We start from the raw sequence: 72,089 nt of genomic DNA, 5'->3' as shown, positions 1-72,089 counted from the left end.
AATTACAGCAGGGAAGTACTGAAGGACTAGTTCCGGATGCTAGGAAAGAAGCTGAAGACCAGAATGCAGAAGGTAGCATTCTCAGAGATCCTGCCGGTACCCAGGGCCAATGAGAAGAGGCAGACAGAACTGCAAGCAGTCAATGTGTGGATGCAACATTGGTGTGAGGAAGAAGGTTTTCACTTTATGCGCAACTGGATGACGTTCTGGGGAAGAACAAGCTGTACAAGAAGGATGGACTCCACCTCAGCGGAGACGGAACGTGGCTTATTGCAAGCAACATCAGGAGAGAGATTGAAAAGTTTTTATACTAGGAAGAAGGGGAAAGCCGACAGTCAAGCGAAAGTCGATGGTTCGGGAACTAGTGTACCCAGAGGATACTTTGCAAGAAGTTAGTGAGGAAGACTCAGCAGATTATGGACAGGACAGAAATCCGGATGGATCAAATGGGACACAAGAGGGAAGAAAATGCAAGAAAGTAACATGCCAAAAACTCAAATGTATATACACGAATGCAAGGAGTCTAAAGAAGAAAATGGGTGATTTAGAAACTATGGCACAAAAAGAGAACCTTGACATCATCGGCATCATGGAAACATGGTGGAGCAAGGAAAACATCTGGGACACTGTGCTACCAGGATACAAACTATACCGCAGAGACAGAGTCGGTCAAAAAGGTGGGGGCATTGCCCTGTACGTCAAAGAGGAAATAGAATCTGCCAAAGAGAACATGCCGGAAACAAAAAATAAGTTAGAATCTCTATGGGTCAAAATTCCAGGAAAAATGGAACGGAAATAAAGATCAGCATCTACTATCGACCCCAGGGCAGTCCGAAGAAATTGATGAAAAAATGACAGCTGAGATTAAACTCAACTGCAAGGGAGGAAATGCAGTTATCATGGGTGACTTCAATTACCCAGGGATAGACTATAACCTAGGCACCTCTAGCTGCAGTACGGAAACCAAGTTCCTGGATGCAGTGTGTGATTGCTTCCTGGAACTTGTCAAAGAAAACACAAGAGGAAATGCAATTCTGGACTTACTTCTAAATGGACTACGAGGACCGGCGCAAGATGTAGAAGCAGAAGGGACACTAGGAAGCAGTGATCATAAAATGATCTGCTTCAACCTGGACACAGGAGTGAAACAATGATCCAGAATGACGGCCACAGTACTGAACTTTCGAAAAGGGAATTACGAAGGGATGAGACTCATGGTGGGGAAGAAGATTAAGAAAAGGATAGGTGCTGTAAAAACACTAGAGCAAGCATGGTCCCTTTTCAAGGACACAATCACCGAGGTGCAAAATCTATATATATCACATATCACCAAGGGATCCAAGAGGAAAAAGAACAAGGAACCGGTGTGGCTCACTGTAGCAGTGAAGGAAGCGATCAGAGACAAGAAGACTTCATTTAAGGAATGGAAAAGGTAAAAAACGGACGAAAATAGGAAAAAGCACAAGCAACATCAACGCAGGTGCCATAAGGCGGTAAGAGGGGCCAAAAGGGACTATGAGGAAAAAATTGCCAAGGAGGCAAAAAATTTCAAGCCGTTCTTTCGATATTTTAAGGGGAAAAGACCCGCAAAGGAAGCGGTGGGGCTGTTGGATGACCATGGAATAAAGGGAGTGCTAAAGGAGGACAAAGCCATAGCCAACAAACTGAACACGCTTTTTGCATCTGTATTTACAGAAGAGGATATTCGCAACTTACCGGAGGCTGACAGGCTATACCTAGGAAATGAAGATGGGAAATTGACTGGGTTGACGGTCAGTCTAGAAGAAGTATTCAGGCAGATTGATAGGCTCAAGAGTGATAAATCCCTAGGACCGGATGGCATCTACCCAAGGGTAATCAAGGAACTGAAAGGGGTTATAGCTGAACTGCTTCAACTAATAGCCAATCTGTCGATCAAATAGGGCAGTATTCCGGAAGACTGGAAAGTGGCGAATATTACGCCGATCTTCAAGAAAGGTTCGAGGGGAGATCCGGGAAACTACAGGCCGATAAGCCTGACCTCGGTACCGGGAAAGATGGTAGAGGCGCTGATAAAGGATTGCATCGTTGACCACCTTGACGGACACAATCTGATGAGAAACAGCCAGCACAGCTTCAGCAAAGGAAGATCTTGCATGATGAACTTGCTGCACTTTTTCGAGGGACTTAACAGACAGATAGTCATTGTATATCTGGATTTTTAGAAGGCGTTTGACAAGGTCCCACTTGAACGAGTACTTCAAAAAATTGCGAGCCATGGGATTGAGGGTGAAATACACACATGGATCAAAAACTGGTTGGCAGATAGAAAGCAAAGAGTGGGGGTAAATGGACAATACTCGGACTGGAAAAGCGTCACCAGTGGAGTGCCGCAGGGTTCGGTGCTTGGGCCTGTGCTCTTCAACATATTTATAAATGACCTGGAAATTGGAACGACGAGCGAGGTGATTAAATTTGCATATGATACGAAGTTATTCAGAGTAGTAAATACGCAGAACTGTGAAGACCTGCAACAAGACATAAACACGCTCAAGAAATGGGCTGAGACATGGCAAATGAAGTTTAACATGGACAAGTGTAAGGTGATGCATATTGGTAACAAAAATCTTGTACACGAATACAGGATGTCTGGTGCAGTACTCAGAGAGACAACCCAGGAAAGAGACTTGGGATTACTGGTCGACAAGTCGATGAAGCCATCCGCGCAATGTGGGGCAGTGGCGAAAAGGGCAAACAGAATGCTAGGAATGATTAAGAAGGGGATCACGAACAGATAGGAGAAGGTTATCATGCCGCTGTACTGGGCCATGGTACACCTGGAATACTATGTCCAGCACTGGTCACCATACTTGGAGAAGGACACAGTACTACTCAAAAGGGTCCAGAGAAGAGCAACTAAAATGGTTAAGGGGATGGAGGAGTTGTCATACAGTGAGAGATTGGAGAAACAGCTGTTTATGTTTATTAGTACTTATAGAGCACCCTTCATAGTAACAACAGAGCGGTTTACAAATTTAAAAGCAAAAGAAAAGAGGAGAGACAAGATGGCTGCGGTGTAGTGAGGATGCTTACAATACATTCTCCTGCCTTACAAACTTTTTTGACCCTGATTATTGGGAATATTTGATAAACAAAATGCCTAAAAGAAGGAGAAGAGCAGCTGCCATAGCCCAGCAACCTGAGCTCACTTCATGGAGGCAGAAGATAATAGTGGGCTTTTTTAAGTCTTTATCTCGGGGTGAGCTGGCTGCGCTGAGTCAGAGGGAAGTCTCGGCACTCGGGAGTGAGGTGTCGTTTAGCCCTTCAGGACCAGTGTTTCCCCAACAGTCACGAGAGAAGGAAACTATGGCAGCTCAGAAGGGAAAGGAAGTAGTTTCCCTAGCTGAGCTGGAGGGCTTACCAGTTCACAGACCTCGCAGGCAGAGATATCAACGATGGAGAAGGCTGTGATAGCTCCAGCAGTTGGAGGACATATTTCAGCAGTTCCCCTGTTGGTAAGGCCAGTAGAGTTCACTTTGGAGTCTATCTGGATGGCTTTAGACTCAATTTATAAATTGTGTGCAGGAACTCTACCACTGGTAAATGCATAGGCAATAAAGAATTGACTCTCTTCAGGAGGAAATAAAGTCTCAGGGAGAAAAGGTAGACCGCTTTGACCAACGAGTTCAAGGGCTACAAAAGATTCAAACTACCTTAATGTGAGATAGACTACTACTAGTAAGGAAAGTTGAAAATTTAGAAAATTATACTATAATGTTGAATTTGAGAATATTTAACTTTCCTAAAATTCTAGCAATGTCTCCTAGAGATTTATTTTATAAATTTCTTAAGGATTCATTTAAATACCCAGAGACTGGTTTTCCTCTTTTGCATAAGATATATTATCTTTCTGTTTCTAAGAAGGCTTCTCAACCTGAAGTCTCATCTGATCCATCAACTGCAATGAATATAAAAAGAATATTGGAAACCTCAGGGGATGAAGTTATTTCACATTCTATATTTCTTGTAACATTTGTCTTTCAACAAGACAGAGGCACTTCTTAGGCTCTTTTTAGACTTAAAGAAGTGACCTTTATGGATTCTAAGATCTCCATGTTCCTAGATGTCTCAAAGTTAACTCAGATCAGAAGGAGAGGGTTTCTACAACTGAGACAAAAGGAAGATTTGAAATGGGTCTAACGTTTGAAGCTTGTGACAAATCGAGTGAATTATTCTTAACAATAGGATATACTATAGCAATTTTCCAATCTACAGGAATGACCCTTTCTTCTAAACTCTTTACTATCATATTTAAAAGTAAAGGTGACAAACCATGATTGTTTTCAAGAATCCATGATGATGAAATTGGGTCCAAATTACAGGTTATTTTATTTATGATTCTAATCATTTTTTCTAAAGTAGGAATAGTAGGAATATTACATTTTGACCACGATGATGTTACAAAGTCACCAGAAAGCTTTGAGACAAAGAAGTATACTGGACGAGGATACTGGACGAGGTGAAAGAGGGAAAGAATGACAGAGATTGCGAGTCCTGAAACTACCAAATCCATCCAAAAACTTAAACTATCTTTACTTTCATTAAAGGTGTTATCTATGCTGGAAAATTAGGGAAATCTCTTTTCTTCAAAATCACTGAGCTTTGGAATAACCTTCCTGCCTTGCTGCGGAATCTGAGCTCCTTCCAATTATTCTGAAAACTTGGCTATTCTCAAAAATATAAATCTTGCTGCCCTCTTTATAATCACTAATTCTTATTATGTTTTTCTTTCCTTATATTAAAGTTCCTGTAAGCTGTGCCAAGCTCTATCTTTATAGAGAGGATGCAGTATATAAACGTGGAGAGGCATAATTTAAAAAATACATCTAAGTCCCCTTTTGGCCTAGGCCCTAAATGCTGAAAGTATAAGCAGGGAAAATGTCCATTTTCAAAAGAAATGTCCAAAAGGAGGTTTTTTTGATAATGGCCTGCCTCTACGTTCAGCTGTTTAAATGCCCAGACCACCACTACGTCAACACTTACAACATATAATAAACCAAAAAAAGCCTAAGTCCCAAATGCCCAAAGCCAGGCCTTTTAGGCAAAGGAGGAGCAAGTCCTTCACCTAAAAGCTGGATTCTGTAACTGGTGCCTGTCAAAAACAATACCAGCAACGATCGCGGCAAGAGAGATTGGATATCTCCTCTGCTGCAATAGCGATACCACAAAGTGTGCCAAACGTGGCACTTGGGATCGCTATTGCAGCAGGAGAGATAGCTAATCTCTCCTGCCGCGATCCACCCCCCTGACATGATCGGGCAGGAGGGAGCTCAACCCCTCCTGTCCCGACGCAGCCCCGCGATCGGCTGGGGAAAGAGGGAGCCCAACCCTTCCTGCCCCAACACAGCCCTATGATTGGCTGGGGCAGAAGGGAGCCCAACCCTCCTGCCCCAGTGACCCCCCCTGATCAGATCAAGCAGGAGGAAGCCCAACCTCTCCTGCCCTGGTGACCCCCCTACCCCTCACACCCACTAAGATATGGGCAGGAGGGATCCCAGGCCCTCCTGCCCTGACACAGCCCCTCCCACAACCACCAACCTGAACCCCCGATCAGCCCCCAAACACTCCACCCCATCCGCCAACTCGTGAGACCTCCCGCTGACTCTATGATACCCCACCCCCACCTGCAACATCCCACTTTACCTTATAAAAGTTGGCTGGATGGACAGGTCCAAAGCCAATTCGTCCAGCATCTGCAGAATAGCAGGCCTTAGGGCCTATTTGTCCTAGGCACCTCAAACCCCACCCACAGGAGAGGCTTTAGACACCTGGGCCAACTGGAATTGGCTCAGTTGCCTTAGGCCCCTCCTCCGTATTTGCCGTGATAGGGGATTAACAGACCCGTGAATACAGAAAAACCGTGAATAACTTTTTCATATGTTATTCACTGTTTTCTATTAAAAACCATCGTGAACATGGTGAAACCGCGAATAATATGGTGGGAGCCCTAGCCTGTTCCTTAAGTAGAGGCAGAACCATGTGAAGAAAGTGCTGGGAACTGGCAATTCTCTCTGTAAATGCTTGGAATCAGCAATTTCTCTATGCAAGCTGACATAATTGGGGGTGGGGGGAGGAGCTAGAAAGCTAGAAATTGCAAATAATCGAAACCGCGAATGCTGAAACCGCAAATAAGGAGGGAAAAGTGTACCTCACATTTGTTGATGCTTGTATATCACCCATAATTGGATTTTGGCTTTGTTTGTACAACTAATGGCAGTTGGACATATAAATGAACCTATTCTGTAAAATTTCACCTAACTTCTAGCAATGCCCTTGATACATCTATACCTTTCTATGGCCATGGCCCTTTTTGAGTTCTGCGCTTTAAAATTTAGGTGTGCATGTTATAGAATAAGGAGGGTACATCTGCATATAAACCTAATGGAGTATCAATTATCACAAATTATTGATTATTAACAGCTCATTAGCTAATTAGTATATGCATGGATTTAGGATCTGTACACAATTTTGGGTAACCTATTTAGGATCTGGGAAAAATCGGCACATTATTCTTTTTTTTCTCAGATATAGATAACTGTATAAAGTGCCCAGAAGACAACTGGTTCAATCTGAAGAGAGATACCTGCATCCCAAAAGTGATAACCTTCCTGTCCTATGAAGAGTCTTTTGGGATATCTTTGACGGTTATCAGTGTAGTCTTCTGTTAAATCAGTGCTCTCATTTTGGGAATCTTCATTAAATACCAACATACTCCCATAGTCAAAGCAAACAATCGTAGCCTGAGCTATATTCTACTAATCTCCCTCATGTTCTGCTTCCTCTGTTCATTAATATTCATTAGTCGACCTGATAAGCTGACCTGCGTTCTTCAACAGATTGCTTTTGGCATCACATTCTCTCTTTCCCTCTCCTCAATACTTGCAAAAACCATCACTGTTGTCATTGCTTTCCAAGCTACCAAGCCTAAAAGTAAGCTCCGAAAGTGGATGGGTTCCAGTTTGTCAAATTCTATAGTCCTTAGCTGTTTTCTTCTTCAAGTGCTTATCTGCCTTATCTGGTTGTGTACTGCTCCCCCATTCCCATATTATAAAACTGAATTTGAAATTGGAACAATAGTAATTGAATGTAATAAAGGATCAATAATTGTATTTTATTGTCTCCTGGGTTACTTGGGATTTCTGGCTAGTATCAGCTTCACTGTATCTTTCTTATCAAGAAATCTACCTTACAGTTTCAATGAGGCCAAGTACATAACTTTCAGTATGGTGGTTTTCTGCAGTGTCTGGGTATCTTTCATTCCAACATACTTGAGCACCAGGGGCAAGTTTACGGTGGCTGTAGAGATATTTGCTATCCTGGCCTCCAGTGAAGGCCTGCTTAGCTGTATTTTTATCCCCAAATGCTACATGATCCTTCTGAGGCCTGAGAAAAACAATAAGCGGTACCTAACAAGACAGGTAAAGACTTAAAACATCTAGAAATTATATTATTTTCTTACACTAAATAAAATAATTGAAGTCTAATTGTAAGCTCTTCTGAGCAAGGATCTTCTACTGAATGTTATATGTACAGTGCTGCGTATGCCTTTCGGTGCTATAGAAATGATAAATAGTAGTAATAGTAGTCTGGTTGTTGTGCCATTACATTAATTTTCAAACACAGTAGATACATATTTGAAGTGTTTATGTTGGTATATATAATCTCTTATGTGCAAAAAAAGATTTGGAGGGAGAAGAATCCAGCTCATGCTTTAAAGAAAGGCTCTTACATAATGGTCTTAGGATACCATGTAGCTTTGGTGATCAATGATGCTGTCCTCAAATAAAGTAACGCTTGAAGTACCTGTATGTAAACCACTTTCAATGTTGTTGTAAAACTGCAAATAGGTGGCATACAAGTCCTAATCCTTTTCCTTATCCCTTTATATCAAGACTTACATCCACCCAATCAAGAATATCTCCAATTTATACAACCAATTGAAAATTCCTCTCTGTGGGAAGAAGTGAGAAGATTTTTATTTCCATTTAATAAAATAATCATATCATGGTTTGTAAAACCAGATTTTATGCTTTCCTGTTATGTTGCATGTGACTGGAATGCAGAAAGAAAGATTCCATGGGCTCCCAAAGTAAAAAAAAAAAAAAAAGTAAAGCAAAAAAGTTAAAAAAGTTTCCAGCTCTGCCAGGCACGGAGAGCCAGTGCATGCTGTCACAACCCAGGCTCCTGATAAGAAAAAGGGAGAAAAGGAGAAAAAGAAAAAAAGGGGGCTGAGAGAAAAGAAGGAAAAAAGAGAGAGAAAGAAAAAAGGAAGGGGGAAGAAAACCACACCAAAGAAAAATAAGCCAAAAGAACCAACATAAAAAAATGATGAAATAAGCAATATGAAAAAGAAGTGCCTATGAACGGAGCCTGAAAAGAAGGCTCTGATATGGACAGAGATGATAGAAATGTGAAAAAAAAAAACACAAAACCAACATGGAAAAGACTGAGAAAAACTAAAGAAAATCAGACTGTCATCAGAAAAAAACATCAAGAAGTTCTCATAAGAAAAAAGGGGGCCAACCAAGAAGAAACAGAAGAAAAACAGAGGACAACGGAGAAGGAAACTATCCCATCAGCATAGCTGTGAGGGACTACCAAAAGTGATAAAAATGAAACCAACAAATTTGAACGATACAGCAAAAGCTATTGAAAAAAAACAGAACACCAACACAAAAGGAAAATATGTAGAACTATATGAAAGAGCCTGTCGTACTGCACAATTAAAAGCATATAAGAATGCTGATACAACTGCATAGCAGAAAAAAACTGCAAGTAGCAGTGTCAGAAACAGGGGCAAGAAATGCTAAACAAGTGTATGAAAAAAAAGAAATGTATCTCAAATCATATTAAAAAAGCACAGAAACTGGGTAAAGTTAAATAAACTATGAAACATATCCACTTACATGCCTGAGTAACCAAAATCACTGAAAAGCTATGGAAGCATTTTCAAAAAGTAAGCCGCCATTGCTGAAAGCATTTAAATACCCAGAGGAAACCATACCCATAAAACATAAAAATAAATAAAACAACCAAAAAAGGAAGAAACACTTCTGAAATAAAAGAAAATATGCTAAAGATAACCAAAACAAATATATAAGTTATAAATTAAACTTAGTTAAGAACTGATGACATATAATTGACAGGAACTGATGAACTGATTGACAGGAAGGCGGGACTACTAGGTCCACATGAAGAACAAGTAAAGCTTGTTGATGAAAAAAAGGGAAAACAAACTAAACAGGAAAATAAAACAAAACCTAGAAAAAGTTTACAGCAGAAACATGGCAGCAGTATTCATGGAACCGGCATAACAAAGGTATGTGCTAAAAATATTTCTGAGCGTTTTTATAAACTGCTTTAGACTACTGATATAGGCTTGAAGTTATGTCTGTATGAGTTAGTTTTATAAAATAGAATGATAAAGGTTGAAGTTATTTATGGTAACTCTCTCTTCTTTCTGTCAGGGGAAATACCTTGATAAAGCCCCCTGGGCGAAACATAGCCTATGTTGGTGAAGAGCCCCTGCTATGCTTCTTTAAAAGAGATGAGTACTTTTTTTCAAAAACTTATTGATTAAATGAAGTACTACAATTTAAACTTATATGAAAAAATACATAAAAAATCATGACCGATGAAGACTTCTGTGCTTATTTATCTGTGAATTAAACTCTCTCACAGTTAGCACCACTGAGGTCCTAAACAGGATAAATTGTATTTATATCTAAGGTTGTCTATATTTGATTCTTAACAAAGTCAGCCATTAGGTCCCATAAGGAATCTAAAGTTACTTCAGCAGGTTTATTCAATACAATTGGAACCTGTGTGAGTGTATAGTGCTCACCATTCTGAAGATTTTCTTTGGGGTCTGTCTTCTGGGTTTCCCCCTCTTGTAAAGATGTATCTGTCCCAGATTTCTCCATTGGGACCCTTAAGAAACGAGCCCCAACCTCCAAGCTCTCCTCAGATTCCTTACTTACCTCTGGAGAAGAGAATACCTCAGATTCTGAGGTTTCCCCACCCCTGGGGGAGCTGGTAATCTGAGGCTGGGGGGGGTGGAGCCCTAACATCGGGGCTAAGAGTGTCCACTGCAGGTTCACCTCTCTGTGTCCTCAGTGGGCCGCCATCTGATGACGCCGAGACCTCTTGCATGTACCTTAGGAGCTCCTGGATATTACCGAGACCCAGAGCTCCAGAGCACTGCGAGACAGAAGCAGTGCTCCGGCCACTTCTCTTGGGCATCACGGTAAGTGCTATTACTACTAAATAAATTTTTGTCAAAATAATCAATGTCACAAGGCCTTAAGTCGCCATCTTGGATCCCCATTGATTAGCATTTAGTATTTGCAGTGAACTAATCACAAAGGCCCAAATTCTATATATGGTGTCTAAAAAATTGGAACCAATCAGAACAGCACTATATATATAAAATCATGTTTAGCAGCTCTATGATGCATAACATTTGGATACACTCATTTAGACCAAGGAAACCAGACCTAAATACCTGTCCTAAATTGTGAACAGATCAGTCATATTCTATAACAGTGTGTCTAATTTTTATGAATGCCCAAGATCTTCCCATGCTTCTCTCCTGGACAAGTTCCCTTTTGAGATTTGTACATTAGAAGTGACACATACCACTTTATAAAATGTGCCTACAAGGTGGTGTGCATAATTTCCAATGAGACATACATGGGGGAAGCAAGTGCTTGCCCTGGATTGATAGCATGGAATATTGCTACTCTTTGGGTTTTGGCCATGTATTAGTGACCTGGATTGGCTAATATTAGAATGGCCTATTGGGCTAGATGGACCATTGGTCTGACCCAGTAAAGCTATTTTCAGGTTCTTATGATTGTCATGTTAAAGATTAAATTGGACATGCAATCAGTTAGACAGAGGCAAGTTAGGATGTCATATGCAAAATTTGGGCCAATATGTCTTCAGATCTATTCTCCCAAATTTTTATTCATTTTCAAAATTACATAAAGTGTAAGTACATATTCAATCAGATAATCAATGCAAATTTCACTTACATTCTATCTTTGGTTAATTACATAACTTCTTACCCCACCCCCTCCCATCCCTCCCTACCACATAACTAATAATCATATAAATACACATCAATACCACAATCCCCACCCTACCCTTTTAAACTGATATATTCTCAATCCATAACACAGCCCCTTAAACACTTAGGGGCTCATAATCAAAAGAAAAAACGTCTAAAAAGTGGCCTAAATGGCTACTTGGACGATCAAAAAGCCTGATTGTCCAAGTACCCATTATCAAAGCTGGTTTTAGACGTATCTAAAACCAGCTTAGGCCTTTCCCCTGCCTCTAAACACACAGAGAGAAAAGAGACGTTTTTAGAGGAGGGGAAAGGGCGGCGATGGGCGGGAGGTGGGCCGACCTAGACCTAGGCGTGCAGCAGGTATAACCAAAACATTTGACTGGTTGCCTAGTCGGCACTTATACGTTTGAGGGGGTTACAACTAGAGAATGACACGGTGGCAGGTTAACCGTGGCTAGCCGCATTTAGCTGCGGGTAACCCGCCGAAACGGGGAAGAAAAAATAGTGGCATCTGCGGGACGGGGACAAGGCCATTCACTGCCCTGTGGAGCGGTGAATGGACTTGTCCCCGCAGTGAGGCAATCAAGGATCGTGCAGTCCCCGCCATCTCCCTCCCTCCCTCCTTACTGCCGGTTGAATTTCTGCCGGTCCGCACGAAAAAAAAAAGCCTCCTTCCTTTTCCCCTGCTCTTACCGCCATGCTCATGCTACAGCTACTAAAGCCGACAGGAAGTCTTTCCGACGTCAATTCTGACGTCGGAGAGGACGTTCTGGGCCAGCCAATTGCTGCCTGGCTGTCCCAGAACGTCCTCTCCGACTTCAGAATTGAGTCGGAAAGACTTTCTGTCGGCTTTAGTAGCTGCAGCATGAGCATGGCGGTAAGAGCAGTGGAAAAGGAAGGAGGCTTTTTTTTTTTTGAGCGGTAGGGAGGCAGCAGGCTGGCTTTGGCTAGGGAGGGAGAAAGGTAGGCAGGCAGGATTCAGGGGTGGGGGTGGGACAAAGTGTGGAAGGCAGTGAGAGGGACATAGGAAGGAGGCACTAGGGGCACTAAAGACATGGGAAGGAGGCACTGGGGGCACTAAAGACAGAGAGGGGCACTAAAGACATGGGAAGGAGGCACTGGGGGCACTGAAGACAGGAAGGGGCACTAAGGACATGGGAAGGAGGCACTGGGGCACTAAAGACAGGAAGGGGCACTAAGGACATGGGAAGGAGGCACTGGGGCACTAAAGACATGGAAAGGAGGCACTGGGGGCACTAAAGACATGGGAAGGAGGCACTGGGGGCACTAAAGACAGAAAGGGGCACTAAGGACATGAGAAGGAGGCATTGGGTCACTAAAGACATGGGAAGGAGGCACTGAGGGCACTAAAGACAGAGAGGGGCACTAAAGACATGGGAAGGAGGCACTGGGGGCACTGAAGACAGGAAGGGGCACTAAGGACATGGGAAGGAGGCACTGGGGCACTAAAGACAGGAAGGGGCACTAAGGACATGGGAAGGAGGCACTGGGGCACTAAAGACATGGAAAGGAGGCACTGGGGGCACTAAAGACATGGGAAGGAGGCACTGGGGGCACTAAAGACAGAAAGGGGCACTAAGGACATGAGAAGGAGGCATTGGGTCACTAAAGACATGGGAAGGAGGCACTGGGGGCACTAAAGACAGAAAGGGGCACTAAGGACATTGGAAGGAGGCACTGGGGCACTAAAGATATGGGAAGGAGGCACTGGGGGCATTAAAGATAGGAAGGGGCACTAAGGACATGGGAAGGAGGCACTGGGGGCACTAAAGATATGGGGAGGAGGCACTGGGGGCTCTAAAGACAGGAAGGGGCACTAAGGACATGGGAAGGAGGCACTGGGGGCACTAAAGACAGGAAGGGGCACTAAGGACATGGGAAGGAGACACCGGGGGCACTAAGGACATAGGAAGGAAAGAGGGAGGGAATAGAAAGGGACAATTCTTGGGCCTGAAAGCAGAAAGAAAGAAATGAAAGAAAGGATACACAGACAGAAGGAAACACAACCAGAGACTCATGAAATCAATCACCAGACAGTAAAGGTAGGAAAAATGATTTATTTTCAATTTAGTGATCAAAATGTGTCAGTTTTGAGAAGTTATATCTGCTGTCTATATTTTGCACTATATTTGTCTATTTTTCTATAGTTCCTGAGGTGACCGAGCTTGCGGAGATGGGGCGGAAACAGGGTTTTAAAATTTTAGCCATAGTAGTTTGCCGGTCCACAAAATAATTATTTTATTTCTGCCGGTTCACGGGTGTAAAAAGGTTGAACAACACTGATGTAGAGTATGCCGGCTTTCTTTTTCGCCCAGCCGCACGCGTTCAAAAAGCCACGCTTGCGCCTGTGCTCGAGTTGATCAGTCTTCTCCTCTCTTAAAACTTCCTGTTTCCGGTTGCGTCAGTGGAGAATATTGAACAAATGAGCACCCTCACGTGTGGCTGGGTGAAATAGAAAGCCGGCATACTCTACATCTAAGGTGAGATGGAGGGAGAGAGATGGCGGAACACTGCAATCGGTCGGGTGTCTGCTGTTTTTGTATCACTGCCTGCCTGAGCTCACGTTCCAGATCCTCCTGCATTTTTAGTGTGCACAATTTACCTGATTCGAGCTATAGGTGAACATGGGGGACACGTCATTGCAAGGGAGGACAAGTCAATTGATTTATTTTATGTTCTGTTTTTACTACAGGGCAGAGGCACTGAAACAGATTCTCAGTGCAGTAGTAGTAGTGGCAGGACTCTCTTTTGTCTTCATGGTATTTCGCAGTACTGTGGCTTATATGGATGCTGCGGGGACGGTGACGGGGCAGTGAATGGGATGGCAGTGGCGGTGACGGGGCGGTGAAAGGGATTGGGGTGACGGTGACAGGGCGGTGAAGGGAACGGCGGTGACAGGGCGGTGCAGAGAATGGTGGGCCGTGGACGGTGCAGTGACGGGGACAGATTTTTTCCCCGTGTCATTCTCTAGTTACAACCCCACAAACCCCCACAACGCCGGCGCGATCTGTATTCAGTAAAGTGGGGTGTTACCCACCAACACCACCCGTCGGAGCCCCTTAAAACATTGTTTTTCTTCGGCGTGGGCTTCTGCCTTGTGCTCAGTTGTCTCGGTGCGCCTTTGTCGGCGCATGCTTTTGACTATGATCCGTTCGGGGGTGCCGCGGGTCAAGAGAGCTTGGACTCTCTCTTGCCCCGATGTCTTGGGGTGGATTCTGTAACCGGTGTTGGTTTTGACAGACACCGGTTACAGAATCCAGCTTTTAGGCGAAGGACTGGCTCCTCCTTTGCCTAAAAGCCCTTGTGTTGGATGTTTGGGGCTTAGGTGTTTTTTTGGTTCATTATGGGGTATAAGTTTAGACGTAGTAGGTCTGGGCATTTAAACAACTGAACGTAGAGGCAGGCCATTATCAAAAAAAATCTTCTTTTGGACGGTTTTTTTTTTATTATGGACATTTTCCCTGCTTCTACTTTCAACGTTTAAGGCCTTAGGCCAAAAGGAGACTTAGCCTTTTTTTTTTATTATGCCCCTCTTAGCATGGTTTTTACCATGTCTGAACTGCAAAGCAAGCAGTATTTTAAATGCTTAATGTGGTTTACTAAAATGGTTTCTAAATGTAAATGTAAAAAGGAGGAGTTTGTGGCGCAGTGGTTGGATCTACAGTCTTAGCATTCTGGGGTTTTGGGTTCAAACCTCGTGCTGCTCCTTGTGACCCTGGGCAAGTCACTTAGTTCTCCATAACCCCAGGTATGTTAGATAGATTGTGAGCCCACCAGGACAGATAGGGAAAATGCTTGAATACCTAATTGTTTAACCGCTTAGATAACCTTGATAGGCGATATATAAAAACCTGAGAAACAAACAAAAAAATTACAAAGCAGCCCATGTGTTCTCAAAAATACATTGATCTCTCATCAGAGATATTAAGATGACCAATGAAGCTATTAACCTATTGTATAAAAATAACACAAGAAAAAACACCCAAAATTTAGCCAGCAAGGAAAGCAATTTCTGATCCATGGTAACACATTGCTTCTCTCTTGCATCTTTGTACACATACCAAAACCCTTCCCCCCCATTAAAAAAAACCAACTCTCATGTTGATGTCAGAAATAGAAGTGCATTACTAAGTACCGTACTTGTCCTAGTCAAAAACAACAAAATAAAAGTCATATATCTAGCAAATGTTTACAGAAGCAACTTGTTTCATTTTTTTATTTTGGATCTATAAGACCACATGAGCAATGATGATGATTCATGTTATTACACCCCTCAACAAGCATTCAATAGCATTAATATTTATTTTTAAGATAATAAAGGCATGGACTTCATAAGGTATATTTAAAGAAGCCTATATTTAATATGAAATGCACAGATCAGGAGGATATATCCCTTAAGGCTTAACCTTTCAGGACCAGAAATGTATAAGGACCACAGGTACCTTCAGTGTTTTTTCTATCAGGGTTGAGCTCTATCTGCCCATAACCGAAAGATACAAGTGACAGGATTTAGCAAGATCTGTATATTATCCATAAAAAAATCAAATGTAGTTACAGAGCAAGCAGAGCAATAATGCTTTATAGGATAAGATATTTCACAACTTGAAGGATGGGAGGTTCTCCAGTTCATAATTTATTAATGCTGTGCATTCTGTGGGAGATTGTTTACTCTCCATGTCCAACAAATAATGATGGGATTTCAGACCTAGGATACCACAAGGATGGGAACATCATAATTGGAGGAATTGTAACTGTTAAAAGTTTCCAAATAACTGAACCTCTGTCATTTACACTTTCTCCTGTCTTGATAGGATCTACTGAGTAAGTAGAACTGCGGTGAAGTTCCTATTCAAGACTTAATTGAGAATTCCATTTTGGCTGGTTACAGATGTGAAAATGAGATGTGATTTGTGCCTATGTGAAGGATATTTAGATGCAGTCAGACAGTGGCGTACCTAGGGTATGTGGCACCCGGGGCCCATCATTTTTTGACACCCCCCCCCCCCCATGTAAAAAATTTTTTTTTTTTTTTTTTTTGCAATAACCATGAAATGGAATAAATGGTCAGAATAGAAACAGGCAGTGAAAATTTTCTTTTATTGAACCTCATATATGTAACCATTATTCCAAACATAACATAACATAAATTATGTCTAAATTGTCATGACATTAGAAGTACATATGGAGTAGTTGCAGGTGATGCTTGGGACAGTTCTGATTGTGTTAGTTCGGTTTTATGTGTTTTTTGAATAGAAGGGTTTTTATTTCTTTTTGAAGGTTTTGCAGTCTGTGGTTGATATCAATTGGTTGTAGAGTTGGGGGTCGAGTGTTGCAGCTCGAATGGCTAGGAGGTTGTCGAACAGTTTTTTTCTTTTGACGTTTTTGGTTGGAGGGTGTGTGAATGGTGCACAAGTTCTCCTATGTCTGTTTGAAGTGGATTGAATTATTTAGCTGAAGAAATTAGTTACCCCCCATTCCACACACATTAATTCTCTTCCATTTTTGTTCCCATTATAAAAAACACTGATAAGTTCCCAGAAAAAAAATACATTAAAATAAGAAGTGAAAACAAAGGCCCCTACAGATGAGAACATAACATAAGAATAGCCTACTGGGTCAGACCAATGGTCCATCATGCCCAGTAGCCCATTCTCATGGTAGCCAATCCAGGACACTAATACCTGGTCAAAACCCAAAGAGTAGCAACATTCCATGCTACCGATCCAGGGCAAGCAGACACTTCCCCCATGTCTTAATAACAGATTATGGACTTTTCCTCCAGGAATTTGTCCAAATCTTTCTTAAAACCAGCTACACTATCTGCTTTTACCATAACTTCTGGCCACTTCATTTTTAAGTTTAGATCTTTCCTTTCAAACAGAGACCTTGCTAGATGTCAAATACAGCACAAGGTAACTTCACATGGACTTAGCTGTGCAGGAAATGTGAATCTCCTCATACACCCACCATATAGTGCAAAAATGTGCAAAGGTCTGTTTTTTTCTTTCGATCACTACATAGCCTAATGCCACACAAGCAGCGCTGTTACAAACATATTCTGTAGGTCAATGCTAAGGATAACAAAGTTTCCTTCCTTGGACCAGAAGGAGATAAACCACTGGAAGAGATCCCAAAACAACACCCAAAGACCCACTTAGTGTGTGAATCAGTTGGGTGGAGTGGACTAACTGGGGGGTGGAAATGGGCCCGTAGTTTGCTCAGCAGAATTTCCCAGACCACCTCTTCCTCTCAACACATTGACACGCTGCCACCATCACCACTAGGAACACCTCACTGGGTAGGCCAGCTATGCTATAAACTTTATAAAACACATTATTATATTTTCTTATAAAGCACATATTTTAACTGACCTCTCTGACATCCTCAGCCTTTCCATTCACAAAAATAGAAGGAAGAAAAGTTCCCATTTCCTGCTGTCTCATGTCCCCGGCCTATACAATATTTTTTTTCTGCAGACCCTTCAAAAGTCTGACTAAATCCTCGTTTCACTTGCATTATAAAGTACTGAGGATGCCATCTCTCCCCAATCCCAGGTCCTAAAGTCTAAGACAGTAGCGCAAACTAATGCTGCCAGATACAGGAAAAAAAAATTTTGATTCGATTCAGCCCTATTGAATTGGTTTTTCAATTCGATTTTCCTGCCCAGTTGGGTGATTTTTTTCAAAACTCCTGGTGGGTTTTATAGCTTTTTCACCCCCTTTGGCTTCTCCTAACCACACTGGCGCTGTGGTGTAAATAAAATAAAGAAACAAAAAGGACTTTTCCTCTTTCTGTTAAATCCTAGCTCACGTTTGCAGTCCAACACCAGCTCTGGCAGGATACACATTTCAAATCTGACATGTTATAATCACAAAACAGAAAATAAAATTAATTTTTCTACCTTTTGTTGTCTGGTTATATTTCAAATTTTGTTGGTCCAAGGCTCTGGTTTTCTTCTGATAACTTGCTTGCCAGGGTCTCCTTCTTTCTGCATGCTAACCATCCATCTGCCAACTCTGTCCTCCCTTTCCATTTCCCTTCCCTTCCCAGGAAGTCTGGTATCTTTCCTTTTTTTCATCTCCCTCCACAGATCCACCTTTTCTTAAATACCCTTTCATCCGGCATCTCCCCCTCCTTCCCCACCATCCCAGAGTCCACCATCTCTCCGTTTCTTTTCCTAATTACCCTCCTATCCAGTATCTCTATCCCTCCTCCACACCATCCCTTGTGTCCAATTTCTCTCCCTTTCTGTTCCTTCCCTCCCTAAATCCCATGGTCCATCATCTCTCTCCCTCTCCTCTATTTTCAGACCCATTATTTCTTCCCCCCCCCCCAAAGTTTGGCATATGCATGTCTCTTTGAACACCCCCTTCCCTCTGTGTACTTCTAAATCATGGTCCCCCCCCAAAGGCCTGTCCCCCCTTAAAGGTCTGCCTGTCCCACCTTGAAGGCCTGCACCCCCCTTGAAGGCCTGTCCCTTCCCCTTGTAGGCCTGTCCCCCCCTTGAAGGCCTGCCTGCCTGTCCCCCCCTTGAAGGTCTGCACCCCCCGAAGGCCTGCACCCCCCGAAGGCCTGTCCCCCACTTGAAGGCCTGTCCCACCCCCTTGTAGCTTCTCCCCCCCCTTGTAGGCCTGTCCCCCCTTGAAGGCCTGCCTGCCTGCCTTTCCCCCCTTGAAGGCCTGTCCCCCCTTGAAGGCCTGCACCCCCTTGAAGGCCTGCACCACCCCCCTCGAAGGCCTGCACTCCCTTGAAGGTCTGCACCCCCCCCCCGAAGGCCTGTCCCCCACTTGAAGGCTTGTACCACCCCCTTGTAGCTTCTCCCCCCCTTGTAGGCCTGTCCCCCCCTTGAAGGCCTGCCTGCCTGCCTTTCCCCCCCTTGAAGGCCTGCACCCCCTTGAAGGACTGCACCCCCCCCGAAGGCCTGCACTCCCTTGAAGGTCTGCACCCCCCCCGAAGGCCTGTCCCCCCCTTGAAGGCCTGTCCCCCCCCCCTTGTAGGCCTGTCCCCCCTTGAAGGCCTGCCTGCCTGCCTTTCCCCCCCTTGAAGGCCTGTCTCCCCCTTGAAGGCCTGCACCCCCCTTGAAGGCCTGCACCCCCCCTTGAAGGCCTGTCCCCCCCCCTTGTAGGCCTGTCCCTCCCCTTGTAGGCCTGTTCCCCCCCTTGTAGGCCTGTCCCCCCCCTTGTAGGCCTGTCCCCCCCTTGAAGGCCTGCCTGCCTTTCCCCCCCTTGAAGGCCTGTCTCCCCCTTGAAGGCCTGCACCCCCCTTGAAGGCCTGCACCCCCCCTTGAAGGCCTGTCCCCCCCCCTTGTAGGCCTGTCCCCCCCTTGTAGGCCTGTCCCCCCCTTGAAGGCCTGCCTGCCTTTCCCCCCTTGAAGGCCTGCACCCCCTTGAAGGTCTGCACCCCCCAAAGGCCTACACCCCCCCCCCCCGAAGGCCTGCACCCCCCTGAAGGCCTGCCTGCCCCCCTTGAAGGCCTGCACCCCCCCCCGAAGGCCTGTCCCCCCTTGAAGGCCTGCCTGCCTGCCTGTCACCCCCTCCCCTTGAAAGCCTGCTTGCCTGCCCGCCCGCCCCACCCTGAAGGCCTGATGCCCCGACCCACCCCGAAGGACCGCTCGCCCCCCTGGCCTCCCCGCACCACCTATGAACAGCCGCAGCAGGATCGCGAAGTCAGCGTCAGCGATCCCTGCGCTGCTTCCTGCGCCACGGTCCCGCCCCTCCTCTGACGTCAGAGGAGGGGCGGGATCGCGGCGCAGAAAGCAGCGCAGGGATACTGACGCTGACTTCGCGATCCTGCTGCGGCTGTTCATAGGTGGTGCGGGGAGGCCAGGGGGGTGAGCGGTCCTTCGGGGTGGGTCGGGGCATCAGGCCTTCAGGGTGGGGCGGGATCGCGGCGCAGGAAGCAGCGCAGGGATGCTGACGCTGACTTCGCGATCCTGCTGCGGGCTGCTTCACAGATGGTGCAGGAAGGTCAGTGGGGCGAGCGGTCCTTCGGGGGTGGCGGGGGACTGAACGGCAAGGCTGGGAACACCCCCTTAGGGCTGGTACCCGGGGCGGCCCGCCCCCCCCGCCCCCCCCCTAGGTACGCCACTGCAGTCAGAGATATAGGGCTCCTTTTACTAAGGTGCTAGCATTTTTAGCACACGCAGGATTTTAGCGCATGCTAAACCCGTGCTACACTTCTAGAACTAGCGCCAGCTCAATTCAGGCGTTAAGGTCTAGCACACGTGGCAATTTGGCGCATGCTAGTCCGTGCATTAAGGCCCTAACACACCTTTATAAAAGGACCCCATAAACTATTGTTGGTGAATTCTTAACAATCAATTGAATAGATATTTATGTTGGTAACCATTTTTATTGTATTTTCAAATCTGTATTTTCTAAACCATAGAAATATGGCTGTTGTCAGCAGATAAGAACCACTTAGTTCACCCAGTTTGTCTTTACATGTCTGACAAACTCAGATGTCCACCAATCTCACCATGAAAAATATTTTCTCACTTCTCTTTTGCATTTCCTCCTTCACTCTTCATTCGATGACTTCTTGACCTTCTGATTTTCATTCTATGGAAAATGCTATTTACTTGGGTCTTATTGAAGCTCACCACATATTTGAGTGTTTCACATTTGTCACTTTACTTTTAATTTCTTTTTGAAAGTACAGGTAGTTCTTAAGATATTTCATGGTATTGCACTTGCATTGTGAGTATTATATTTTCTTACATGAATGTTCTTCCATCTACCTAATAAGATACAATACAATATAGTGTCTTATATACCACAATTGTTTACAAGGAATATATGCAGTTTACAATAAGATTTAGATCAAGTTCTTGAAGTTACATAAGTGGTTGTTTGGGAGGAAGAAGTGAGGTAGGAGAATGGCAGTAGGGAAAATAGATATGTTATTATTTTTCTGGAAGTCAAAGTAAGTGGTGGGTTGTCTTAAGTAGGTTAGTAATTGTTCCAGATAAGAGGTCCTTGGGATTCAACGGTAGCCTCAAACATCTTATTCTACCAAACTTGTTGAGGTGATGGGAATGATAATTTAAAGTGTTGTAATGCTTGTGACTTGAAGAAGGAGTGTGAGACTTTAATATCAGAGGTTAGCCTTTCTGAGTTCTCTTCATTTATCACTTTATGAACCATGAGGCTGTCTTGAATTGGATTTGCTTTTTCATCAGCAGCCAATGCAGTTGTTCTAATAGTGGACTTGCCCTCTTGTATTGATTCTTTCTGAGAATTAGTCTGGCAGCAGTGTTTTGTAGTAGTTTTAGTCTCTTTCATTCTTTTTTCTGTAATGCCACCATATACTGTAATGAGTTACAATAGTCTAGGTGTGCTGTTAGGACAAATTGTACTACTGTCCTAAAACTGGCCTGGGTTAGGACTGGTCTCATTGTCCTCAGTTGCCTCATCTTAAAGATGAATTTTTTTTCACTAGTGAGGTGATATGTGTGTTGAAAGTTAAGTTTGAGTGATTTGGATTATTCTTCCCAATGTGCATCACTTTGCATTTGTCCACATTAAATTTCCTCTGCCACTTGGATACCCAGTCTTCTAATTTCCTAAGGTCTTCTTGCAATTTTTTCATAATCTGCATGTGTTTTAACAACTTTGAATTGTTTAGTGTCATCTCTAAATATAGACACCTCACTCGTCATTCCAATTTCCAGATCATTTATAAATAAGAGATATAAGAGGAAATGTTGTCTGAGATATTAGTAAGGTTCGAGTCGGTCTCGAGAAGGACAAGGATGTCATCAGCATAGGTGTAGATTGTTTCAAGGGGGGATAGATGGAGGAGTTTTAGAGAGGACATATAAATGTTAAAAAGGATGGGAGATAAAGGTGAGCCTTGCGGGACTCCGCAGGTTGGTATCCAGGGGGAGGATGAGGTTCCATTCATATTGACAATGTAGGATCGGGAACAAAGGAATTTTGAGAACCATTCAAGGACTGTAGAGGTGATGCCTATCTCAGAGAGTTGGTAAATTAGAATATCGTGGTGAACGACGTCGAAAGCGGCAGAAAGATCGAATTGCAGGAGGACGGCGAACTTGTGGGAGTGAAGTTGTTGAACCTTAGAGATTAGGGAGGTTAGTAGGGATTCGGTGCTGAAATTGGGGCGAAAGCCATATTGGTAAGGTAGGAGAATGGAGAATTTCTCTAGATAGGATGAGAGTTGGGTCGAAATGATGGACTCGAGCATCTTAGTTAGGAGAGGGATATTTGCTATTGGGCGATAGCTGGATGGTGCAGAGGGGTCGAGGTCGGGTTTTTTCAATAGAGGGGATAAGGCGATATGGCCCATTTCTGGGGAGAATAGGCCCGAATGTAGGGCGGAGTTTAAGAATTTAGTAATGGAAGACATGGCCTGAGTGGGTATTTCCTCGGAGGGAAAAGGGTCTAAAGGACAGTTGCAAGATTTCAGTTTGAGACAGATTTTAAGGGTGAGGGATTCGGATACGTGCTCAAAAGCAGCCCAGAATCTGTCGGCTGGGATAGAGCTAGAGGCTATTAGAGTAGGGTTGGAGTCCGTGAGCACTAGGGAGTTGTAGGAGACTGCAGGTGGGAAGGAGCGTCGTAAGGTAGTGACCTTTTCATTGAAGAATTCTGCTAAAACTTCGGCAGAGGGGGAGGAGGGGAGAGAGGTGGAGTCTATTCGGGAGGTTAGAGAGCGCCAGATTTTGAAAAGTGTACTACTCTGGTTATTAGATCTGGAGATTTTCTCGCCATAGAAGTTCATCCTTGCTTTTTTTAGTGCTGAATTGCAGAGCTTAATGTTGGCTCTCCAGGATTGTCTATCTATAGGGGAGTTAGATTTTTTCCATTTGCGCTCCAGGGCTCGACATTTCTGCTTTAGTTCTCTGTGATAAGGGAGGTATCAGGGGGCTTTACGATGGTAGGAGATAGATTTGGTGGAAAGGGGGGTGAGGGAGTGGTAGGTAGACTCGGAGAGGGAGGTCCAGTTATGCCAGTTGGATTCAGGGTCTGCAGGCTTAGGAGCGGAGGAGAATTGTTTGAGAAATTTTGTCCAGAACAGGTCGCTTGAAATTTTTTTGAGAAAGGTGATGGAATTAGAGAAGCGGGGAGGAGTCCCAAGATGCGACATGAAAATGGGAAGGCAGAAGGTCCCAAGGAAGTGGTCAGACCAGGGGACCTGTTCCCAGCTGGTGTCACTGACTGAGGTTTTATAGGCAGTAAGATCAAGGAAGCTGATGAGGTCTAGAGTGTGTCCCTTTTCATGGGATAGGGAAGGTGAAGGGGGGAAAAACCGAGAGAGGTGAGGAAGCTCTTTAGTTCGATCGTATCCTTGTTGGTGTTGTCATCAAGGTGGAGATTGATGTCCCCAATGATCAAAAGTCTTTGGAATTTGAGGAAGGCGTTTGATATGGTTTCAAGAATGAGATCAGAGGATTTATTCCAATGGGTGGGTGGGCGGTAAAGAAGTAGGATACCCAGTGGGTGAGGTTGGAGTTCGTCATTGACCGAGGCTAGCATGTATTCTAGAGAGGTGTGGCTGCTCTTTTCGATGAGCTGGACAACGACGAAGGATTTGTAAATTAGTGCCAGACCTCCTCCTTTTCGGTTAGTTCTGGGAGAGAAGAGACCTTAGTAGCCATGGGAGCAGAGTTCATTTTGAGTAAATATGTCATCTTTTGTGATCCAGGATTCCGTGATGCATAGGAATCCCGGGTCAGAGTCTTCGAGTAGGTCCTTTAGGATTTGAATCTTATTGCAAGCGGATCTGGCGTTGCAATAGAGTGTAGGGACTGGGGTGAGCGAGTCGGAGGCAAGGTTGGGGAGATTTGCGGGGGGAACAGGCTTTAAGGATGTGTGATTGACTCTTCGAGGTTTTTTTTTGAAGGGATGGTTTCTGGTGCGCTGCAACATGGGGATTCTGAGGCCAGGGCAGATGTTAAAGTCAAAGGAGGGGTCGGGGAGGTTGGGGGATGGAGGTTTCAAGCAGGGGGTGGTGTAGGGAGAAGAGCAGAGCAGGAGGAGAAGGAGCCATGAAGGTGGCTTCATGTTGTTTTTTTTGTTTTTTTTCCGGGGTAAGAGCTAGGGAGTTAGTATCAGTATCCACAACTGAACTTTGCCACTTATCCCATGAATTTTTAATTGTCTCAAGAGCCTCTCATGAGGAACTTTGTCAAAAACTTTCTGAAAATCTAGATCAACCATCTCACCTTTATCCACATGTTTATTCACACCTTCAAAGAAGTCAAGCAAATTGGTGAGGCAAGATCTCCCTCGGCTGACTCTGTCCCATTAAATCATGTCTGTCTACGTGTTCCACAATTTTATTTTTTTATAATTGTTTCCACCGTTTTGCTCAGCACTGAAGTCAGGCTTACTGGTCTGTAATTTTCTGGATCTCCCCTATCCTTCCCACAGTCTGGCTTACCTCTCTAGCCTGACATCTCTCTCTCTCTCTCTCTCTCTCTCTCCTTCCCCTTCCAGTGGTCTGACATCTCTTTCTCCCTCCTTCTATCACCTTTCTTTAATATCTGACATCTCTCCCTTCCTTGAGTCATCTCTCCTCCCTCCCTTCCTTATTTCTACCCCCTTCAGTCCAACATCCCCCTCTTCCATCCCTTTCTATCTGTCCCACCCTTCCCTCTGTACCATAATATCCAATATTTCTCCCTCCTTCCTCTCCAACAATTTCATATCCAACAATTTACCTCTTTCTTCCTTTCCTCATCTCTCTTTTCCTCCCACTCCATGTACCTATGTCCAACAATTCTCCTTTTCTCTTCCTTTCCCCAAAAGCACTTATCTTTTCCTCCTTTCCCACCATCCTACCCATGCAGCATATGTACTTCCCAAACCCCTCCTAACATGTGCAGCATCTGTCCATCCCTACCTTTCCAACCCTATCCCTACCCCAGGCCATGCAACATTTATCGTTACCTGCCCTCCCAAACCCCCTACCCCAGACTATGTAGCATTTGTCCTTTCCTGCCTTCCCAATCTACCCACACCCCAATCCATGAAGCATTTGTGTTTCTTTATATCTCAATACCCAGCCCAAGCAGCATCTGTCCTTCCCTATCTTTCTAACCACCACAACTCCAGACCATGGACCATATGTTATTTCCCCACCCAGAAGGATCCTGTGGCATAACCCTTCTCTATATATATCTCCCAACTCCCTCACATACCTTCTCCCTGGCCGTCATAATTTTAAATCTTGTGGCAGCCGACAGTGGCAATGATATTAGCCTGATGCCATCAGCCTGCCCTGGAAATCTTCATTCTGCAGCAACTTCCTGCTCCTGTGAAGGCAGGATCCTGCATAATGAATGCTTCTGGGGCAGGCGGATGGCAGTGGGCTTACCTTATTGCTGCTGCCAGCTGCCTAAAGATTTAAAATTATGGTGACCAGGGAGGAGGTAGGTGGGGAAGTAGGGAGAGCCTTAACTGACTCTTCTGACTTTTTGACCACCAAATTTGGGGAGGCCATGGCCCCTGTGCCCCCACCCTCCCATTCCAGCACCTATAGTTTGAAGTATACTTAATTATGTAAAACCAAAACAAGAATATTCTCAGTTGCATTCTTTATGTAATGCATTCCCAATAACTTTGAGATCTGTCTCAAAAACTGGAATTTAGAAAACAATTTAAAACTTCCTTGTTTTTGCTGACTTATAATATAGTATAAATCCAAAATAGAGGTATAAATAATCCACAAAACAGTAGACAAATAGAAGCAGCAGAGTGGATCCCAGATGAATAAAATGTAAACTATATTGAGTCAAAATACCCCACATTTTGTCCAAACTAGGACTGTATCAGGGGTTTAATAAACAAGGTTGCGGAAGCCAGTGGTGCCTGTGTTGCCAGTGGGTTAACGGAGGGGGGGGGGGGATTGGGATGGGGGTGGTAGGGGGGAGGGTGCGGTTTCTCTTGTTGGGTGAGATTTGGCTGAGTCTTGGTATAAGAACCCAACCCGGACTCTACCGATCTCTGCCCGTTTGGGTGGTTTGCTGTTGTTTCTGTTACTGTATTCTGTAGCCTGAAAATGTTATTGTACTTGCTCTGTTTGGCCTTTATCATTTAATAAACTGTTTTGACAAAAAAAAAAGTGTGAGGTAGTATTTGATCTGCTTCTCTCCTTCCATTTATAATATAAATAGACCTGTTTGGCCAGTTTCTGGGTGTATTTGACCAGCTGATTCCAAAAATGGCACCAGTTTTCTCCTATCAGCTCTAGTTTCTGAGATACAGAACATGTGCCATATACCACTCTTCACTCTGCTCACACATTAAAAATCAGGATATTTTAATGTAGTATTTAAATTAATATATTTTAAGCATAAAGGAAACATTAAAAATTAGAAGAAAAGTGTACAACATGAAAATCTATTTATTTCATTCCAAAAGCACAAGTTTATGATACAAACTTTCCAGTCATTCAACACACAAGAAGCTCCTTTTGCAAGATTTCTGAGAGTGGAATCTGCCAGGACAATCCCACATAAGATTCCAGCAATAGTCTGCCATCATGTGTGCATCCCATCTTCCTTGGTATCTGGTTTCCATTGTTGTTATGTTTTGGTGAAATCTTTCATTTTGCTCTTCACTTAAGTCTGCAAAGCAATCTATGTGACTGTGCAGATAATGTACTTTAACACTCATGTTACAGCCAAGCCTGTTGACATGAAAGAGCATATCCTCTACTAATTGTGTGTAGTTTTCTGCCTTCTTGTGTGGCATCCAGGCATCATCCAGTGTGGTATCCAGGCATCCAGTGGTTTTGTTCCAGTGCTAGCCCACGCAAGAGAGGTTAACTTTATTTTTATTGTGTGCACACATAGGGTTAATTTTATTTTTCAGTCCTTACTTGAGACATAGTTATTGTTTATTTGAATAATTTACTTGAATAATTTTTATGTTTAATTTTGTTTTGTACAATAAACTGTTAGTTTATATATGTTATTAAAAGTATTGATCTCTTTCTTTACTGGTATTTTTGCTGGATACTACATGTACCCTGAAGTTTCCTAAAACCTCTGTTGCAATAAGGTGGAAGTGATCCTTATCTTAGGGATTTTAACACCATTGTGACACATTTTCTATTTCTTTGCATTAAGACAGGGCTGCGCTGAAACTAAGGGGTGCTACATGTGCTCATGTAAATTAGTTAAATAGCTGCTTCTGCTGTCCAGACTGGTAAATAACTGGGCTCCCTTACATGTCATTATACATATTTTACAAACAGCTCCTTGATTGACAGATCCTTTTGTAAAAATTCAGGGGGAAAAGAACATGTCTGGAGCTGGATGTCTGAATACTAGTGGAAAGTTTATGAGCAAATCCAAAATACTAGAATTATCATCATCATCAAATGAACACTTTAATGTCATTACAGTTTTTTTGATGGAATCTACTATGACTTCCTAGCCTTTGTGTCTACAGTGGAGGAAATTAACAATAGCTCAGAGCTCTTACCCAACCTCACTCTGGGATATCACATTTACGACTCTTACAGCAATCATTTCTATGTATGTCGAGCTGCCATGAATATATTTTCAGGACTGGATACCTCGATCCCTAATTACAGATACAAAACATCTGGTATCCTTGCTGCTGTAATTGAAGGTCTTTCAGCTGAGAAATCAATTCAGATGTCCAATGTGTTCAGGATATACCACTACCCACAAGTAAGGGCCTTCTCTATTTTACTTTGTATATTATGACTTAATCAGTATATGTAGAATATAGTCACTAATATGAGACCAAATTATCCAGAGATAATGAAAATTAACAAACTGGGAAGATTAAACATTGGGTGATTTCATTAACATGTGCTGAAGGATTTAGAATATAGGAAAATAAGAGTTGCAATACTGGGACAGAACAAGGATCCATCAAACCCAGTATCCTATTTCCAACACAGGCCTATCCAGTTTACAAGTACCTGGCAAGATCCTAAAAGAGTAAAACTGATTTTATGCTGCTTATCCTAGAAATAAGCAGTAAATTTTCCCATGTCCATCTTAATAATAGCTTATAGAGTTTTCTTCAATGAAATTATCCAAACCTTTTCTAAACACTGCTAATTGCTTTCTCCACATTATCTGGCAATGAATTCCAGAGTGTAATTATATATTGAGAGAATAAATATTGTACCTGGTTTTAAATTTACTACTTAATAATTTCATTGCATGCCCCTAGTCCTAGTATCTTTGGAAAGAGTAAAAAATGAATTCATGTTTACTCCCACTCCACTCAGTATTTTATAGACCTCTATAATATCTCAACTCAAGCATCTCTTCTCCAAGCTGAAGAGCCCTAACTACTTTACATTTCCTCATAGGAATGTTGTCCTTTTTATTGCCTATTTCTGTATACAGTATTTCAGGTGTTGTTGAATCATGGAGTGATACAAAGGCAGTGGAGGAAATTAATAATAGCTCAGAAATCTTACCCAACTTCACGCTGGGTTTTCACATTTAACATAATAACATAGTAAATGATGGCAGATAAAGACCTGAATGGTCCATCTATTCTGCCCATTAGTTATACCCATTAAAAAATATATGATTAAATTAAATTAACTTATCTCTTTTGTAGTATTGTGTTCAATTCTGGTCTCCTTATCTCAAGAAAGATATAGTGCCACTAGAAACGGTTCAAAGAAGAGCGACCAAGATGGTAAAGGGGATGGAACTCCTCTCGAATGAGGAAAGACTAAAATGGTTAGGGCTCTTCAGCTTGGAAAAGAGACGACTGAGGGGAGATATGATTGAAGTTTGCAAAATCCTGAGTGGAGTAGAACAGGTACAAGTGGATTGATTTTTCGCTCTGTCAAAAATGAAGTTATACAAAAATACTTTTAAAACTAATAGGAGGAGATTTTTTTCACTCAGATAATAGTTAAGCTCTGGAATGTGTTGCCAGAGGATGTGGTAAAAGTGGATAGCGTAGCTGGCTTTAAGAAAGGTTTGGACAAGTTCCTGGAGGAAAAGTCCATAGTCTGTTATTGAGAAAGACAAGGGGGAAGCCCTGTATTAGTAACATGGAATAATGCTACACCTTGGGTTTTGGCCAGGTACTAGTGACCTGGATTGGCCACCATTCGAATGGGCTACTGAGCTTGACGGACCATTGGTCTGACCCAGTAAGGCTATTTTTATGTTCTTATGTTCTCTTCTTTGATATTTCTGGGTCATAGACTGTAAAGTTCACCTGATATTATCCTAGGTCCCTAATGCTGAAGTCGCCATCCAAGCCAGTAACATCCTTATGTTCTAAGTTAGTGAAGTTCCCATTGATGCCCTCCCCAGCCCATCCTATACCAAATCACCACATATGGGACACAGACCGTGCAAGTCTGTCCAGTACCAGTCTTAGTTCTTTAATTTACATCTTTTATTTTCTAATTAGAGATCCTCTATGTTTATCCCACACTTTTTTGAATTCCATCACCATTATCCTCTCTACCAATTCCCTCAGAAGGGCATTCCAGGCATCTACTACACTCTTCGTAAAAAAGAATTTCCTAACATTGCTCCTGAGTCTTCCTCCCTGCAACCTCAAATTATGCCCTCTAGTTTTACCATTTTCTCTGGAAAAGATTTGGGTTCTAAATGAATATCTTTCAAGTATTTAAATGTCTATATCATATCTCCCCTGTCCATCCTCTCCTCCAGAGTATACATATTTAGGTCTTCCAGTCTCTTATCATACTACTTTTGGTTCAAACCCCTTACCAATTTTGTTGCCTTCCACTGGATCGCTTCAGGTCTTTTTATATCCTTCACCAGATACGGCCTCTAAAACTGAACACAATTCTCCAAGTGTGGCCTCATGAATAACCTATATAGGGACATCAATACCTCCCTTCTGCTGATTATTCCTCTTTCTATATAGCCTAGCATCCTTCTGCTTACAGCCACCACCTTATCACATTATTTAGATGCCTTTACATCCTCAGTTACAATCACTCTAAGGTCCCTCTCTCTGTCAATACTTATCAGCCTTACACCTCCCAGCACATATGGTGCCCTTGGATTTCTACCTCCAAATGCATTACTGCACTTCTTTGTATTGAATTCTAGTTGTCAGACATTAGACCATTCTTCTAACTTTTTCAGATTCTTTTTCATGTTTCCACTTCCTCTGGGGTGTCCATTCTGTTACAAATCTTAGTATGATCCACAAAAATAATAATAATAATAACAACTTTATTTTTATATACCGCAATATCACAAGTGTCAGAGCAGTTTACAGAGGAAGAGACTGTATACAGACAGCGATGTTACAAAAAAGAATTTCAAATTATATTAGCTGACCTTACCTTCTAACCCTTCAGCAGTCACTTGTATGCTTATTTTATCACATGTTCTTTTTATTATGTACCTGTTTTATCATGTCTATGTTAAATATTATGGGGCTCATAATTTAAAAAAAGTCTAAAAAGTGGCCTAAATGGGTACTTGGATGATCAAAAAGCCTGATTGTCCAAGTACCCATAACCAAAGCTGGTTTTAGACGTATCAAAAACCAGCTTAGGCTTTTCCCCTGCCTCTAAACACATAGAGCAAAAAGAGGTATTTATAGAGGAGGGGAAAGGCGGGAGGTGGGCTGATCTAGACATAGGCGTACAGCAGGTATAACCAAAACTTTAGACAGGTTGTCTAGTCGGCACTTATACATTTTGGCTTAGACCAAGTCAAAACAGGAATAAGTGCCAAAAAAGGGGCTGCTGAGCTGATGGCAGCTGCTGCGATGAGCTCAGCAGCCCCGGCAATCTGCCTACCACCCCTGACAGTGATCGGGCCAGGAGGGAACTCAAGTCCTCCTGGCCCGGCAAAGGCTGACACCCCCATCCTGACAGCGATCATGCCAGGAGGGAGCCCAAGTCCTCCTGGCCCGGCGAAGGCCGACAAGCCCACCCAGACAACAATCCGGGCAAGAGGAAGCCCAAGCCCTCCTGCCCAGGCAACCCCCATCCTGATGATATGATCCGTACAGGAAGGAGCCCAAACCCTCCTGCTCAGGTGACCCCCCAACCCTACACCCCCACTAAGATATGGGCAGGAGGGAACCCAGGCCCTACTGCCTCGATGCAGCCCCCCCCAAGACTGTGCCCCCGAACCCCCAATCGACCCACTGAACATCCCCCACCCGCTGACCCATGAGACCCCCACTGACCCTGCAACACCACCCCTACCCCGACACCCCCATACCTGTAAAAAGGTTGGCTGGATGGATGGTCCCAAGCCCATCCATCCAGCAGGCCTTAGGGCCTGATTGGACCAGGTGCCTCAAAACCCATCCACAGGTGTTGCCTGAGGTACCTGGGCCAGCCTTAGGCCCCCAATACAGCCCATGTGCCTAAGACCCCACCCATAGGAGGGGCCTAAGGCTACTGGGCCAATTCCAGATGGCCCAGGTGCCTCAGGCCCTACCTATGGGCATGGTTTGAGGTACCTGTGCCAATCAGGCCCTAAGGCCCACCATTTGATGGATGGTGGGCCTGCTTGATGGATGGGCTTGGGACCCGTCTGTCCAGCCAACTTTTTTACAGGTACAGTGGGGTGTTGGGGGTGGGGGATGGTGTTGTGGGGTTGGCAGGGGGGCTTGAGGGTCAGCGGGTAGGAGGATGTTCAGTGGGCTGATCAGGGGTTCAGGGGGGGTAGTTGTGGGGGGGCTGCATCTGGGCAGGAGGGCCTAGGATCCATCCTGCCTGTATCTTAATGGGGGTGGGGGGCATGGGGGTCACCTGGACAGGAAGGGTTGGGCTCCCTCCTGCCAGGATTGTTGTCAGGCGGGGTGGATGTCACCTGGGCAGGAGGGCTTGGGCTTCCTCCTGCCTGATCCAATCATAGGGGGAGGGGTGGATCGCTGCAGGAGGGTTGTGTGTGTGTGTGTGGATTCTGTAACTGATGTGTTTTTGACAGACACTGGTTACAGAATCTAGCTTTTAGGTGAAGGACTGGCTCCTCCTTTGCCTAAAAGGCTTGGCTTTGGGCGTTTGGGACTTAGGCTTTTTTTGTTCATTATATGTGGTATGTGTAGACATAGTGGTGGTCTGGATATTTGAACAGCTGAACATAGAGGCAGGCCATTATTTTAAAAACCTCTATTTGGATGTTTTTTTATACTGGAGATTTTTCCTGCTTCTACTTTCAACGTTTAGGGCCTTAGGCCAAAAGGGGACTTAGATGGGTTTTTTAATTATGCCCCTCTATGTATGTAAATTAAGCACATAAGCATCGCCTCTGCCGAGTCAGACCACAGGTCCATCGTGCCCAGCAGTCCGCTCTCGTGGCGGCCCCCCAGGTCAGTGACCTGCAAGTGATCCTCCACTGAAGACATTTTGTCCTGTGTAGTACCCCCTCTATCTATATCCCTCAATCCCCTTTTCCTTCAGGAACCTGTCCAACCCCTTCTTGAAACCCAAAATCATACTCTGCTCTACCACCTCCTCTGGAAGTGCATTCCAGGCATCCACCACCCTCTGAGTGAAGAAGAACTTCCTAGCATTCGTTCTGAACCTATCTCCCTTCAATTTTCTTGAGTGCCCTCTTGTTCTTGTTTCCCCGGTCAGTCTGAAGAATCTGTCTCTCTCTACCCTCTCTATACCTTTTATGATCTTGTAAGTTTCTATCATGTCCCCTCTAAGTCTCCGTTTTTCCAGGGAAAAAAGCCCCAGTTTCTCCAGCCTCTCAGCATATGGAAGGTTTTCCATGTCCTTTATCATTTTTGTTGCTCTTCTTTGGACTCTCTCGAGTGTCGCCATATCTTTCTTAAGGTACGGCAACCAGTATTGAACAAAGTACTCCAGATGCGGGCGCACCATCGCCCAATATAGCGGCAAGATAACTTCTTTGGTTCTGGTAGTGATTCCTTTTTTGATAATGCCCAGCATTCTGTTCGCCTTCTTTGAGGCCGCTGTGCATTGTGACCCCGGCTTCATTGTTTGGTCCACCAGAACCCCCAAGTCCTTTTCTAGGTTGCTTTTCCCCAATACCATCCCCATCATGCTATAGTTGTACATCGGGTTTTCTTTCCCTATGTGCAAGACTTTGCATTTCTCTACATTGAAGCACATTTGCCATTTATTCGCCCATTCACTCAGTTTGTTCAGGTACCTTTGTAGCTCTTTACATTCCTCTACAGTTCTAACCCTGCTGGAGAGTTTTGTGTCGTCCGCAAATTTTATAATCTCGCACTTCGTCCCTGCTTCTAGGTCATTAATGAATATATTGAACAGCAGTGGTCCCAGAACTGACCCCTGCGGGACACCGCTCGTAACTACTTCCCATTCCGAGTAGTGTCCCTTTACTCCCACCCTCTGCCTCCTGTCCTCCAGCCAATTACAGATCCATCTGTGCACATCTCCTTCCACTCCGTGGTTCCACAGTTTTCTTAGCAGGCGCTCATGGGGTACCTTGTCGAAGGCTTTTTGGAAGTCCAGATATATGATGTCTGTGGGGTCACCATGGTCCAATTGTTTGTTTATCCCCTCGAAGAAGTACAGTAGGTTTGTTTGGCAAGATCATCCTTTACAGAAACCATGCTGGCTGGTTCTCATCAGATTATTATTTCTCTCTATATGCTCATTGATGCTGTCTTTGATTAATGATTCAGCCATCTTCCCCAGAACTGAGGTTAAGCTCATTGGTCTGTAGTTCCCTGGGTTGCCTCTGGATCCCTTTTTGAAGATAGGTGTAACATTCGCTATCCTCCAGCCCTCCGGGATTACCCCTGTTTTCAAAGATAGATTGCAGATCTTTAGTAGTAACTCCGCTATTTCATCTCTAAGCTCCTTCAGTATTCTCGCTTAGTTTTAAATGGTGTATAAATTTTTAAAATAAATAAATATTAAACAGAATCTGTCCCAGCAATGATCCCTGAAGCACTCCACTACAAACCTTTTCCTCCTACAAGTGAATTCCATTAACCACCCCTCTCTGGCGCCTGTCCGTCAACTAGCTTCTAATCCAGTTCACCACTTTGGGCTTTAACCTCAGCCCATGGAGTTTGTTTAAGAGCCTACTATGAGGAACTGTGTCAAAGGCTTTGCTGAAATCTAAGTAAATTACATCTAGCGCATGTCCTTGATCCAATTCTCCAGTTACCCAGTCAAAGAATTCTATCAGATTTGTTTGGCACGATTTAATTTTAGTAAACCCATATTGCCTTGGATCTTATAATCCATTAGATTCTAAGAATTTCACTATCCTTTCCTTCAGCAACATTTCCATTATTTTTCCAATTACTGAAGTGAGGCTTCCTGACCTGTAGTATCACTGCATCATCTCTGCAATCACTTTTGTGAAGAGGGACCATATCCGCTCTTCTCCAGTCCTGTGGAACCTCTTCTGTCTCTAAAGATTTATTGAACAAATCTTTAAGAGGACCCGCCAGAACCTATTGGAGCTCCCTACATATCCTGGGATGGATCCCACCCAGTCCCATAGCTTTCTCCACATTCAGTTTTTCAGGTTGTTCATAAATATTTTCTTCTGTGAACAGTGAGGTATCCACCTTATTCTCAGATGTAACTTTGCTAACCAAACAGTGCACTTCTCCATGTTTTTCTTCTATGAATACTGAACAGAAGGATTTGTTTAGCATGTTTACTTTGTACTTATCACACTCCACATAGGGGTTCAAACCTTCTTTCAGACTTGTATTTCCATATTTTGTATTTCTTCTTTCATTAAAATACTTGCAAAAAAATTTTGTCTCCTTTTTTACATTTATAGCCATTTGTTCTTCAGCATGTGCTTTTAACAGATGTATCTCTCTTGATTTCTTTCAGTTTCATCCAATATTCTTTTCTATTGTCCTCTTCTTGAGTTTTTCTATATTTCACAATCGTTAATTCTTTTGCCTTTATTTTTTCTACCACTAGTTTGGAGAACCAAATTAGTTTCCCTTTTTTCTTATTTTTATTTATTTTCTTCACTTAAAGGTCAGTAGTTCTTTTTATTGAACCTTTCAACTTGTACCACTGGTTTTCCACTTCTCTTATGTCGGAGGTCTGTAGACAACACCCAAGTGGATAGAAGTTGCATCTTCTCTTTTCAAAACAATCCATATTGCTTCTTCTTTTCCTTTTGCTTGGATACCTGTCTTTACTTAGAGAGATACTTCTCTAACTTTTCAACCATCTCTGTCCTTCCTAAAAAGATTATAGCTCATTATGTTGGCTCTTTTCCTTGGATTCTAGTCCAGGCCTCTCCTTATTACCATCTCAGTCTTTTTCCTGGTTCTGTTCTCTTGCTGTTTTTCATCTCAGGATTGGAAGAATAGTGGGTTTTTAAAATCTATTGTTACAAAGAAGCTTGAAGAAGAGGTGACTCAGAGGATCTATGATAGAGGTCTATAAAAACAGTGGAATAGAGCAGATAGATGATTTTCTTTTTACTCTTTCCAAAAATATTAGGACTAGGAGACATGCAATGAACCTACTAAGTAGTAGATTTAAAACAAACTAGAGAAAATATTTCTTCACTCAACGTGTAATTAAACTCTGGAATTTGTTCCTGGAGAATATGGTGGAAGTAGTTAGCTTAGCAGGATTTAAAAAATGTTTAGATAGCTTTCTCAAAGAGAAGTTCTTAAGCCATTGCTAAGATGGATTTGGGGAAATTCAATGCCTATTCATTTTACTCTTTGGGATCTTGCTAGGTACTTGTGGCCTGGGTTGGCCATTGTTGGACATTATACTAGCCTTGATGGACTTGCGGTCTGTCCCAGTATGGCAGCTCTTATGCTCTTTTAAGGAATCACTGAAACATGTCTCTGTAATAGTAACAATATCCAAGTCTGCCTCTAAAATCAGGGCTTGCAGATCCTGATTTTGTTGCTTAGACTGTGGGCATTGCTTTCCAGCTACTATTCCTTAACAATCTCATTTTTTGCGGTAATTTTTAATTTCAGCTCTTTTCCTGTTGCATCGCTAGGAAGTGAATTTCTAATATTGTTGTTTTCATTGCTATCTTTATTATCACCAAATCTTGTCTTTTGTTGGGGGTACCACCAAAAGTATCCGCCATACATACGCCACCCCCACCTTCTAGTTTAAATGCCTAGAAACATATTGCCTGAATTTTTCAGCTAGGATTCTTTTTCTTGCCATGGTAAAGTGCAACCCATCATTATAATATAGTCTCTTGCATATTTCATGTATTGCCCCATCCTCCTATGTAACTTCTAGATGGCACCAGACTTTGAGACATCTATTGAAGTTCTCAGTATTTTGTACTCTTTCCTCTCTACTTATGTAGGCAGTATTTCTGAAAAAGCTACAGTCTTTACAAAAGGTTTTATCCCCTCCCCCAGCTCCTGAAAAACTTTCTGCACTGCAAACCGTTTACTGTTGGCTAGGTCATTTGTTCTGAGGTGGATAATAATATCAGAATTCACATTCTTTCCTTCTTCCCTTCAGTATTTGTCTGGCATTCCTGGTAGCGGAAGATCCTGGAAGGCATTTCACTATTTGAGTTCCTTGTCCTGTGTTCCAAGGTTAATCGCTCTGATGATAGAATCTCCTAGCAAAAATACTTTCCTGATTTTAGCTTTTTTAATATGTGCTTTGGGGGTGCTTTACTTCACAAGTTATCTTCACTGGTTCTAGTTCCTTCTCAGTTCTTTTATCTTGAACATCACAATGCTGTAATTGAGAAAAGGGATTCTTTAGGGGCAACAATTGTGAAGGTAGATGTTTGTGTCATATGGCATAGTCTACTTGACCCTACTATGATCCATTTATTCTTGGGTTGTTTTATTATTTGGGGGAGTATTGGTAAATTGGTATATTTGTGTGGGGTGATTGTAACTGCTTTAATTGCCTACAATTCCTGCTTAAGCTTGCAAAACTTCTCTTTGATATGAGCAAGTTGAAGACAATTGACGTTTATTACTTTCACGATACAGTTTGTCTGTCTTGACTAGATTGTAAGCTCTTTTGAGAAGGGACTATGTCTTCTGTGTTTGATGTATAGTGCTGCCTATGTCTAGTAGTGCTATAGAAATGATTTGTAGTAGTAGTAGTAGTAACTTCTGGCACCATACAGCTCAACTATCAGAGAGCCAAGCCATGGTGGGGATGATTCATAGAAATGCTGAGCTGAGGGCCAAGAAAAACAACATGGGCATGCTTGACCTATATTGTTACCTCTATATGTTAAAATCATAACATAGTAAATGATGGCAGATAAAGATCTGAATGGTCATAAGAACATAAGAATTGCCATCTCCGGATCAGACCTTAGGTCTATCGAGTCCAGTGATCCGCACACGCGGAGGCCCCGCCAGGTGTACCCTGGCACAGATTTAGTCCCCATCCAGTCTGCCCAAGCATACATACTCCACAAATTAATTATTTAATTTAAATAACCCTTTATCTTAGATATTTCTTGGCCAATAACCCAGAGCCCTGCCCGGTAGTGCGCTTACATTCTATCTACTGGAATCTCCATCAAAGCTCACTCCAGCCCATCTTAACCATCCCAGCTATCAAAGCTCTCCCCAGCCCATCCTCAACTGAATTTCCATATATGGGAAAAAAGCAGTCTTAAATGATAATATGGCTGAATATCCACATGGAGAAATCCAGATTCCATAAGTTACCCAGATATCTTTATATGTTGACTGTCCTGTTGATTATTGCCTCCTCTTTACATTTCGTTACATTAGAATTACATGGTTCTAAGTGTACCAAAAGTCATTCTCAGGAATTTGAAGTGGAGGTTCGTGGGGCAATTTGGTGTTCAATGACATGTGTGGATTTATTTATTAATTTAACACCAGAACAGAGTTTCTCCAAATACTATATGATGATAATATAAAGATAATGTCAGATAGAACCCGGAAGTCATCGGAGTTAAAAATACTGAAAATTGTCATTTAGAACCCTTTAATTCTAAGGTCACAATTTAATGATAGTTGACTATGCTAGCTCTTCCTAAAAGGTTAGTAAAGCTATATTGCCTTCACTAAATAGTAGCTTTGTCAATTTACACTTTTAGTCCTCTAAACATCTAGTTAAAATTTAGTTTTCTTATGTACAGTAATATATTTATTAAAAATGTAACAGAAAAAAAAATGGTGATGGAATTATTTTTCTCCACAGATCAGTTACAAATCACAAAATCTTTTTATGAGTGATGCTCTTAAGTTTCCTTATTTCTACCGTACTGTTCCCAGTGAGATCCATCTCTGTGCTGGGATTCTTAGGTTACTAAAGCATTTCAACTGGACCTGGGTTGGCATCATTGCATCTGATGATGAAAGTAGCACAAGGGCTGTCCAGATTCTGAAAGAGGGTATTGAACAGAATGATGGCTGCACTGAATTCATAGAAACCTTCACTCATGCCACTGTCATGACACCAGATAAGTTAAATAAAATTAAAGATAACATTTATTCATCATCAGCTAGGGTGATCATTGTCTATTCCAACAGAGAATTTTTCTTGAATTTATATATGGACATAGATTTCATGCAGATACCTGGAAAAACATGGATCACCACTGTTGAATGGGATTTTCCATCAACCTATTCATCGGAGTTAAACTTGAAGAACAATACTTTGGCATTCACAATGGTAAAGAAGAATATTCCAAGCACTTCAAAATTTATTCGGGAGGTGAATCCTAACCTGTTTCCAAGTGATGAGAATACTCAGGCATGGTGGAGGAAGCTGTGTGGCAACCAATGTCCCCAAAGCATCAGAAGATCCTGCAGAACTGAGGAAGCACAAGACTTGTTTCCACACTGTAACATCAAGTACTTTGGATCCAGCTATAACATATACAATGCTGTGTATACCTTGGCACATGCTTTGCATGGCATGGTCATGTTAGAATCTGGAAAAAATATCACATGGAGTAAAGAAAGTCAGGAAGTTTCAGATTATTTGCCTTGGAAGGTAAAATCAATTTTAGAGACATTCTAAGCTTAATTTTTAATGAACTATTTAGAGAAAAATTTGAAGTATCTTATCTGGATGTTTCAAATTAATAGCACATTCCATAGTGAATGCTATGGAATACACATGGATAACAATTAGGGTTGAACAATATACATCTAAGTCCATTTGGGGCCTAGGGCACAAGTCACACAAAGTCAGGAGCGTCCAAAGTCCATTCTCGAAAAATACATCCAAAATATATATATTTTTTTTAATTGTCTACTTCTAAGTCCATCCGTTTGATCGTCCAGACCACCAAGTCATCTATCTTTATACTATATTCGCATACAAAAAATCGTCCAAGCCTCAAACGCTTAGAACAAGACCTTTTGGATGTGGAAGGGACCAGAAAAGTGACGAATTGGCCACCCAGACATGGCAACAGAGTAGTGGGCCACCTTACAGAGGCATTGCTGTGAACTTCACAAAAAGGGTGCCACACAAACATCTCACCACAACTCCCTTTCTGGTCATGGTGAGACCCCAAAACCTACTATACAAACCTGTCTACAAACTCAATAGCCCTTATGGCTGCAAGTGGCACCTATACAGTATGGCAGTATAGTACGGTATAGTACAGTTTGAGGTTTCTTGGGTGGATTGGCATATGGGCCCAATGGTTCACTAGCCCAACCCCCCAGACTATTAAGCCACCTCTGTGCAGCTCTACTAAGCTTTCCTATGCTCTGGAGGCAGGTATATATATTTTTATTCCAATTTTTATGATGATGTGGGGGGAGGGGTCAATAATTATTGGGGGAATGTGTGTGGGACTTTGTGTCTGCAGTGGTTATCTGGTCACTTTGGATACCTTCTGGGGACTTAGACCTGTTTTTAGGTTGCCTAAGTCACAATGTATAATTTCCATCCAAGCAGCCTCATAAAACTTTCAATTATACTTGCAGTATGACTAAGTCTAGGTCGGCCCACATACATCCCAAATCCCACCCTCACCACTCCTCATATAAAAGCACTTTTCAGCTCTGGGTGTACAGTGGCATTCAGAGGCCTAAAATGTCTCTAGATACATCTAAAAACCCTTTTTGATTGTCAGCACTTGAATGACCTGTCTTTTAGATCATCCAAGTGCCGATTCAGGCTGGTTTTTAGATGTATTTCTGTTTTGATTATGAATTTCTTAGGGGTCCTTTTACAAAGGTGCGGTAGGGGTTTAACGCGCGGAATATGCGTTAAACTACCTGCCGCACTAATACCTAACACCTCCATTGACGAGGCCTTAGGATTTTAGGCTGCTGTGGGGGTTAGCACGTGATTAAATGTCCGACGCACTAACCCCCATAGCGCGGCTTGATAAAAGGAGCCCTTAATGTAAAAATGATGTGATTAATGTGTTAATTGTTTAACAGTAACAAAAAAGTTTAATGGGACTAACAAGTCTGAATGACAACACTTCCAGTGTGCTCCACCAGAAGTGAAGTCAGGCCGAAGACAACATCAGAGAATCATTGATTTATTTCTTCCTCTCTGCCATTCAGGGCCAGTTTTAGACATTCTGGGGCCAAGGGCAGAAATTAAGGAGGGGGCCCCTCCAATTCATTCACCTCCCTGTCCTAATCTCCAATCACCATTAGTACCACAGGTAATACAATTTTAAATACCTTATATTCTGTAAACTGACAAATTGGAACAGATTTCTTCAACAGTATAAAACATCAGAAATGTGAACAAAATCACTTAGAGGTAAAGTGGACCTTATTTGCTTTTCAGAGGCAAAATCAATTATTGCGAGGAGCATACAGCATGGCTCCCTGCACTAAAAAACATTATCGCAGTTTAGTAAAAGGGGGGGGGGGTAAAATATATAAATAAATTATCCTGGAATCAGTACTAGCTGAATTGCTACTGCCCAGAATCAGCATTGCCCTTCCCTACTCCCCCACTCCTCTCTGTAGCACAGCATCAGCTTAGCCCTACCTTTCTTTAGCCCCTCTTCATAGCATATCTTGCACCATGGTATCAGCACCTCCCAACAGAAACATACCAACATAAAACTTTTTTCTAAAAAAATTAAAACCATCCTGGTCAGTCCAGGATGTGGACACTGTTGCTGAGAAAGGAGAGTTGTCTAGTTTTGGTAGCCTTTTTATGGCCTCAACTTGTTCCTGAGTCTTATTCTCCACTCCCGCCTCACTGGCTCCTTGTCCCCACTGTCAGAGTCCAAACTACTACTGCTGCCATAAGTAGCAAAGTAACCTAGAGCAGGGGTGCCCACATTTCTTGGGCTTGCGAGTTACTTTTAAAATGACCAAGTCATGGGGGCATGGCTTGCTTGAAGACAAAATGGTCGTGTGATTCCGCAGCTCCTCCTTAATCTGCACCATTCAGTTGATTTATTAGTGCAAATAGAGAAATTTTTCAAGGCAGGGGGAAATGCTAAGCAGGCCAAGCCTGACCCACCAACCCCCTCTAAAGTACCCCTCCCAAAGGAAACTTCAGAGTTTAAACAACTGATGGAAATATTAAATAATATCACAGACATACTTTAGGATAATACTATTAAATTAAATCTTGTGCAAGAAGTTCATACATTATCATTACAGCTAAAGGTATGTGAAAATAAAACAGATCTCTTGGAAAATCGGGTGTCAAAGATGGAAAACAGTTTGAACAGATTTCAAATTGAACAGAAGGAGGTGATTCGTATTTCAAAAGAACTGGAAGAAGTTAGCAATAGAAGCCGGAGAAGTAATATTAGGATTCTGGGGCTCCCAGAGGGGGTAGAGAGAACAGATTGTATTTCTTTTCTGGAAGATTTGCTGCCAGAAGTACTCTCTCTTAATCTGAGATATCCCTTAGAAATAGAGACCACAAAATTCCATCCAGAGCTTCTAACGGTAAAAACAGTCCAAGACCCCTGATATATAAGATACTCAGGTTTCAACTAGAGAGTTGCGTGGGAACAGAAATCAAAATGGTAGAGGCGCTGATAAAGGACCGCATCATTGATCACCTTGATGGACACAGTCTGATGAGGATCAGCCAGCACGGTTTCAGCAAAGGCAGATCTTGTTTTATGAACTTGCTGCACTTCTTCTAGGGAGTAAACAGGCAGATAGACAAGGGCAACCCAGTTGACATTGTATTTCAGGATTTTCAGAAGGTGTTTGACAAGGTTCTGCATGAACGACTACTTCGGAAAATTGTGAGCCATGGAATCGAGGGTGAAATACCCATGTGAATTAAAAACAGGCTGGAGCATAGGAACCAGAGACTGGGGGTAAATGGACAATACTTGGATTGGAAGAGCATTACCAGTGGGGTGCCGCAGGGCTCAGTGCTTGGACCCGTGCTCTTCAACATCTTTATAAATTATCTGACATTGGTACGATGAGTGAGGTGATTAAATTTGCAGACGATATGAAGTTATTCAGAGTAGTGAAGACAGAGGGGGATTGCGAAGATCTGCAACATAACATAATCAGGCTCGAGCATTAACATGGGAGATAAGGTTCAACATGGATAAGTGTAAAGTAATGCATGTCGGTAACAAAAATCTCATGCACGTATACAGGATGTCTGGGGCAGTACTTGGAGAGACCTCCCAGGAAAGAGAGTTCTGATTGATAAGTTGATGAAGCTGTCCATGCAATGTGTGGCGGTGGTGAAAAGGGTGAACAGAATGCTAGGAATGATAAATAAGGGGATCACGAACAGATCAGAGAAGGTTATCATGCCATTGCTCTGGGCTATGGTGTGCCCTCACCTGGAATACTGCGTCCAGCACTGGTCGCTGTACATGAAGAAGGACACGGTACTACTCGAAAGGGTCCAGAGAAGAGTGACTAAGATGGGTAAGGGGCTGGAGGAGTTCCTGTACAGCGAAAGATTAGAGAAACAGAGGAGATTGAGAGGGGACATGATCAAAACATTCACGGTACTGAAGGAAATAGACTTAGTAGATAAGGACAGGTTGTTCACCCTCTCAAAGGTAGGGATAACAACAAGGCACGCTCTAAAATTGAAAGGCAATATATTCTGTACGAGCGTAAGGAAGTTCTTCTTCACCCAGAGAGTGGTAAAAAACTGGAATGCTCTTCTGGAGTCTGTCATAGGGGAACATACCCTCCAGGGATTCAAATTTAGACAAGTTTCTGCTGAACCAGAACATGCGCAAGTAGGGCTAGTCTCAGTTAGGGCACTGGTGTTTGACCAAAGGGCCGCCATGTAAGTGGACTGCTGGGCACAATGGACCACTAGTCTGACCCAGCAGCGGCAATTCTTATGTTCTCATGTTCTTAAAACATCATTGCTTAGTATTCTAAACTTTAGCTTTGGGATCTAACACTTAAACCTTGGAAGCGGTGTCATGATTGAAGACTGGCATGATGGGAGCTACCTGTAAAAACTGTGTGCCATGGATCTGTTGCATTGTAAAATATTACTGGGAAGGCATTGCAGCTTTGGTTCCTGGTTGCCAGAAGTTGGAAGAACTCGATTTTGGCTGGTTTCTTACATTACTGAGAAGCACTTCCTGTTTTGCTAAACTTCTTTGCAGTCTTTTGAAAAGTTTGCTGCAGTATCCAATTATATTAGGCACAAGGATTGTGAACCCTGAATCTTTATGGAAACTGATGCAGTCTTCTAAGGAGCTGGCGCTGAAAAGGCTCAGATACCAATACTGCCTCACACACATATTCTGTCGTCTCTGGTAGCGATGCATCGGGGGGCCTCTCATTAGAAAGAAAAGAATACACATACAGTTGTTTGGCCAAAGAAATGTTCCCTTTATTCAGAACAATGACACATATTTATAGCATTTCACATGGGTCAGTTTTTTCAGCATATGACTGTAGGAAAGAACATAAGAACATAAGAACATAAGAAGCGCCATCTCCGGATCAGACCTTCGGTCCATCAAGTCCGGCGATCCGCACACGCGGAGGCCCTGCAAGGTGTACACCTGGCGTAATTTATAATCCACCATATCCTTATATGCCTCTCTTAAGGAGATATGCATCTAGTTTGCTCTTGAAGCCTAGGACGGTCGATTCCGCAATAATCTCCTCTGGGAGGGCATTCCAGGTGTCAACCACTCTCTGAGTGAAGCAGAACTTCCTGACATTAGTCCTGAACCTGTCCCCCCTTAGCTTCATTACATGTCCTCTAGTCCGTGTCAAATTGGACAATGTAAATAATCTTCTCTGCTCTATTTTGTCGATTCCTTTCAGTATTTTGAAGGTCTCGATCATATCCCCACGCATTCTCCTTTTCTCAAGGGAGAACAATCCTAGTGTTATAAGTCTATCCTCGTATTCCAGTCTCTCCATACCCTTCACCAGTTTTGTTGCTCGTCTCTGCACCCTCTCCAGCAGTTTTATATCCTTCTTTAGGTAGGGAGACCAATGTTGGACGCAGTATTCCAAGTGTGGTCTGACCATTGCCCTATAAAGCGGCATTATAACTTTCTCCGATCTACTCGAGATTCCTTTCTTTATCATGCCCAACATTCTATTTGCCTTCTTTGCCGCTGCCGCGCATTGTGCCGACGGCTTCAGGGTCCTATCTATCAGTACACCCAGGTCCTTTTCTTGTTCACTCTTCCCCAGAGTTGCACCTGACATTGTATACTCGTATTCCTTATTCTTATTGCCTAAATGCATTACCTTGCATTTCTCCACATTGAACTTCATCTGCCATTTCTCCGCCCATGTTTCTAACCGACACAAGTCGCTCTGGAGTTTCTCTCTATCCTCCTGCGATCTGATCGCCCGGCATAGTTTTGTATCGTCTGCAAACTTGATGATCTCACTGGATGTTCCTTCCTCCAGGTCATTGATATAAATATTAAAAAGGATCGGCCCAAGTACCGAGCCCTGGGGTACACCACTAGTCACTTTCTCCCAGTCGGAGAACTTCCCATTTATGCCCACTCTCTGCTTTCGGTTTTCCAGCCATTTGCCTATCCATCTTTGTATATCCCCCTCTATGCCATGGCTTTGTAGTTTCCTGAGAAGTCTTTCGTGTGGAACTTTGTCGAACGCTTTCTGGAAGTCCAAGTATATTATGTCCACCGGCTTCCCACTATCTATTTGCTCGTTCACGGTCTCAAAAAATTGGAGTAAATTCGTCAAACATGATTTCCCTTTCCTGAATCCATGTTGACTGGGTTTCATCAAGTCGTGTGCGTCCAAGTGCCGGACCATGCTATCCTTGATCAGTGCTTCAACCATCTTGCCGGGGACAGACGTAAGACTCACAGGTCTATAGTTGCCCGGTTCCCCTCTCGATCCTTTTTTGAAAATTGGGGTGACGTTCGCTATCCTCCAGTCGTCCGGTATCTGTCCAGTTCTGATTGTCAGGTTTGCAAGTTTTTGCAATAACTCTCCGATTTCAACCTTCAATTCCTTTAAGACTCTCGGGTGAATTCCATCCGGTCCAGGGGATTTGTCACTTTTAAGTTTGTCGATCTGATAGTATATCTGGTCTAAGTCCACTTCAACTGTGGTGAGGCTGTCTTCTATTTCTCCTGCAAACACTTTCTCCGCTTCAGGTATTGTTGAGGTGTCCTCCTTCGTAAAGACGGACGCAAAGAAGGAATTTAGTTTGTCTGCGATTTGTTTATCTTCCTTGATGTACCCTTTTCTTCCCTGGTCGTCCAAGGGTCCGACTGCCTCTTTTGCAGGTTTTTTCCCTTTCACGTATCTAAAGAAGGGCTTGAAGTTTTTGGCCTCCTGGGCTATTTTTTCCTCATATTCCTGTTTTGCATCCCTCACCGCCTTGTGACATTTCTTCTTGTCATCTTTATGTTTGTTCCAGCCTTCGGTTGTCTTTATGTATTTCCATTTTTTGAAAGAGTCCTTCTTTTCTTTTATGGCTTCCTTCACCTGTTTGGTAAGCCATGCCAGTTCTCTTTTGCTCTTTGATCTCCGATCTTTGGAAATCCTCGGAATGTAGAGATCTTGTGCTTCTGTGATAGTATTTTTCAGTAGGGACCATGCCTGATCTACCGTTTCAAGTTTGTCCACCTTCTTTTCAAGTCGTTTTTCTACCATGGCTCTCATGTGATCGTATTTACCCTTTTTAAAGTTCAAGGTGGTGGTTAAGGTTTTGGCATGTTTCCCTTTCCCGATGTCAAGTTTAAAGTTAATTACATTGTGATCACTCGTTCCCAGTGGAACCATGACTTCCACTTCTGTTATAGGTCCCGTGAGGCCATTTAGGACCATATTTGGTAACAGGATACATAAAAGCAACTAGAAAAAGGTAGCAAACATAAGGGGGGGAATAGTGGGAAGTTTCCATTATAGCATATAAAACTGTCTTGTCTAAGGTCTAGCAATGTTTCTTTTTTAACAAATGTTTCTTATCAAAACAAGTCAACTACTGAACAAAATGGCGACACAGAGCTCAGAACACAAAAAGAAAAGACCTTGTGGTTTCTTGGCAAAATGATAACTGTTTCAGCAGTTCCTTTTACACAAGCAGGAATAGAAAAACTTACAAAGAATATATGTGCCCCTTCAATCCCCTTTTACGTCATGAAAATGACATCATAAGTGTACAGCATGAACTTTGAGGGATAGATATTCCAGATATGTTCTATGATATATATTTCAATAAGAGGTATTTAACCCATTCTTGCATCCAGCTAGAGTATTGGTCCCAAGGATTAAATAACTGAGAATTATGTTTGAGCTCAGCAGAGAGGTCCTCCAATTTAAGGCGGGAGACAACACATGAACAGGTGAAAAACAACATAATCCAAGCAACATTGGCTTGTACATAATCCCTGGCCTTGTACCCATCTGGGACCCCTCTTGGGACACCAAGAGCAGCAATATAGACATGAGGGTCAAAGCTTCCGGGAAGGTCGGGGGTCTGTGTTAGGGACTGGTAGGTACTAGCCAGGGCTGCAGTAGAATGATGAACAGCAGAGTTGACTATACCATGGAATCACAGGGACCAGTTAGGGCAGGCAGACAAGAGTGAAAGAGTCAGTCAGCAGGGAGGCCACGCCAGGTTCGGAGAGGAACATGAACCAGTTTGGTGATGCGGTCCACATCTTCCTCGAGCATAGTACCATCATCATCAAGGTCAAGGCAGCAGTTAGAGAGGTGGAACAAGCCACAGACGCCACCTTCCACAGCCAGCAAGTAATCTAGGGCCAGGCAAGTCTGGGTTTTTTTGAGCGTAATATGTTCAAGATCAGCCTGCAAGCGAAGTATGCAGTTGAGCAGGTAGATTGGGGTCCGACAACCCCAGGAGCCATCTTTGGCCCAAGTAGCAGGTCCATAAGCAGCAATGATCTGTTCAGCAGGCCAGTTGTCACCCCATTTTCCAATCTGTATGGGGTGGAGAGTGCTAACTGCTTTTTGCGACCCCTAGTGTCGAACACAGATGCTCCCAGGCATTCGCCATCGGCCAGCAGTAGCAGGAAGAAGCTGGGACGGATCATGCCAAGTACACTTGTACCAGTCCGGAGAACAGGCAGCCAAGGGTAAGCAAACAGGCCACAGAGCCAATATCAACCATCAGGAGCTTTGCAACGGGCATAGGAAGTTCCATGGAGCAGGTAATGAAGAGGAGGTCCTGGTAAATTGAAGATGCAATAATGGAAGTCCGCAAGGCCCACAGTGGAAGTCGTGGGGCTGACGTGAAAGAGATTTTCTGTGAAAGCAGGTCTAGCATATCCAGCTGTGTTCTTGGCCACTGTTCTCCCATACCGGTCCCACCACAGACAAAACAATTGCTGACATTAAGAGTCTGGCCTATAGATTCAGCAAACTGTATAAACAGATGCCCATGAGTGAAGGTTTCCTCATAGGGGTATTGCTTGAAAGGCATTAAGCTATTGAACACATTTGAGAATAATAATGCTGCCAATCGAGGAACAGTATGAGAGGCAGTACCATGACCGTAAGCAACATCAAATAACATGCATGTATCAAAATACAAATGCACTGGGCGAGGAGGGTAATGAGGGGGCCCTCAGCATCTACTAAAGGCACTGGGTGGGGGTTGCGATAAACCACAAGCTGCCAGTTACACTCAAACACTTGTAAACAGTTCCAGTCCAAGAAATTAAAAGGTCAGGATATGGCGTTGCAGGTGTATCAGTCTCTTTAAACTGTTAAGGTGCATACTCAGAGAGAAAGGTGTTTGCACAGACAGGGAGGGACACACCAGCTTGAAAGGAGTTCAGGTATCATCATCCAGCAGCTGAAGTCCAGAGAGGTGAGTCAAAGGAGGACATTTACTTGGAATAAGTACAGAAATGAGAGACAATATGCAGATATACAATGGTCATAAGAGGACGGGGTGATAAGTTTGTGTGGGTTGCGCACAACTAGTAAGGCATTCAAGAGAGACCATAAGGATATACTCAGTGTAGGGCAAAAAAAAAAGAAAAAAAACATGTCAGAAAGTGTGAATTGAGCATATCCAGTGGGCACCATGGAATCAACACTGTATATAACCTTTGCCTTAATAATATAATCCCTAACTAAGCAGCGCTCAGGCCATGAAAACAAGAACTAAAAAGATATTGTGCAATTTAGATAGGAAAAAACAAAAATGCAAAAATGGGGATAAAAAACACCAAAAAAGGCCAATGGTATGTTTTCTGGGGTACCCCACAAACCAAACAGACAGACAACACAGAGATTGCATGGCACAAACATAGAGCTCCAGTAGGCCTTAAACTTGCTTTCATCTGTCAAGGAGTCAGGGCTGAACTTAAATCTACAAATAAACACAATTATGCAAAAGGAAGAAGAAAAACAACATCATAGAACATAGCACTAGCAAAGTAAATTTCCATGTAACACATGGCACAATAATCAATAATCAGAAAAGGCATAATCAAAGGGTTTGGAGTCTAAATGTATGCTTGAACTTCTGAAAGAGAAAACAAAAAATTTAGTCAATGGGCTCCATTGCTCTGCCTATTTTATTCATAGGCATGACTTCAGTCAAGTCACACAGTCATAAGAGATCATGCAATCAGGGACACAACTGGCTAGTCTGTGCTTCAATCTACAGAAATATGAAGATCTTACTAGGTAAAGCAAGATACAGTGTCCAGGGTTAGGTACAGAGGTAGTATGAAGTATTGCAGTGTCAATGCTACGAGGAAAAAGAAACATTGTAAATGTTAAGTGCAAGGGCATTTCAAGGTCACTTGAGGCACAATTTTTTTCTTCCTTGTTATTTCGTTTCAGTCCAGCAAAAAAATTATTTGTGCCAAAACTGGTCCAAGATAGCTATACATGTATACTAACTGACTGCTATGAGAGAGAAGAAATATTTTAGAAAAAAGAAAAGTGATAGGGGAAACGCCCCTTGCCAGATACCAGTGGTAAATTGGCTGCCAACAATCGGCATCTCTCAGACCTGTTAAAGAGACTTGTACAGAGTACTGTAAAACAAAAAAAAGTGAAATACTACAACAAGGATAATGCAGATCTACTGGTCTTAACAGATTAAAGTAGTAAATTGCACTTTCCACTAGAACATATGAATTAGTGTCAATTCATAGTTGCTTTATACAGTTCCTACCCCAAAGAGCTTACCTAAACAAAAATAACTTGGAACTTTACTCACACCTGCCTATTCCAACTAGAATGTCCCTTATAATAAGGACATAATACATGCACATACTTTCAAACACATGACACATACCCTGTTAATGCACGTACGCTGTCCTGTCTGTAATGTTTGGCAACAATCATGCTTCCTTGCTTCACCAAATCCACATTAGCCACAAAGCAAATCTGAATCTGCAATCTTTCCCATGTTTCTAACCCTAATTTTTTTTTCCATCTCCCCTGGTAATTTCTCAACATCACCAATTTCTTTCTCTGTATCTTGTTTTGTTTCCCCAGTGCTTTCTTTGACCAAGTTTCCAAGTTTGTTAAAAACTCGATTAAATTCCAAATACTAAGCCTTTGACAACAATAATAAGGGTAAAGACAAACGAAAACAATAAAGATTAAAAATTACAAAAGCATACAAACACAGAATTACACATATAAAAAACAAGGAGAGAAAGAAGAATTACAAGGAGTAAAGGAAAGAGAACATAGAGGGAAGAAAAACAATAGGACAAAGGAAATTTTTTTTAAACTCCTTTGAATTTATCTAAATGTCACTAAAACATAAGATTAGGAGAGTTAATCCAGTCCAAGCATGGCTGTGTAAAGCCTGAACCAATTCAGAACTAATTAGTATACCTTATTTTATTTATTTTAGGCAAAATAAATTGCAATCCCTAAAACCATAAACTAAGAACAATGTGCTAGGCTCCTATTCCTCTTCAAACTTCAAAATGTGCAGAGTGCTGTAACTTTTGGCAATAATCCTATTCTTAGATTTTTTTTTATATTCAGGCGATAGTGTTTGTTTTTCCTGTCACATCAAAATCTAATCTAAATAAAAACATACCTAAAACTATTAATACATAAATTGTTTATGTAGATCAGAAAACTAGTTCTTTGCTCCTACAACCACAGGTCTACCTAGCTAAGTTATCACACAGTGTTGGGTTTTGTTTATTATTAGTAGTAGTAGTATTCAAACTCAGTTAATTACCCAAGCAGTTTTGCTAATAATTCCCTGTTCCTTTCTGCTAAGCACAACACAAACAAAAAATTGACAATCTCCTTTCAAATTTGCAAAATGGGTCCTAAGCACTAGTAAAAAATTATTGAATTCCAAAGCAAACACTTTCTTCCTTGCTTTAGGAAGTTCTGTTTGTATTAGCTCAACTACTAAAGCTCTCTTTCTTCCTGAGTCTTATCTATTTCAGCTTACTGCTCCCCCTTCCTATTCTGAATTTGAGAAAGTTTAATAAGTTTCAACTCTAGTCAGAAGTGCTGTATAGATTCCGTCTTTTAACATCTAAACGAAGAAATGTTTTTTCTCTCCCTGACTCGTTCAGCTCCTCCCATCTCTGTTTAAGGCACCGTCTCAAATTATTTTCTCCTAACATCCCCTCTCTCCCGAGGGTTTTACAGGGAGGAGATAAATAGTTTAAGGGGTCTCATGGGTAGATTTATTTTACCTCTTTGCAATCCCCTTTGTTTTTTCAACAGGAAACATTTCTAGCTTCCTTAGTGTTGCTTGCGATTCTCCTACTAATGCAAAATTTGATATAGCCAATTTGTCCTCCACACTAAACTTTGGCCAGAAGCTAGGTGGAGTCTCAATACTTATCATTTGCTTATTATCTTTTCTCTTAATACCAGACACACTGTCATTATCACTGCAGGATCCTCTCTAAGGGCTTTTCTAGAGGACTGCTGTCTGGGGAGGTCTCTCACTTCTGCTTTAATCCCCATTCTGGCCCCTTGAGCCACCCCACATTCAACAGAAATCTTTTGCTTCATCTATCTCTGACGACTCCCTATCGCTTCGTGCCCCTGGCACATCTCAAACACACACAATTGCAGGGTGCTCACAGAAGAAACTGAAGCCAGAACTGGACTCAACCCTATTCTTTCCCCTAATATAGATATTTACAGTATATATACAAATGTACAATGTCTACTTTCTTTCCCTATTACAAAACACAGCTTGGCAATACACAAATCTTACTTACCTTACTTTATAAACAAGACACCATAATATACAATGCGATAGAAAGAAAAGCACATGCAAGAAAGATTTTCCAGAACAGCAGAACAGGCGAATCTGCACAGATTTGAATTAGTTATATCAGTTCTTCCCAAAAGGACAGGTAATCTGTGGGGTTTCCAAAACCACCACTATGGACTTCCCAAAAGCCCAACTCCATGAGAGACTTGCCAAAAGCCTCAATAACATATAAGGGTTTGGAAAAGGACAGAGACCAGTGATTGAGAAACTCATACTCACTGGTACCGGTACCAATCTCCAATCCTGGATGAAATCCCCAGCTGAAAAGGTTCAGATACCAATACTGCCTCACACACATACTCTGTCGTCTCTGGTACCGATGCATCGAGGGGGGCCTCTCATTAGAAAGAAAAGAACACACATGTCGTTGCATGGCCAAAGAAATGTTCCCTTTATTCAGAGTACTGACACATATTTATAGCATTTCACATGGGTCAGTTTTTTCAGCATATGACTATAGGAAAGACCATATTTGGTAACAAGATACATAAAAGCAACTAGAAAGAAGTAGCAAACATAAGGGGGGAATAGTGGGAAGTTTCCATTATAGCATATAATACTGTCTTGTCTAAGGTCTAGCAATGTTTCTTTTTTAACAAATGTTTCTTATCAAAACAAGTCAACTACAGAACAAAATGGGGACACAGAGCTCAGAACACAAAAAGAAAAGACCTTGTTGTTTCTTGGCAAAATGATATCTGTTTCAGCAGTTCTTTTTATACAAGCAGGAATAGAAAAACTTACAAAGAATATATGTGCCCCTTCAGGCTATACTGGATATTTCCTTTAGACAGATAACAAGCTGTTTAGGAACTGAGTTCAAGTTTTCCTCATGTGACTATAAAATGGCTGCACTCAAGAAGTTGTTGCACTTCTCTGGTCCTTGTTAGCAGAACATTTATCTTTTTTTCTCTTTTCATAGTTGTATTATATGCGTGGAGATTATTACTGCTTCCTAAGGGAAGTAGATATTTTATAATTATTAGGATTACTTAGGAAATTAATTGGCCTTATTACCTCTTTTAATTCAGTTTCATCTGATTATTATTTAAAATTATAAGATTTTAAAAGTTTATTTGCTTCTTAATTAATTCATTGTTATTAATCTTTAGATTTTGGTTCTGGAGGTTTGTGGTATTTTTAAAAGGATCTAAAAATGATTCACTCATTATTATAGAGCAGTTTAGTTTAAACTAATATACGTTCTGAATTAATTTATAGATAGATGATAATTTTTCAAATTTTATGTTATAATAAAAATTTGTTTAGTATTGAAATTAATTTGTTCCTATTAATTAATATATAGAGAATTGATTTGGAGAAATGTAGGGTTTTTGGGGTTCTGAATGAATTTAGAGAGATATGAAAAATTACTTTTAAATTTTATGATATAATGAAATTGATTGAGATTATAATTATATGGTTCATATTAATTTAATATAGGAGGATTAATTTGGGGAAAAAGTAAGAGGGTGCATGGGGAGGATAGTAATCAGCTGGTTTATAGGTTTGCATACAAGCTTTCATATGATATGATGGGAGACGTTAGGGGAGAGGTTGGGGAAATTTTAAAAGTAGGTCCTGGATGTGTGTGGTATTATTATTTATATATTTGATCAAAAGGAAATATTAACATGCATTAATCAATTAAAATGCAGTTAAGATTATATTCCTTAAATGTTAATGGACTTAATCAACCCATCAAAAGGAAAAAAGTACTAAATTTTTTGAAAAAACAGCAGGCAGATATTTATTTCATACAAGAGACACATTTATCATCTATTTAGGCTGCCTAATTGGAAGGGGGATGGGTAAAACACTGTTTTTTGCACAAGTAGTAAGAAAAAAGGCAGGTGTGGCTATCCTGATTAATAGGAAGTATTCTGCTAAATTTGGTAACTTTTGGACAGATCCTATGGGTAGATGGCTCCATGTTAATATGACTTCAGGAACTGATGCCCTGATGCTTCTTAATATTTATGTTCCTAATTCAAATCAGGCAGAGTTCTTTAAAAACTCCAACAAATAATTCTGTCATTGGCTATGTTTAATTTAATTGTAGCCAGAAACTTCAATGCTGTCATGGATCCATTAATCTAATATAATAAAATGGTAAGCCGCACATGCGCACTTCCTATGCGTGCGTCCATTTTCCGTGAGCTGTAGCACACATAGGAAGTGTGCATGCACGGCTTATGGTCTGGCCTCACGCAAGGCAAGACAAGTGGCATGCGTGTTCTTCCCTGATCTCCACCGCTGCCGGCCGCTAGCACCCCCTGCCCTCCAACGGACTCTTCTCAGCCTTTGTAAGCGGTATAGGAAATGTATAGGCAGACCTACTGCTCCCCCAATTCCCCTTATCTCTGCGGCAGCAGCAACGGTGGCCCGGGTGGTTTTCGCAGCCATCCATCACCCTATGTGGGAGGGGGTTATTCCAGCTCCATGCCGCCGCCGGGACGGGGTTTCGGGAGCCCTGTCATGCCGCCATACGGACAGAGACCTAGGCAATTAGGCGGAAGTGGCGGCCAGTCTCCCCGCTCTCAGGGTTTTCGAGGAGGCGGTGGTTGGGTCAGGAACCAGCTCCCGGGTGAGACGCCGCCGCCGCATGGATCAAGCCCAAGGTATACGTCCCCTTATTCTAAATTCCCCGGACTCCAGCAGCAGCAGCACCGGCTCCAGCAGCATAGGCAGCACTATAAACACGCTGCTTCGTGCCCTTCTCTGCCGATTTCCTCTGCCGCATTTCTGATGACATCATTGGAGACAGACACGGCAGAGGAAATCGCCAGTAGAAGGCCACGAAGCAGCGTGTTTATAGTGCTGCCTACACCGCTGGAGCCCCGAGGTTTGTCGGCGGTGGGAGGGTCAGGAGCAGGCTGGATCGACAACGGAAGTAAAAGAAGGGGGAGGGGCCAAACAGAGCTGGGAAGATAAGGGAAGAAAAGGGAAAGGGGGAGTGGGGGAAAATGCTGCTACTGCTTCTACACAGGAAAGGGGGGATAGGAGGGAAATGCTGTTGCTGCTGCACAGGGAAATGGGGAAAAATGACAGACAGCGGGAGGGAGGGAGACAGAAAGAAAGAAAGAAAGACACAGGGGCAGGGAGAGGGACAGAAAGATGGACAGAGAAAGGGGGCCAGAGAAAGAGTCAGCGGGAGAGGGAAAGGGGGCTGCTTTGGGGGGTGGGGTGTGCTTGGGGCAAACAGCTTTGCTCTGGGGGGAAGACAGAAGGGACCATGGAGAGACAGGGAGAGGGATAGGGGGCTGCTTTGGGGGGAGGGGTGTGCTGGGGGGGAGACAGAAGGGGCCATGGAGAGATAGGGAAAGGGGACAGACAGCTTTGCTCTGGGGGGAAGACAGAAGAGGGCCATGGAGACACATTTGGGGGGAGGTGGGTGCTGGGGGCACACAGCTTTGCTCAGGGGGGAGGGGGAGACAGAAGGATACAGACAGCGGCCAAGGAGAGAGAGATAAAGAAACACAGACAGACAGACACATCTATTCTAGCACCCGTTAATGTAACGGGCTTAAAGACTAGTGGATAAATAACCCAGTAAACAATTAAAATCATTAGGTCTGGAAAATCTTATACATTCATGTGGATTGAAAGATATATGGAGCTCCTAAGTTCATAAATTATTTTTAAGAATTTATTTTTTTTTTGTTTTAGATCATTTAGTTAATCAGGTAACCAAATCCAGCATAGATCCAATTCTTTTGTCAGATCATGCTAGAATTTGGATAGAATACCAATTTACTGAAGAAGATTCTAATAGACCTGTTTGGAGGTTTAATAATGTAATGTTGCAGATTCAAACTTTCTTGAGGAAATTCAAATAATAATTAATGATCATTTTCAATTCAACACCTCAGAGGAAATATCTTTGGAAACTATTTGGGATGCTTTCAAAACTACAATGAGAGGGCAAATAATTTCATATTCAGCGCATATTAGGAAACTGCTAAAATTAGAATTTTCCAATTTGGAACAAACTATTTTGTAATCACAATTGTCCTCGAAATGGGAACAAGATATTTTGAATGCCCTGTTAAAAGCTAAATATAAATATAATGAGATTTCCTCACAATTGGCTAGGAAAGATTTGTTTTTCTTAGCAGGCTTTGTAATATGGAAACTCAAATAAAGCGAGAAGATTATTGGCTATCTTAAAGCAAAAAAAAAGAAAAGTAAAGCTTGCGGCCATCAAAGATGAAAACAGAACATTTATACCCACATTGGTGATATTTTAAAACAGTTTTTGGAGTATTATAAGGCTTTGTATTCTTCTGAGCATTATTCAGATAAATAAAATAATGGTAGAGAATGTTTAAATGCAATTAATGGGCCGAAAATTCCTGAGCATATAAAGGAATAACTTGAAGCGCCTATTTCATCTACAGAACTCCAGTCAGCATTGAAGCGTCTCAGGGCTGGATCCACTCTGGGTAGTGATGGATTCACAGTGGAGTTTTTCAAATCTTTTCAAAATATACTATTACCTCATCTTTTAAATTTATATCAATCACAACTGACTGAGGTACTACTACGGAAGCATTAACAATTATTTTGCTGAAGCCAAACAAAGATCCCATGTTGGTTTCAAACTACAGGCCTATTTTTTTTAATCAATGTGGACGGGAAAATTTTGGCTAAATTATTGGCTCTACGACTAGCCAAGGCTCTCCCTTATATGACTGGTATGCACCAAACAGGTATTGTTGCTCAAAAACATTCTGCAAATAATACTAGATTGGCACTGTATATGCTAAATTTAGCAAAAACAGTGGATGATCCGGCCTTCTCTGTTTCTCTGGATGCAGAGAAGGTCTTCGATCATGTAGAATGGACATTTATGTACCAAGCAATGGTTTGATTTGGAATTGGTTCTGGTTTTATTCAAATGATTCAAACCTTGTACAGTTTCCCTTATGCAAGAGCACTTTTGTCTAAGAAGGGGAGTTAGACAAGGATGTCCCTTATCTCCTTTGCTTTTTGATATTGTTTTGGAACCCTTGTTGTTGGCCATTCAGCAGGCAAAGCAATGATTTTCCCAATTAAGGAAGGTCTCTCCCCTTCTGTCCCTATTACAATAAACTCAGTTCCCGTTCAAATAGTTACTTCTATTAAACTTCTCGGAGTTATCCTCGACGGAAAATTCTCATTTCATGACCATATAAGTTCAGTAGTTAAGAAATGTTTCTATCACCTCTGAATCATTAGATCTCTTGCTACTCTATTAGACCAAACTTCTTTAAAAATCCTTATCCATTCACTAGTCATTTCTTGTCTGGACTATAGCAATGCACTATATAAAGGTATTACTAAGAAAGAAATAAAATGCCTCCAAATTGTTCAAAATACTGCTATTAAAATCATTTCAAAAGCCCGAAAATTCGATCATGTCACCCCACTTCTGATAAACGCCCATTGGCTTCCCATAAATCTTGGAATCACTTATAAAATAATGTTACTGATACATAAGACCCTAGCTTCCAGTCTACTGATTTCATCAATAGGTTATTAATCCTCCACACCCCCATCGCACATTACATTCCTCTAATCAAAACCTGTTATCTATTCCCTCTTTAAGACACATTAGCACTAGAGAATGACACAGTGGCGGTTACCTGTGGCTAGCCGCGTTTAGCCGCGGGTAACACGCCGAAAGGGGAAAGAAAAATAGCAGTCGCTGCGGGGACGGGACAAGGCCATTCACCGTCCCGTGGAGCGGTGAATGGTCTTGTCTCCGCAGTGAGGCATCAAGGATCGCGCGGTCCCCGCAGCCCCTGCCTGCCCGATCGATCTTAGCCACCTCCCTCTCTTCACCTCACCTTAGTTTGCAGGCTTTCTTTTTTGGTGACCCACACGCTATCAAAGAGCCACGCACGCGCGGCTGCTCAGTGTTCAATCTTCTACTCTGACGCAACTGGAAACAGGAAGTTACAGCAGAGCAGAAGATTGAACACTGAGCAGCCGCGTGTGCACGGCTCTTTGAAAGCGTGCAGGTCGCCGAAAAAGAAAGCCTGAAAACTAAGGTGAGGTGAAGGGAGGGAGCTGGCTAAACGCTACGATCGATTGGGCAGGCGGGTGGGGACTGCGGGGACCGTGCGATCGCACATGTTCCCGACTCACACTGGAAGGAGGGAGTGAAAGGGAAAAGGATTCTGGGCCAAGGGGATGAAGACGGAAAGAAAACCCACAGCAGGAAAGAAAGGGGAGGACAGGCAGGTGAGCCAGATACTGGAAGCAGGGGGGGAAGAAAGAGGGAAAAAAGCTAGATGGGGTTGAAAAGAAGAGACACACTGGTATGGAAGAGAAAGATAGGGGAAATCTGGACACAGGAAGGTAACAGAAAGAGGGGGAAATTATGTGCATTGGGCATAGGGACAGAGACATAAAGGGGACATGCCATGGGGATGGTATATGGACACAGGGGGGGGGGCAATGGCAGATACATAGGGGAGATATTAGAAATGGGGAAAACAGGAGCACAGAAGCGAGATGGTTTGTGGGGACGGGAAAGGGACCAAGCTCACAGACTCCAGTGGCTTGCACAAATTACATTGAAATGTGCCATGAAAATAAGAGGGAGGAAGGTAGATAGATAGGCCACGCAAGAGGAGCTGAAGGGTGGTAGAAAAAAACAGATGGTAAAGGAGGGAGGGAAGGGTGGTGGTGGAAAGGAATAGAACAGACATTGAAGGAGGGTGGAGAGGAAAAGACCCTAAAGGGAAATGTGGAAGACAGAGTGGGGAGAAGATGCTGGAAGGGAAGAAGACAGATGCCAGACTATGGGGGAGCAGAGGGAAGAAGATGGGTGCTAGACCAAATGGGGGGGGGGTGAAGGGAGAAGCACAGTAACAGCAAATGGAAGACACAGAGAGAAGACACACAGTGGATGGAAGAAATTGAATGAGAAGATGTGGAAAGCAGAAACCAGACAACAAAGGTAGAAAAAGAAAATTCTATTTATTTATTTTTTTTTTGCTTTAGGATAAAGTAGTATATTAGTTGTGTTGATAAAAATTTATAAACCAAGCCCTGCCAGTTGAACATCTCTTTCTCTAGTTCAGCAGCAGGAACTTTGATTTATAAGAAAGGAATAAGCTAAATATTATAGTACAAAGCTTATATGGATGCTGCGGGGATGGTGACGGGGCGGTGAAAGGGATGGTGGTGACGGTGATGGGGCGGTGACGGTGATGGGGCGGTGAAGGGAATGGCGGTGACGGGGCGGTGCATAGGATGGTGGGCCGGGGATGGGGCGGTGACGGGGACAGATTTTTTTCCCGTGTCATTCTCTAATTAGCACCATGCATACCAATATTTTTTCACGGCCCCTACCATCTGGAACTCAGCACCAAACTACATAAGAGAAATTTCATCACTTGATAAATTTAAAAGTAATTTGAAATCCTTTCTTTTTAAAGACGCATTTGGAGTATAATAGTCCTTTTAAGGACTGCAAAGGAATTTTGTTCCTTGCTTTTTCTTATTCTTTTTAATCTTTCCCACAAAGATTATTTATTTTTGTGTTCCCCTCCCTTTTGTTTTGATCCTACTCCCTCTCTTTTAACATTATACAAATGTATTTCCACCCTTTTTCATTTTGTTTCGGTAAGTTAATGTTTGTCTGTGTGTCTGATTGTCTGTTTTATTAATTATAATTTGTTTTTAACCTATGCCTTTTTATTCTCTGTTTTTATATATTATGTTAAACCGCTTTGAATTTTGATAAGGCGGTATATCAAATTTTTAAATAAACCTGAAACCTGAAACATGATAAAGGGAATTCCATATGCATGCCAGAACTATAGTTTCATCTTATGCAGATTATATTTTGCTTCATTTGAGAATCCTGAATCCTGAATCAACCATCCCTCATTTACTAGAATTGATTGATCGTTTTGGAAAATTTTCTGGATATAAAATAAATTGGAGTAAATCAGAGGTTCTTCCATTGAATGTTCACTGTGTAAAAGCTTTATTTGATCCATTCTCATTCCTTTGGAAGGAAAAGGGTACAAAATATTTGGGTATTATGATTCAAAGAACATTGGAAGATACAATGACAGTAAATGAAACATCCTTATGATTGAAAGTGCAGGTTGTTGCAGGCACCAGGAAAGCGAGTGGAGAGGAGAGAGGAACAGCGTGGGAGAAGGCAGGCAAGCTAGAAGGCAGGCGGACAGCGTGGGGTAGCATCGAGAGGAAGCTCCACCCACTCCCCAGTGTCACAGCAGCATCAGCAAGCCCGGACTCCCCCTTGAAAGGGAGGAAACAGCAGAGCATGGGAAGCTTTTTTTTAGCCAGTGCGGATGTTTGCAGGCACCAGGAAAGTGAGCGGAGAGGAGAGAGGAGCAGCGTGGGAGAAGGCAGGCAAGCTAGAAGGCAGGAGGACAGCGTGGGGTAGCGGCGAGAGGAAGCTCTGCCCATCCCCCAGCGTCACAGCAGCATCAGCAAACCCGGACTCCCCCTTAAAAGGGGGGAGCCAACGGCGCGCAGCAAAAAGGCGAACGGCAAAGGCGCTCGCCTTAGCGAGAGCGCCTTTGCGAAGGGCCTTGAGAAGGGCCAAGCAAAGACTGCCAAGGAATCCAGAACACCAGAAAACAGCAGGAAGGTAAGGAAAAAGCGAGCGCTCACGTAAGGAGAGCACACACACAAAAGCACACAGAAAAGAAAACACACAATAAAGCACACACAAGACAAGGAAGGATAGAGAAGCAGCAGGCTCCAGGGATAAAAAATAGGCCCAAGAGAAGACAACTGACTACAAGCTAGAAGAGGCAGAAAGAGTAGGCAAGAAAGAACCAAGCACAGGGAGAGCACACGCATGCACGCAGAAGAGAAAGGAGAAAGCACCTAGTGGACTGAAAAGGAAGAGAAATGGAAGCAGCAGGAACTTGGAGGAGCTTTCCAGTGTACTGCACGGAGTGTCATATGTATAACTACCTCCCTTCGGGAAGGCAGGCGTACATATGAATTCGGTGTCAGGAACTGGGAAGCCTGAAGAAAGAAGTCGAACAACTACAGTGCAGGGTTCAGGAACTGGAAGGATTCCACATCTCGGAAGAACCGTTCATGACAGCTGAAGACCCCACAAGAGAGAGCCACATCGAGGAGCAAGTAAGAGAGCTTGAGAAATTCATCGAGGAAGCCTACAGGAAGGTGGAAGAACAGGACCATCTGTAGAGCTGGAGCAAGGAAGCTACGCCCCATAGAAGATGGAAGACAGGAACTGATGGAGGACAGGAACCAACAGACACCAGGGATGAAGGATCTCATGGAAGAATCGTGCAAGCAGAGGACACGAAGACTCGCTGGTACCCTGATAGAGAAGCACCAAACCACATCAAGGATACAGACTTGAGACCAGTGAAGAAGCTGAAGAAGGGGAAATCTGCAGTCGTAGTGGGAGACTCAATCCTGAGAGAAGTGCACAGTCACGTAGCAGGAGGGAGAGATGATCGGCTAGTGACGTGTCTCCCAGGAGCAAAAACGAAGGACATCACCAACAGAATTGAGAGGATCCTGGAAGGAGCAGAGGCAGAAGAGACAGCAGTGATAATCCACATTGGAACAAATGATGTCAACAGGAGAAATTACAGCAGGACTACGCTAACTGAACAGTTCGAGATCCTAGGAAGGAAACTGAAGCTGAGGACACAGAAGATAGCATTCTCGGAGATTCTGCCAGTACCGAGAGCAGACGTGAAGAGGCAGACAGAGCTACAAGCAATAAACACATGGTTGAGGAGATGGTGCGAAGAAGAGGGTTTCCGCTTTGTGAGGAACTGGACAACTTTTTGGGGGAAGAACAAGCTCTTCAGGAGGGATGGACTACACCTGAGCACGGCAGGAACGAGACTGCTAGCAAACAACATCAAGAGAGAAATAGAGCAGACTTTAAACTAAGAAGAAGGGAAAAGCCGACAGTCGACCTGACGTCGACGGTTTGGACAAGAGTATCCAAAAAAGATACTGAGCGGGAAAAATGCTGGGAACAAGCAAAAGACGAACATCGGGAGTCTAAGGAACAAGAAAAACTGGCAAATAATAAGAAGGGCAAACAGGAAGAGCTAAAAGAACAGGAGAAATTGAGAAATCGGGTTGAGGAAGAAAAGGACGTGTCCAAAAAAGAGGAAGAAAGTAACAGAAATCAGGGACTAGCAGCTCAAAAAGGGAACGGTAAGAGGAGTAAACCACAAGGAAAACCAGCAGAGAAAAGAAAGGACTAGGACTTAAATTGCTTGTATGCAAATGCGAGGAGTCTAATGGCCAAAATGGGAGAACTAGAAGTCACAGCCAAAAAAGAGGACCTAGACATCATTGGAATCATGGAAACTTGGTGGAACGAGGAAAACAAATGGGATATAGCACTGCCAGGGTACAAACTATATAAGAGACAGAACTCACAAGAAGGGTGGAGGAATAGCACTATATATAAAGGACACAATTCAATCGACCAGAGTAGATATGGAAACAAAGGCGGAAGAATTGAAATTGTTATGGGTCAAATTACCAGGAAGAAATAGTTTTAATGTAAAATTGGGGCTGTACTACCGACCGCCTGGACAAACGGAAGCAAACAACAAAGAACTGACAGCAGAATTGAGGCGGGAATGCAAAAGCGGAAACGTCCTGGTAATGGGGGATTTTAACTACCCCGGGATAGACTGGAGTATTGAAAACTCGAACTGTGCGAAGGAAACAGAATTCCTAGAGGCAGTGAGGGACTGCTTTATGGAACAGCTCGTCAAGGAACCAACGAGGGGGAATGCCACTCTCGACCTAATCCTCAATGGGCTAGGGAGACCTGCAAAGGAAGTTGAAGTAGTAGGACCACTAGGAAACAGCGATCACAACATGATACAGTACAAACTAGAAGTAGGAACATCGAAAGGGAAGAGAACCACGGTGACAACTCTCAACTTCAAGAAAGGGAACTATGATGCTATGAGAGCAATGGTGAGAAAAAAGCTCCGAAACAGCTCACGGAAAACAGAGACTGTGGAGCAAACCTGGTCCCTATTTAAGGACATGGTGCAAGAAGCATAGCTTATGCACATCCCCAGATTTAGAAAAAGGTGCAAAAAAAACCGAACGAAAGACCCTGTATGGATAACCAATGAAGTGAAGAAAGCGATAGGAGACAAGAAAACATTGTTCCGGAAATGGAAAAAGGACCAAACCGGGGAAAACTGGAAGGCACACAGAAACTGCCAAAAAGAATGTTATAGAGTGGTTAGGAGAGCGAAAAGAAAGACTGGCCAGGGAGGCAAAAAATTTCAAATCATTCTTCAAATACATTAAAGGGAAGCAACCAGCGAGGGAGGAAGTAGGACCGTTGGATGATGGAGACAGAAAGGGCATGATAAAAGAAGAAAAAGAGGTAGCTGACAGGTTAAATAAGTTCTTCTCATCAGTCTTCACAAACGAGGATACATCCAGTGTACCAGAACACGAAGAGATCATCAATGGTGACCAAGAAGATAAACTGTCGACAATAGAGGTGAGCCATGAGGATGTCCTCCGACAGATAGATAGATTGAAAAGTGACAAATCACCAGGCCTGGACAGGATCCACCCAAGGGTACTAAAAGAACTAAGGGACGAAATAGCGGAAACACTTCAACGAGTTTGCAACCTATCCTTGAAAACTGGCGAGATCCCGGAGGACTGGAGGATAGCAAATGTTACACCTATCTTTAAAAAGGGATCAAGAGGAGACCCGGGAAACTATAGGCCGGTAAGTCTGACATTGGTTCCAGGCAAGATGGTAGAAGCACTGATAAAGGACAGCATCTATGAGCACATTGACAAAAATGGGCTAATGAAAGCGAGCCAACATGGCTTCTGCAAAGGAAGATCGTGCCTAACAAACTTGCTGCACTTCTTTGAGGGGGTAAGCAGCCAGATGGACCAAGGGGAACCCGTAGACATCATTTATCTCAACTTCCAAAAAGCCTTTGACAAGGTGCCCTATGAGCGGCTACTTAAGAAGCTGTGGAATCACGGGGTGGAAGGGGACATGCACAGATAGGTTAAGCACTGGTTGGCAGGCAGGAAGCAAAGGGTTGGAGTGAAGGGCCACTACTCGGACTAGAGGAGGGTCATGAGCAGAGTTCCACAGGGGTCGTACTCGGACCGCTGCTATTCAACATATTTATAAATGACTTGGAAACGGGGACGAAGTGTGAAGTTATAAAATTTGCAGATGACACTAAACTCTGTAGCAGGGTTAGAACTGTGGAAGAATGTGAGGACCTACAAAGGGACCTGAACAAACTGGAAGAGTGAGCGAATAAATGGCAGATGAACTTCAATGTGGGGAAATGCAAGGTCATGCATATAGGGAAAGAAGAATCCGATGTTCAGCTACCAAATAGGGGGATTAGTACTAGAGGGAAGTAACTTTGAAAAAGACTTGGGTGTGCTGTTTGACACAACAATGAAGTTAACGGCACAATGCGCAGCAGCCTCAAAGAAGGCAAACAGAATGTTGAGTATTATTAAGAAGGGTATTACAACCAGAACGCAAGAAGTCATCATGCCGCTGTATCGCGCGATGGTGCGACTGCATCTGGAATACTGTGTCCAATATTGGTCGCCGTACCTAAAGAAGGACATGGAAATACTTGAGAGGGTTCAGAGAAGAGCGACAAGAATGATAAAAGGTATGGAAAACCTTTCATACGCTGAGAGGCTAGAAAGGCTGGGGCTCTTCACCCTGGAAAAGCAGAGACTCAGAGGAGACATGATAGAGACTTACAAGATCATGAAGGGCATAGAGAAGGTGGAAAGGGATAGATTTTTCAGCCTATTGGGAGCTACCAGAACAAGGGGACACTCGGAAAAATTGAAAGGGGACAGGTTTAGAACCAATACTAGGAAATTTTCCTTCACTCAGAGAGTGGTGGACACCTGGAATGCGCTTCCGGAGGATGTAATAGGACAGAATACATTAAGAGGATTCAAAGAGGGATTGGACAAGTTCCTGAAGGATATGCGGTTTGAGGGATATAGATAGAAACAGAGATAGGATGATGAAAGGGTATTGAAAGGTTTTAGACAAAGGATCACTTACAGGTCATGGACCTGATGGGCCGCCGCGTGAGCGGACCACTGGGCGCGATGAACCTCTGGTCTGACTCAGCGAAGGCAACTTCTTATGTTCTTATGTTCTTAAATGTGTGAGCATTGGAATACATTACATCTTTCTTGTTGGGGGAGAGTCCAAACCATCAAAATGATGATTTTACCTGTAGTTTGTTACCAGTTTATTTTCAAAGTTCCTTTAATGAAAAATTAAAAGGGAGTCTTACAAAATTTATTTGGCTGGGTAAAACTGCTAGAATAGCCTTAGTATCTTTACAAAAATCACAGTCGGCTGGGGGGTGGGTAAATTTTCCAATTTTTTATAGGTATCATCAAGCCTTCATTTTGCATCAGGTTATAGTTTCAAGTTTCAAGTTTATTAATTCTTTTGATTAATCGCTTAATCATAGTTCTAAGCGATGAACAATTTAAAATACATTCAATGGGAAACAATACAATACAAACTTTGAACAATACAGTAAGGTTAAAAATTAACTCATCATATTCATAACATAAGGTTAAATAGGGGATGTGAAATACAATTTAATATAGAAAAGGAGAACAAAAAAGGAAAGGTACACGAGGGAAAAAAATAAAAGCATATTAATAGAGTAAAATCAATGGCCTGGGTATTAAAAGATTAAATATCAAAGGCATCTTTGAAAAGAAATGTTTTTAAATTACTTTTAAATTTTCCCAGGTCCTGCTTGGATCTTTCCTGAACTCATGGATAATCTACCATATTGGCTGATATGAGAGAGTCATCTCATGTGCCCGTTACCTCTTAACCACATTTTTTGTATCAAGCTACCTAGACTATATAAGGACAATAGTATTCTTTTTTCCACCTGAAATACAATAAAATTTATTAACAATTTAACACCTACTTCAATACAGCAATCTAAGTGTCATTCCCTATGGTTAAACTCCAAGATACAAATCGACGAGTCTAAAATCCTCTGGAAACATTGGTTGTAGTCAGGCATACATACTTTAGAAGATGTAATTTCTAATGGGAAAATTGTAAATTTATTACAATTGCAACAATCATTTGGCAAATCAAAGTCTCAAAGATTTAAATGGTTGCAGTTCAAAAAGGCCATTCAGAAAGGTTTCCCTGATTGGTGCAACTTAAAAAATCAGTATAGCTTGACGGGCCTATGTTTACAGATAGATTTGCAAGGGCACCAGGCCACCAAGTGGTATAAATTAATATTGGAATGTTTGAATAAAAACCTAAAATAAGTCTAAAAGACATTTGGAGCATTGAGTCAAAGCAGCATATTTCTGCTACTCAATGGCCACAGATTTGGACATGGAGAATGAGAGCATCAGCATCTATGAGACAAACTTGTTTTTTTCTGTTGTATAGAATTTTTTGGACCCCTGTTTGTTTGCAAAAGTTACAGTTCAAAATCTAATAGATGCCGGCACTGGATCACTTGCTATGTCAGCGTGGGATGAACACAGAGGATCTAGAATCAGAAAATAATATTAAATATTGAACTAAGGCCAGTACTGGGCAGACTTGCACGGTCTGTGTCTGTATATGGTCATTTGGGGGTGGATGGGCTGGGGAGGGCTTCAATAGCTAGCAGGGTGTAGATGGGCAGGATTAAGTTTTGACGGAGATTTCGGCAGTTGGAACCCAAGCACAGTACCGGGTAGAGCTTTGGATTCTTGCTCAGAAATAGCTAAGAAGAAAAAATTTAAGAAATTTAAATTGAATCAGGTTGGGCAGACCGGATGGACCATTTGGGTCTTTATCTGCCATCATCTACTATGTTACTATGTTCCAGCTTAATCGAATATCAAATATAAATAAAGAAAAAAATCAACATGGTTCTAGCAGTGTCCAACAAGAAGTAAATTAGGGGTGCTGACATATTGAAACAGTTTTGGTCTGATAATTTAATGTATTATATAAATATTAGTGTTTAAGCCCGTTACATTAATGGTTGTAGGAGTAGATGTCTGTCTGTCTGGGTTTTTTTTCTTTGTTTCTTTTTCCTTGGACGCTGCCTGTCTGTCTGTCATTTTTTCTGTCTGTGTCTCTCCCTATGTCCTTAGTGCCCTCAGTGCCTCTTTCCTATGTACTTAGTGCCCCTTCCTATGTCCTTAGTGCCCTCAGTGCCTCCTATGTCCTTAGTGCCCCCAGTGCCTCCTTCCCATGTCCTTAGTGCCCCAGTGCCCCAGTTCACTAGGGACACTGGATCACTTGCTATTCTATTGTCTGTTGATACTCAATTTTTGGAAGTCTATTTGGGGAAAAATCAACATGATATTGGAAACTTCGATTCCATTGTCCTATGACATAGGGCTCCTTTTACTAAGCTGTGCTAGCGGTTATAGCGCCCGCTTAGCGCGTGTTGCAATGCCGTGTGCGCTAGACGCTAACGTCTCCATTGAGCTGGCATTAGATTTTCCATGTAACGTGGGGGGAAGCGCACTCTAATCTGCAGTATACGCTAAAAACGCTACCGCAGCAAGAGCCCATAGTGTTATTTGGGACTTTATTAAAACCTAAAAGTTCAGTTACTGCACGCAAGAACAGATTTCTTATAATGACAGGGATAGCTATGCACTTGATAACAAAAAATTGGGAAAAACTGGCACAAACTGAATTTCAACTTATGGTGGGAAACTGTGTCAATTTTATAGATATGAGAGAATGAATTCAGAACAACTGGGACATTATAAAAGAGATTTGGGGGTCCATTAACGGAATTTGATTCCTAATTGATTTTCACACAAATCCAGGGAGGATGGGAGAGTGGGGGGGGGATGTACTTTATGTTTGGCTGTAAGTGCTGATTATTGTATTAATTGATTATATATTCTGTGCACTTTTGTATGTGATTTAAAAATTTAATAAAGAATTAAAAAAAGAAAATGTCAAAATGATCTACCAACAATTAAAATTTAAAACCACAAAGCACACTATACGCACAGAAAATGTTAATTATTTATATTTGGAGGATTTTCAAAGGTGTCAAGGCAGATGACTTTAAAATTTGCAATGCCACCTCAGTAACAACTATAGAAAAATAGACAAATATAGTGCAAAATATAGACAGCAGAAATTCTCAAAACTGTCACATTTTGATCACTAAATTGAAAATAAAATCATTTTTCCTACCTTTGTTGTCTGGTTATTTCATGAGTCTCTGGTTGCACTTCCTTCTTCTGACTTTAAGTTCAATATTTCTTTCTGCCTCCTGCATGCTTCCTCTCCTCCAGATCTCATTCCATTCCCCAACCTACATCTTTCTCTGTCTCTCTATGAGTCCAACTTTTTCTTCCTCTCTCCCTGCTCCTCCCCTTTATTTCTCTCTGTGCCACTCCCTCTCTCCCTGCCTCTCCCTCCCTTTCTTTTTCTTTCAGTCTTTCTTTCTCTCTCCCTGCTCACTTTCTTTCAGTCTTTCTTTCTCTCTCCCTGCCCCCTTTCTTTCTTTCTTGGAAAAATTGAAAAATATGGTTTCAAATGCCATTCAAATAGAAACATAGAAACATGATGGTAGATAAAGGCCAAATGGCCCCAGCCAGTCTGCCCACATGCCTATCCCACGCTTTCTTGAATTCATACAGTCTCTGAATCCACTATACACAGTCTCAATCTCCATTGGCAGAGTCCTAGGGCCATATTACACATACTATGTGATCTTTTGATTCCTATATTTTGAATACCTTTGAATGTTCCCACTTTTGTTGTCTTTCATACCTTTAAAAACAAAGGAATCTGAATTTATATGTACAGTGTTCCCCCGTGAATTGATGGTCCGCGATTCACAGTCCCGGTCATTCATGGTATTTTCTGACCGCAAATGACCATGCAGGAGAGGGCAGCCGAAGTGCCAGTGAGAAAAGGAAATCACTCGTGGTATGCTCTGACTGCCTCTTCCTGTATTAAAGTTGGGCCTCACCAATCAGGAGCTGCATGTCAAAGCAGCTCCTAATTGGTGAGGCCTGGCTTTAGTACAGGAAGAGGTGGTCGGAGCATAACGTGAGTGATTTTCTTCACTCGCCGGCACTCTGGCTGCCCTCTTCTGTCTCTCCAGCTGCCCTCTCCTGTCTCGCCTGCTAAAAACTGTATTTGAGGTTTTTCAACATTCACAGGGTTTCTAGAACGGAACCCCCATGAATATTGGGAAAGTACTGTAGTCATAAAAGCTTTCTTTAATCATCCCAACAAAGAGAGCAGCTGCTTTAATGGAGGTCTACTCAGTACTCTCTACACTCACTCTCCTCCCCTAACTACTTAAATAAAATGGGTTCCTCTACTGGACCCAATGGTACAAGCATCACCTCTATCTATGCACTCAAATCTCCATCTAATCTAACAACCTGGATACAGATGCAGGGATTTTCTTCCTGCTACACACTTACTTATTAGTGCCAGTTGAAAGTCTTCACAAAGTACTCTGATAGCACATATTATGAACACTTAAAACCATACTTTCTGTCTTTCTTTCTCTCTCCCTGCCCCCTCTTTCTTTCTTTCTCTCTCCCTGTATCCATTTCTTTCTTTCTCTCTCCCTGTACCCCCTTTCTTTCTCTCTCTCTGCCCCTTTTTTCTTTCTGTCTTTTTCTCTCTCCATGTCCCCCCACTGATTTCTCCATGCTACCGCCATCGATTTCTCCCTGCTTCCCCAAACGCGGCGAGTCCACAAGCCTTCCCCAACATCAATTCTGATATTAGAGAGAAAGTTCTAGGCCAGCCTATTGCTGCCTGGAGAATTGACATCATAGGGAAGGTTTGAGGGCCTGCCACATAGGGGAAGCAGGCAGAAAGCAGACAACCAATGTGGCCCATAATAGAAACTGTGGGGCCTGGGGCAGCTGCCCTCTTTGCTTCCCCCTAATGCTGGGCCTGCTACCATTACTGCAACTGCTCACCCCTGGAGAGCTGCCTTGCTTCCAGTGCCATTGCCACCACCATCCACTCCCAGAAAGCTTCCGCTGCATTTGCCATTGATCCCTCCTAAGAGGGCTGCTGTTGCCTATGTCACCCACCCCTGGAGAACTGACTTGTTACCTTTGCCATTACTGACACTGCTTCTGTCATGGATTATTATAGCCCTCCCTCCTATTATTCATTCTTTTTCACATTTATTATGTCCATATATGTTCTTTTTAAAATTTTCCATATTTAGTTTTAACTCAAACAAATTTAATTTATTTAGTTTATCTATTTAATTATTACTGAGTTGTATACTTTACTTTAAAAAGTACTATGGCCTTAGAGAGATCAGTGTACTCTTGTTAGAATGTTTAATATCTTGTTCAATATCTCTATCTTTATTTTATTCATACTGCTCAATAACTGTCTTCTAGGTACTTTAGTTAGATTGTGAGCCTTCGGGACAGTAAGGGAATTCCAAGTACCTATTCTTTATTTTATCTTATTTTATTGTATTCTTTAATATATATTTCTCTGTAAACCGCTTCAAACCTAACGGATTTAGCGGTATATAAGAAATAAATTAAATTACATTACATTAACTTTTATAACCTGACAGCAATGCTAACGATTAAAGCAGAGCACTTCTGGTAAGCTTGTCAGCTCCAGTCTGTCTCTTCAGTCCCTACTATACCATAACAGGAAGTTACTTTAGCTGTTAGAGGGAGGTAAGGAGATCAACCAATATGACTTGACCCAACCCAGGGGGAGGGAGGAAGAGGCAGACATACCCAACAATGGAGGGACGGAGGGAAGGAGGGATGGAGGAAGACAGACCCGACCATGGAGGGAAGGAGGGATAAGGGTAATAGATAGAAAAACCCATCTATGGAGGAAGGGAGGAGACCCAACTAGAGAGGGAAGAAGTAAAGCGATATGCTTAACCATTGAGAGAGGGAGAGACAGACATACCCAACAATGGAGGGAGGGAGGGATGGAGGACGACAGACCCATCCATGCAGGGAGGGAGTGTTAGAGAGAGGGATGTTAGAGAGAAACCCAACCATGGAGGAATGGAGATAGGGAGGAAGGAGAGAGAAAGAGAGAAGGAAACACAGCTAGGGATGGAGGAAGGAGAGAGACCCAAACACAGAGACAGGGAGGATAAAGATGGTAGAATCACAGCGAGATTTGCTGGGAGAAAGAGGTGAAGATGGGGAGATAGAGTGATGTTTGAGAGGGCTAAATTCTTTAAATAGGGTTGGAGAAATCAAAGGAAACAGTGACAGAAGAGGGAAGGAGAGAAATGATGAGCTCAGAGTGTGGTAAGAAGGAGGTGAAGGGAAAGAAAAGAGAGGGTACCCACAGAAGGGAAAGTAAAGTAAAGGGATGGAGATGATGGTGCCCATGCATGGTAGGAAAGGGAAAAGAGACAGAAACTAGACAGATTTTAAAAGCTGGAAGAAACATCAATTATGAAAGATGAATATAGGACAGAAAATAATGAGAACAAATAAAAAGTGAATAGACAGAGAACAGGGAAGCAGAACCAGAGATGCAGAACAAAATAATTAGGAAGATAAAATCACCAGACAACCAAGGTAAGATAAATGATTTTATTTTTAATTTAGTAAGGAGGATATTGGGATTTGATATACTGCCTTTCTATGGGACAATTGAATTGAAATGTGTCAGTTTTGAGAATGTATGCCTGCTATGTACTCGTATTTATTTTATACAGGAGGAAATGTGAGGGGCATTTTATGCCATTAATCATGTAATTAAAAATTTTATTCACAATTAATTGTGTAATTTACAAAAATTAATTGTTGTACAGTCCTAATAACCATACATATAACTATTCATATAAATTACTTAACATTCAGACCACATATGGCAGCTCACCTAAGTCCCATGGTTAGCAGTGAGCCCAGATATTCAGTGCTGGGTATTTCAACATCTATTTTTTTTAACTGGCTATATAACTTAACCAGTTAAGTTGATATTCAGTGTTGAACAGTTAAGTTATAATGGGATAAGATAGAACTGCTATTTTATTTGATTGTAGCAGTTTTCTGGAACTCCCCATATCTCGGTAGATAGAACTGATGTTGTACCATCATGCTGTGACTTTCTTCAGGTTATGCTGTGAGGTCTGCAGTGTGTCTTTATATATAGTAGGTCCATAGACCTGATTGAGAAGAGGGAAGTCTTTGGGTCAAGAAATTTGAATTTTTGGTGGGAAAGCTTGTTGGGCTAACTTGATTGAGAACAAGAAAGTCTGTTGGTCATGAATTTGAATTTTGACAGAAAAGTTAGTTGTAAAACCCAAGATTGAATATTGGTGGGAGCATTTTTGGACCCAATTTTAAATTCTGGAGAGAGTCTGTGGTCCTGCTT

This window comes from Geotrypetes seraphini, chromosome 12 (genome assembly GCF_902459505.1).
Source record: "Geotrypetes seraphini chromosome 12, aGeoSer1.1, whole genome shotgun sequence".
Taxonomy (NCBI): domain Eukaryota; kingdom Metazoa; phylum Chordata; class Amphibia; order Gymnophiona; family Dermophiidae; genus Geotrypetes; species Geotrypetes seraphini.
This window is presented reverse-complemented; position numbering follows the sequence as displayed.